This window comes from Balaenoptera physalus, assembly GCF_965194825.1.
Source record: "Balaenoptera physalus genome assembly, chromosome: 3".
Taxonomy (NCBI): Eukaryota; Metazoa; Chordata; class Mammalia; order Artiodactyla; family Balaenopteridae; genus Balaenoptera; species Balaenoptera physalus.
The window spans coordinates 78044487-78106903 of NC_138890.1; the positions used below are offsets into that span (position 1 = coordinate 78044487).

At 34.5% G+C, this 62417-nt stretch overlaps 1 long non-coding RNA gene across 1 annotated transcript; it reads right to left on the bottom strand.

Moving 5' to 3' along the window:
- Positions 1–31078: 31078 nt before the first annotated feature.
- LOC309658883 lies at positions 31079–53500 on the bottom strand. The gene is made up of 2 exons (XR_014262437.1): positions 45741–53500; positions 31079–39114 (listed from the first exon to the last, which is right to left on the bottom strand). It is a non-coding gene; the product is annotated as an uncharacterized lncRNA (long non-coding RNA).
- Positions 53501–62417: the final 8917 nt, after the last annotated feature.

The window sequence follows — 62417 nt, forward strand, 5'->3', positions numbered from 1 at the left end:
GCAAAGGAAACCATCAACAAAACCAAAACACAACCTGTTGAATGGGAGAAGATATTTGCAAATGACATGACTGATAAGTGGTTAATATCCAATATATATAAACAGCTCATACAACTCGACATCAAAAAAATAAACAACCTGATTTTAAAAAGGGCAAAAGAACTGAAAAGACATTTTTCCAAAGAGGACATGCAGATGGCCAACAGGCACATGAAAAGATGCTCAACATCACTAATCATCAGGAAAATGCAAATCAAGACCACAATGAGATATCATCTCACACCTGCCAGAGTGGCTATCATCAAAAAGAACACAAATAAAAATTGTTGAAGAGGATGAAGAGAAAAGGGAACCCTCGTACACTGCTGGTGGAAATGTAAATTGGTACAGCCACGGTGGAAAACGGTATGGAGGCTTCTCAAAAAACTAAAGATTGAACTACCATATGACCCCACAATTCCACTCCTGGGTATATATTTGAAAAAAACAAAAACACTAATTCAAAACACTAATTCAAAACACTAAACACTAATTCAAAACACTAATTCAAAATTATACATACACCCCAATGTTCATAGCAGCATTATTTATGATTGCTAAGATATGGAAGCAACCTAAGTGTCCCTCAACAGATGAATGGACGAAGAAGATATGGTATATATATACAATGGAATACTACTCAGCTATAAAAATGAATGAAATTTTGCCATTTTCAGAAACATGGATGGACTTGGAGGTCATTATGCTAAGTGAAATACATCAGACAGAGAAAGACAAATACTGTATGATATCACTTATATGTGTAATCTAAAAAATACAACAAACTAGTGAATAAAACAAAAAAGCAGCAGACTCACAGATACAAAGAATAAACTAGTGGTACCAGTGGGGAGAGGGAAGGGGGAAAGGGCAGTATAGGGGTAGGGGAAAGAAAAAGGAAGTTATTATGGGATTGTATGAAATCATGTGTGTGAAAATTTTGAAAATTATAAAGCACTGTAGAATTTTTAAAAATATTTTATTCAATTAAAAAAAGTACTAATAAATATCTTGGACATAGGATTTCAAACCACAGTAAACATTAATAGAGACTTCACAAAGTGTGCTCCCTTGACATTAGTTCAAGGACAAGTTTTGAAAGAATAAAATAAGAAATCTTCTACAAACAAATATGTTTGTGAAATACTGCATACAATTTTTTCCTTACTGTAGCATCTTAAAAAACAATAGCATTGATATTTCAATAATCATGCTTTAAAGAAAACTATTTGGTTTTTCTTTGCATTTCCCCAAATTATTTTATGACAAAAGAGTTTTTGCATATTACTTATTTATATAAGTGTTACACACTCCGGGAAATACTATAATAAAGAATTTTTTAAAAAACATGTTAGAGTGAGGCCAAAATTGCTCAGTAGATTTTAAATATCCCAATAAAATTATCTAACCTATACTTAAAATGTTTTTAGAAATAATTAATGCTAATATTAACAAATGCAAACAACACAAAGTAGCAATCAAAAACATTTCCCCAACAAACTCTAAATTCTATCATAAGAAATCACCATCACTAACATGGGATGAACACTATTCTAGGCATCTCTCAAATCACATATGCAGATAGAAGGACATACAGGTAAGTAGGTAGATTAAATAAATATTAGTGGATAGATTGCTAGATAAGAAAATGACATTTAAATTTTACATTATGCTGTATTCTATATTTAAGAGCTATTCTAATAAAATTAATTTATATTTAACAGAAGCAATGTAAACTTGGGCGCCCTGAAAATATTGGTAAGATGCAAGTAAATTTTTTTTAACAGACAAAATATTATTTTATAAATAATCCCTGTAAAGGTCAGGTAAATTTTTGATAAATAATAAGAGTTTCACATCATTTTTAAACTACATAATTTAAACTACTTCAGACAATATACTTGTACTTCTAGCAATACAGAATGAATAAATTAGCCCACTTAGACTTTGTTCTACTTCCAGTAGAATCAAAAGAGTTGGAATAAATTTTTCTTAAGACCCAGTATGGTCTTTCAGTGTGTGGATTATAATCTTTAGTTCAGGGATGTTTTCCTCTTACATCTTTGAATACTTTTTGTTCTGCATATTCTTCAAAACTCCAGTCATGCTTCATTTTACTTTGACTCTTTCCACATAGAGTCATTTTTATCATTATTACTTTCTCTTTCTTTTAAGTGATTTTTTTTCAAGCCTATACCATACATCTCTGGTTGGGTGTCAATAGTTTTTATTATATTTTTTATAAAATCTTTATCGTGTCACTCTCTTTTTAAAAGAGAGGTCACATTTCTTTGCAATTTCTTTGAACTTGAAGAATTATTTGTCTGAAATCGTGTTTCCCCCCTACAAGTAATTCTTCCATAGTGTATGTTCTTTCAGTATCTTTCTCTCCTTTTGTAGTTTCTATGCTTAAGGTCATGTATTTTATGCCCCTGCTTATGAGTTATCTTCAAACCATGACAGCCTGTATACTGCATACTGTCAAATGGACAGATAATGGAACAAGAAAGGGAATGAGCTCCAACTCTGATGTATATTGTTTTGAGTGCCCTCTTACTAAGTTGGCTGTTTCCTTTGGGCACAAGCCCATGCCCACCTTCACCCCCCCAAGCATCAGCATTTAAGCAGTGGTAGGTTGGTGTAGCTCATTGATCTGATAATTGCTGCTTCCTTTCCTTCCTTCACCCCTCTTGACATCCAGGATTCTCCTTTGCATTGAAGGTTCAGTTATGGACAATAAAAATGACTTTAGCATGCTTTCTCCTTCAGCATCATACTCACTGCCATGTTGTAAGAATGAATTAGGTTTCCACACAGATGTCTCCTGATTCTGTAGTGGCCTGTCTTAGAGCTCAGATCTCATTCAAATCTAAGGATGATGAGATAAACTGCCATCACTGCGACACTTGCTTTTAGCTATGTGTTGTGCTGTTTTATCTCTCAGGCTATTCTCTGGCTCACACCAGGTAGTGGTCAGAGCTACTGGCAGTGTGTTCAGGTTGTTGCTGATACTTGCATTATTAGTAGTACTGGCTCTCAATAGATTTTGAAGAAAGAAAATAGGTTAAAAAATTCCTTTGTTCTGCCATCCATAACCAGAAAACTGATTCCATGCTTATAATCTTTAAAATATTGCAGGTATATTTATTTAAGGTGTATGCTAGGATAGTTTGGGTATTGTCAGAAAGAATTTGTGTCTATTTGCTTATTTTTAACTTAGTCAACAAACATATGTAGTATACTTAATCTGGACCATGAACTATGCAAGCTACCAGAAATACAGAAATGAGTTATTTGTTATCTTACAATCAAAGAGCTTACAAATCCAGTACTTAAGATAGACATGTAAATAAGCAGACAAGATGCAGTGTGTGTGTGTGTGTGTGTGTGTGTGTGTGTTTTATGACACAAATACAATAGGGTTATAGGAACTCAGAGGAAGGAGCAAATGAGTTGTATATCACTGCAAAGAAAAGATGATATCTGAATTGTGGCTTAAAATATTAATAGGAATTTACCAGGCAGAGGTGTGGGCAGGGAGAAGTAGTTACTGAGAAAACAGTGTCTGCAAAGAAAGGCATGAAGACATAAGACATCTTCATTTGTTTGAGGACAGTGAGTGGCATTTTGTTTCTGGAAGAGTGGGTGCATGCAGGAAGGAGAGGAGTGGGTTTGGATATGTAAGCTTGGGGCAAGATTGTTAAGGACACTGAGTTTTACCATAGAGAAATTAATAGGGGATGATGGATGACTTAGTTTTGAGATTCTAATGAAATAGGAGATGCAAGACTCACTTTACATAGCAAGTCTTTTTCAAGCACTAGAGTACTTTGCTAATACTGCAGAGTTTCAGTCTAAGGTATCTTTTATTATCACAACTTGAACTCCGTCCTCTCAAGCATAGCCACCCGTACAGAGCAATTTTATTATGTCTTAAGCTAGTTTTGTTCTCAGATGCCATAATATGAAAGGAGTTCCATTCCATTATTTAATTATCTTCATTGCAATATATAAATAACTTAGGTATATTCACTCAAGACCACAGTGGTAGGCAATGTCTGAGCAGGGGAAGGAATTGGTCAAACCTGTTCTTGAATTATTTTGTTATTCTTAAGTTAAATTTGCCAATTATGTGCCCCTTTCAAACATTCTTTGAATTTAATAGAAGTCATAAGAAATGTAACTCTTACTGAAAATCTTTAATTTCTTTCAAATAATTTTGTAATCATTTTTTTTCTTGTAATTTCCTGCTCATAAAAACTCAGATAGTTATTTTGAATGAAGTGTATTCTTTTCTCCATACCTGTTGAGTATTAAACAAGGATAGGGGCTTCCCTGGTGGTGCAGTGGTTGAGAATCTGCCTGCCAATCCAGGGGACACGGGTTCGAGCCCTGGTCTGGGAAGATCCCACATGCCGCGGAGCAAATAAGCCCGTGAGCGACAATTACTGAGCCTGCGTGTCTGGAGCCTGTGCTCCGCAACGAGAGGCCGTGAGAGTGAGAGGCCCGCGCACCGCGATGAAGAGTGGCCCCCGCTTGCCACAACTAGAGAAAGCCCTCGCACAGAAACGAAGACCCAACACAGCCAAAAAAAAATTAATTAATTAATTAATTAATTAAAAAAAAACAAGGATAATGAGTCCTTGAGGGTTATGTTTTTGCTTCAGCTTCTCTAAATGTATAATTAGAGGCAGAATCAGAAAGTCACCATATTCAATTTATTCTATAGCAAAATAACTGATAATTTCCAAGGAGTGAGAATAGAAGAAACCAGGGACCAAATATTGTATTATATCAATAGATAAATATACTATAGAGAAATCTCAGGATGAGGAGAGTATGAGATAGTAAAATGAGTAATAATTAATATTAAGGAAAGAACCAATAAATTACAATATCTAGCCCTTGTTCTTTAAAACCTTTTATAGAATGGTATTGTGGTTTTTTACTATTCTGAAAAGACTCATCTATATTGACTGGAAACAAAAATATGGTGAAATTAACTGTATTAAGATTGAGAAGAGACCACATTGTATGATTTCACTTATATATGTCTAAATATGACAAATCCATAAAGACCAAAAATCCACAGTGGTTGGTTAGGGTTAGGAATTGGTATGTGAAGTGACATTTAATAAGTATGGGGTTTCTTTTTGGGATGATAAAATGTTCTAAAATTAGATTGTGGTAATGGTTACATAATTTGGTGAATATACTAAAAACCATTAATTGGACACTTCAAAATGGTTTTTATGGTATGTGAATTGTATCTCAAGAAAGCTGGTTTTTTTTTTGTTTGTTTGTTTGTTTGTTTTAAAGTAGCCTGGCAAGAACTCATTCACTCTAAGTTGGGAATTTTTTTAATGCAAAGGATATTTATAGCAGGGATGAGACAAATGGGATGAGCTACAGTGAGAACCTGATTTCAAGTCTGTGTTCAAGATGCCATATTTACTATTCCTTTTTAAACTTCTTTTGCTTTAAATAGTGCCTTTTTGATGACTAATTCTATCTGGTGACATAAGTTTGCTAGGCTGTTTTCAACATCCCTTTGTGATTTGGCTATAGTGAAATAATACTTCTAGATTCTATAATATCAAAACAATCTCTGGATATTTAGGGAGATAAGACTGCTGAATTTAGAACTCAGATGACAAACATCTTCAAATTTTCAAATTCAAGTGAAGGAGGATAGATAATGCTGCATTTGAAACCCCTATTCTTGTGTCTTTTCTGATATTACTATTCTACAATGATGGGATATGCATGGTTTTGATGAATGTAAAGAGTTTTGCTTGAAGAAGTTGTGAAATACACTATTTTATTGCAGAGTAAAATCAGCATAGAACTTTGTGAGAGTTTCCTCTATGAGCTGGGCATGGGAAAACATGCTGCTTACTCCCATGATGCCATGAGACATCACCAAGTCAACTAAATCTCCCAAGACACTGCAATTTGGACTGAGGTGTGTTGCTTGGTAATAACAGAGTGTCATGGCTCCTAACGGTAGGGGGTTCCAGAAGTCTAACATAAATAAATGAATTCTAGGTTTTAACCCTTTTAAATAATTTGCTGTTAATTTTTGCTGTGATCACATCAAAATGTTCTCTAATCCTGATTACGTATTCCCCAAATTTGGGCAAATGTGAACTGATTAAATTAAAGAATGGTTACATAGACATTCTTGTTTCATAAGTGGGTTTCATATCATATTTTAACTTTCTCTTGGTATTCCAACCTCTGGAAAAAAGCAGTCACTGATATTATGTCTTCATATACTCACCATTTAGGGGAAAAATAAAACTTCAATATTTTGAAATGATACGTTTAAATCAAACATTCTACTTGTCAGAATTTACTATTAATATAAATTATATTAAACTCATTTTTTTAATTTACTGGTATAAAAAATAGAGCACCGTTTGGGAAACTGTCACTAACAGTAATATCTTCAAAGTTCATTCATTTCATCAAATATTTAAATAACATCTACCATATACCCATCTCTAGAACTGAGCTGCTTATTGTCTTGTGGGGAAAGAAGACTTTTGTGCTATACTGAGGATTATAGTTTCTAGGAAATCAGTGACATGAAAGATCAGTCTGAGCTGATTAAGTGAAAATTTATAAAAAAGGAGGGAATTAAGCTGGGTATTAAAAATCTATGTAAATAAAAGATACTACAGAGACAATGTAACCCATACAGGTAGAAGACATTTACAATGCATATATCATACAAAGGACTCATTTAGAATATATTAAAACTTCTATGTTTTAATGAAAAAAAAAAAGAGGTAACACAATAGAAAATTAGGAAAAGAGTTGAATATACCCTTCACAAAAGAGGAAACCCAAACGACCAAAAGACATGCTTTTTTTAAAAATGCTCAACTTCATTAAGCAGCAGAAAAATGCAAATAAAATGACACCAGTACATATCTATTACAACAGATAAAACAAAAGAGAGGCAATGCCAAGTTTTGGGAAGGATGTGATACAACCAGAGCTCTCATGTACTGATGATGTAAGTACACTTAAATACTTTGTAAAAACTATTTGAAGTATCTACTAAAGCTGAACAAATGGATACATAAAACTCATCAACTCCATTCTTAGGTGTAGACCTAATAAACAGATAGGTTTATAAAAACACAGGTCTAAAATGTTTATAGTATCACTGTTAATAATAGCCAAAAACTGCAAACTTCTCTGTTAATGATGTTTATCAATACTGTATAGATATATAAATTGTGGCATATTTCTTTAAGTAGTATATAACAATGAGAATAAAAATCAAAAGCTACCTACAATGATATAGATGAATTTCACAGACATAATATGTCAATTGAAAGAAGTTATAAAAGTGTATGTACTTATCTTCCCATGTACATAAAGTACAGATCAGTTGAAACTAATCTGTGACATTGAAAATCAAAAAAGCAGTGACTTTGAGAGATACTGACTGAAAAGTAGCCTACAGTGGCTTTGGAAATACTCATAATGATCTTTTTCTGGATCTCAGCTCTGATTACGCAGTGTGTTTAGTTTGAGAAAATCCACTGAGTTGTAAACTAATGATAGATGGACATTAATGCAGGCATATTGTAATTCAAAGAGTTTTTTAATGGGTAAAAGTTAGAGGTTTAGAAAAAAGTAAAAAGAATTCTTTATTGAAAGATAGTTTTCACAGCCAATTATTTTCTGAAAAAATTTTTCTTGAGTGAAAATAAAGATGGAAAGACAAAACTTTACTCTAAAAAATTTCCCCAGAGTTGGATTTTTTCAGTTTATATAATGCAATCTGCTTAAGCTGATCTATTTTAAACAGTCTTTCACCACTGTGACAGGCCAAAATCAACAACTTTTATTTATATATGTAAGGTCCTTCCAGGGTACATTTGAATCATCAAAGACAGACAAAGATGTGTTTAATTTTATTTAAGTCTAATTGGTTAAATCTTCACTCTTTGAACATCAGTAGAGCCATGTGTGATATCTAATGGAAAATATTTCAGATTATTTGCTTAAGTAGATGGTCATGTGTGAGTCTATGGTCTATTATTTATATTTTAAAGACATTTCATTTTAAAACTATATAATTTTGTTCTCTATTTTCTTCCTTCCTTCTTAGGTGTACACCTAATACTTAGATGTGTTTACAAAAGTATAAGGACTAGAATGTTTATAGCATTTATAATAGGCCAAAACTCCAAAATTCACTATTAATGATGCCTATCAACACTGGAATAGATAAACTGTGGTATATGTCCATAATAGTAGTATATAACAATGAGAATAAAAATCAAAAGCTACGTACAACAATATGAATGAAACTCACAGACATATCAATGGAAAGAAGTTCAATTATTCATGAAATATTCATAAAATCAAAGTTAATTATTCATGGCTGAATAATATTCTGGTGTGTGTGTGTATCACAATTTGTTTATCCATTTATCTGTCAACACTTACATTGTTTCCATGTCTTGACTATGGAATAATGCTGCAATGATTATGACGGTGCAGCTGTCTCTTCAACATAATGATTTTGTTCTCTTTGGATATATACCCAGAAGTGGAATTGCTGAATCATATGGCAGTTCTATTTTTAATTACTTGAGGAAACTCCATACTGTTTTTCACAGTGGCTATATTAAAACTTCCTGATATAAAATTTAAAACAAATGTTAGATTTATTACTTCTCAGTACTGTTGTAAAACCTGCCTAACAAATACTATCATCTATTTGTTGAATGCAATTAATATTTGACTAGGAAAGCTGATGTGTCAGAAACAATATTACAGCCAGAGTATTCAGTGTTTACCTTTCCCACATATCTTAAGTAGGAAACTTAAGTTCAGGGAAGTGAAACAATTTGTGGGAATAATGGAATTAGTGAAAAGTAAAACAGATCTGTCTCATTTGAAGTGTTAATATTTACTCTATACCATCTCTCCAAAAGAAAAGAAATTGCATATAGAAGCCATGTGGGTTTTTCTGTTTATATCCCACCACCCAGGCAAATAAATTATTAACATACCCTATTCCAATAACAAAGAAACATGTTCCTGCAATAACCCTAATATGGGCATCAGAGCCACTATCTGAGCTAAAATCAATTGGACTTAAGAGGCCAGCATCACTCCTGTAACATATTAAGTAGCTTCCTGGGGAGTGGAGGTTGAAGAAGTAATGATCCTCTGAAAGAAGGTATTTGGAATATATTTGTGTCTGAACTTACCCACATTTATTTGTGACCTTCCAAAGTCACACCATCATAGCTCTTCTCTTTAAATCAGAAAAGTTGTCAAACTATACAGAGAGTCATTGTTGAAATTACTTGTTAGTGCATATAAAATTATAGTGTTTGTTCAACAAAGGAAAAGTGAAACAAAACAAACAAACAAAAAGCAAAAACGACCGAAATAAAAGTTTAAAAAAATGTTTCATTGATAAAAATCAAGTTCCTGGAAACAAATTTTGGTGGAAACCTATGCCTTCTCCCATGATATGTTTCACAACAAAATAAAACTAGAAACATTGAAAAAGATAATCAGGAAATAGCAAAAATAAAACATATAACATGACACAGGAAAATCACAAATCTTTCAACAGTCTATAGATAAGCAGTTCCTTTTCTCAACAAAAATTAAGAAACATTAATACTGAATCACATCAAGTCTAAAATTCTAATTTCTGATGTTAATAGAAATGCAAACATTAGTTTGCAAATGTTAAGTTATAGCTAATGAACTAACATAAATGAACCAGTATCCTAATATTTTTCTTTTATTAAACCAGGATGGTCAAAATCAGAAAAAGTAAATACAATGAGCTATGTGCTGTAGACATTTCAAATATTAAGTGCATTGTTAAAGTTCTCTTTGATAATCTTTTCTAAAATCAATGTCAAAATGTTTCCTCAAACCAAAGTGAGTCTATGCACTAACAGACAAAGCAACCCACGTATGATTTTCTTACAGTTTTGAATTTCTGTTCCAGCTTTTCTCTTTCCTATGGAACTGATAAGAAAAAGCATAAGTACAAAGAGGTTCAGCAGAGCAAACTAAGAGCATGCACATAAAAATATCCACTAGGGCTTCCCTTGTGGCGCAGTGGTTGAGAATTTGCCTGCCAATGCAGGGGACACAGGTTCGAGCCCTGGTCTGGGAAAATCCCACATGCCGCGGAGCAGCTGGGTCCGTGAGCCACAATTACTGAGCCTGCGCGTCTAAAGCCTGTGCTCCGCAACAAGAGAGGCCGCGATAGTGAGAGGCCCGCGCACCGTGATGAAGAGTGGCCCCCACTTGGCACAACTAGAGAAAGCCCTCGCACAGAAACGAAGACCCAACACAGCCATAAATAAATAAATAAATAATAAAAAAAAATGTGTTGCAGATAATAAGATAGCACTGGGGAAAAACGTTATTAAAAAAAAAAAATACCCACTAGCATATGTTGACACACAAGTTGCCCAAAGGCAGTATTTTTTAATGGTTCTTAATTTTGTTGCTTCCTACGGTTTTTTTCCTTTACACCCCATGGACAACAAATAAAAATGAAAAGTATAGAAAATAAAATTAGGGTTTAGATTATTTAAGTGTTTTGACTGAGGTCTTGCAGTAAATTGCCTATAACACAAAATTTGAAAAAAACATGATAGGTATTTTCAATTATCAAGAATTTGTACACACTAAATCCTGCTTACATTTCTCTGGAAAGTAGACACGATACAGTAAAGCCTTTATTACCTGTAACCCCAGGAGGAATAATTACATTTTGTTCTAGAAAGTAGTTTCAAAATTAGGCAGTAATTTGTCCTGGCCCCAGGAAAGGAACACATGAGGGTATATATTTTTCATCTAAAGAAAAAGCATAAAACATTTTGCTTAAATTTTCTTCTTCTGATATATTACTAAACCACTAGTCATGGAAATGATGCCTCTGAACTTTTCCTTACTAAGGGACCCCATTCATCAGAGGGGTGATGTGCAGTCTACCATACTGGTGAAATGTTCAGCACTATATGCATATTCTGTTTACACAGCCATGCCATAAGGAAAAGGCAAAAATTAAATTGAACACATGGAAGAAATTTGAACACTTGGAATTTCAATATATCACCATATCTCTAAATTAAATTGAGTATTAGATAAATCCTTGGAAACCAGGGTATTGTTGGGGTTTTTGTTGTTGTTTTCTTTCTTTCTTTTTTTTGGTCTCTCTCTCTCTCCAAACATTTAACAATCAAGTTAAAACTAATTTTATATATGACCAGTGTCCTTATTAAAAGGGGAAATTTGGAGACAGACATGTACACAAGGAAAAAATGTGAAGATGGAGGCAGAGATTGGGTTGATGCTTCTTTAAGCCAAGGAACACTAAAGATTGCCAGCAAACCACTAGAAGCTAGGAGAGTCATGGAACAGATTTTCTCTCACAGCCCACAAAAGGAACCAAGCCAGCCAGCACTCTGATCTTAGACTTCTAGCCTCCAGAACTGTGAGAAAATAAGTTTTTGTTATTTAAGCCACCCAGTTTGTGGTACTTTGTTACAGTAGTCCTAGAATATTATTGTACCATACCTTATTCAGGTTTCCATAGTTTTACATAATGTCCCTTTTCTGTTCCAGGATCCCACATAATTACATCTAGTCATTATGTCTCCTTAGGCTGCTTTTGGCTGTGACAGTTTCAGACTTTCCTTATTTTTGGATGACCTTGATAGTTTTGGGAAATAATAGATATTTTATAGGATACTCCACTATTTGCATTTGTCTGGTATTTTTCACATGACTAGACTGTGGTTATGGACTTTTGGGAGAAAGACCACAGAAGTAAAGTGCCATTTTCATCACATCATAGCAACATGAGTTTTACATACTATCCTCATGATTTATCAGTGTTGATGCTGACTTGATCACCTGGCTGAAGCTGTCTTCTCAGATGTCTCCATTGTAATGTCACTTTTTTACCCCCTTTACATTAGGATGAAATCTTCCTCAACAAAAAAACAAACAACCCAATTGAAAAATGGGCAGAAGACCTAAATAGACATTTCTGCAAAGAAGACATACAGATGGCCAACAGGCACATGAAAAGATGCTCAACATCACTAATTATTAGAGAAATGCAAATCAAAACTATAATGCGGTACCACCTCACACCGGTCAGAACAGCCATCTTTACAAAGTCTACAAATAACAAATGCTGGAGACGGTGTGAAGAAAAAGGAGCCCTCCTACACTGCTGGTGGGAATGTAAATTGGTACAACCACTATGGAGAACAGTATGGAGGTTCCTTAAAAAACTAAAAATAGAGTTGCCATATGATGCAGCAATCCGACTCCTGGGCATATATCTGGACAAAACTACAATTCAAAAAGATGCATGCACCCCAGTTTTCATTGCAGCACTATTTACAATAGCCAAGACACGGAAACAACCTAAATGTCCATCGACAGATGAATGGATAAAGATGTGGTACATATATATAATGGAATACTTCTTAGCCATAAAAAAGAACAAAATAATGCCATTTGCAGCAACATGAATGGAACTAAAGATTCTCATACTAGGAGAAGTAAGTCAGAAAGCAAAAGACAAATACCATATGATATCACTGATATGTGGAATCACAAACACAAATGAACTTATCTACAAAACAGAAAAGGACTCACAGACATAGAGAACAGACTTGTGGTTGCAAAGAGGGGGTGGGGGTGGGGGAAGAATGGATTGAGAGTGTAGAATTAGATGTAAATTATTATATATAGAATGCATAAACAACAAGGTCCGACTGTATAGCACAAGGAACTATACTGAATATCCTGTGATAAACCATAATGGAAAAGAACTTTTAAAAGAATGTATATATATATATGTATAACTGAATCACTTTGCTCTACAGCAGAAATTAACACAACATTGTAAATCAACTATACTTCAATTAAAAAAAAAAAAAGAAAGAAAGAACTCTTCTTGCTCTTTGGGAAGGAAGTCACTGTGCATTACTTACACTTCAGAGGTTGTAAGTTATGCTCCCCCTCCTTGAAGGCGTAGTATTTACATCACTTATTTGGAATTATCCTGCATAAGAGATAAGCCTCTTCTCCTCCACTTATATATTTAAACATTTATTTGTATCAATATAGACTCATGGAAGTTTATTTTATACTTTGATTTATAATTCAATACTACTTTTTTTGTGACCCAAATTGTTCTACCTTTGGCAGTTGGAGTTCTTTCTGTCCCTTTGACAGATCTGTTATCAATGTGGTGTGTGTGTTTTAACACGTCCTTACTTTCTGGTACAAAAAGATGCTCCAAGATCATGTTGTGTATTTCCGGTCCCAGTCTTAGAATCAGTCATTCTCCAAGGATCCCTGGTTCCTTTTATTAAAAATCAAGATCTGGGCACTATGTGTGTTCATTACTACTGAAGTGTCATTGCTTTTAGGCTACTTTGGATGACAGCACAAAGAAATACATGTGTGTATTTGCATACACACATATCTATAATTATTCCTATACATAACCATCTGTGTGTGTGTGTATAATAGCTAAATATGAGCTCTTATCGATGTCTCCAACTGCAATCCATTGTCACGTGGATCATTCTGGCCTACACCCATTGTTAATCTGTAAATTCATTGCAACACTGAGAAACCTGGTTCCCACCATCCACCATTCATTTAATTAACTGTTCAATTCCATTATACATGTATAGTAGCATCAGAATTAACTTGTACTTCAGGGAGAAACAGCTTTATTAACTAGCATTCAGTGTGTATGTGCAGTTCCTTTTGACTTCGGTCTTGGAGACTCCACTCATATCCAAAGTTACTTGGTCAGCACCTTTTACAACTATCCCCTTAAGAAAGATTGTTTCACACATTTGTAATACAGTTAGGTTCTCACATATTCTGCATTTCTTCCTGGGATTTCCCAATCTCTTAAATAATTTTTTGAATTTGCATATATTAAGGTTCACTTTGTGTGCTATAAAATTTTACGGATTTTGACAAATACATGTCATGTATTGACTGTTACGATATGTTATCTAAAAAGGAAAAAAAAAACACATTATGTTTCACCTATTCAACCCTCCATCCTTCCCTCTGAATGCCTATCAAACACTGAAATTTTTATGCTATCTATATTTTTATATTTTCGAGAATGTTATATAATTGGGATCATATAGTATGTGTCTTTTTCACACGTTTTGTTTTCTTATTATTGAGTTTTAAGAGTTCTTTTTATATTTTGGATACAGATCCTTTATGAGATAAAATGTTTTCGTAAGACAGTGAAGGAGCTCTAAAATTATTGGGGTGCTATGAATTATAATATATGTTAAAAAGGAAATGTTAAGGAATAATGCTATAAAAATCAATGGACAACTCTTAATCACTGCATTTTCTGTTTGTACCAATAAGGATGTTTGAAAGGAAATATGCTAAAAAATAATATAATAAAGTTACATCATTAAAAAAAATATATTTTTAGACTAAGCAAAAACAAAGTTACCATTTTTCTGTATCATTTTTCACACTCTACAACAGAATAAAAATAATTTAATTCCTTGAAGAGATAGATTAAAGCTGATAAATAATAAAATCAAAGAGCTAATGCACATGAGGCCTGTAGCACAGAGTGTCTAGTAATAGTAAGCCTTGGTTCACATTTGCTCTTATTATTTTCACTCATTATGAAACCAATACTCATATAAATATACCACAATTTGAGAATATAGAAAAATTTGCTTAACACATTTTTTTTTTTTATTTTTTGGTCACGCAGTGTGGCCCATGGGACCTTAGTTCCCCAACCAAGGATCCAACCCCGGCTCTCGGCAGTGAAAGCTCTGAGTCCCAACCACTGGGCCGCCAGGGAATTCCTGCTGAACACATTTCTTAATAAATGGAAACCATTTCCATTATTTTTGCGTCAAATTTGATTCCAAGTAAGAGCTCAGTACATAACTACAAATATTCACAGTTTAAAAAACTACTAGAGTAACATGCTAATGAAGTTAGCAATAAAGTTACCAACAAAGTAGCTATATTAAAACATACTTTTACATTCTAAGTTTATATGTAATTACGCCTCTATTTATGTAGTACATCTCAAGTGAATGATAAATTTTTACTCTAATGCAGTTGTCAAAAGCTTCATAGAATGATTAGAAATATGAATATCATAGTTTTTTTTCCTATTTAAATCCAGAGATGAGAAATGTCATTTTTGTTTTATGTATATGATTCATTAAAATTCCTCAAACTCACAACTGTAAGAGGCTTATATTTGCATTAGTTAGACATCATCAACTCTCCAAGCCTATGATCTCAATTTATCTGTTATCATTCTACAATTATTACTTTATTATTTAATCTTAAATGAGAAATATCATGACCTTATAGTTCAAAAATATTCATGTCAAAGCAGTTTTTATGATCATTCATATGACGATAACCAACAAAATCATGAAAATGATTAAGTTCTTATTTTCAAGCACTATTATTTATCTTGTTCTGTACAGCAAAAGAGAAGAGCTAATGGGTCCAATTTTTGCCCACAGCCAACTTTCCCCATCTGAGATATTTTTAAATTGTAATGAACTGTGAGCAAATTAAAATTCAACTGATTTTACCTAAAACTGGCTAATTAATTTCTGGTATTAACAACTTGCCTTCAGCTTTTCTAGTTGTAAGAAAGAGACATACACTTAGAATGCTTTACTTGACAGGGGTTAACTGTAAATTGTAAAAGGAAATAAAAAACAGGAAATAACTTCAACAGAAACAGAGGTAGCCTCAATAGCCTATTTTCATGAAGACTAAATGCCTCTCTTTTTGTTTCTTTCTACCTGTTTTAATATAAAAACAATAATAATAGTAATACAGATTCAATAACTAATATTTATTGAAGACAAATGCTATGCTATCTGCCTTATATTATATCTGCCTTGCCTAGAGCAAGCCCAACAACTTCATTTTGAAGATGAGAAAACCAAGAGTTAAAGAAATACAGAAACTTGTGAAATTAACATAGCTAAGAACTTCCAGACCCAGGATTTCAATCCAACAGTTTATCTTCAAAATGTACTCTCTGTGCTATTCTATTCTCAATTGTCTACAGCATTACCATCTAAAATAGTTCTACTCTGTACCTCATGGCTTCTGATTACTGAAGCAAGATGTTTTGACTTGTATATTTTGATCCTGCCCTTAGTCTTTTTATCACCAGTGTTACAGAGTTAGTAATAAATAAGATTAAAGATCTGGTATTCCTCTGCTGAGAAAGACAACTCTTTTGCCTTTTGCTTAAGATTTACTTATGTCAGGAAGACTGAAATATAAGATCATTTCTAAAAATATTCTGGTTAATAAATGTAAACCTCAAGGTATATCAGAGTACATATCATTAAGTAACTAAATAACTTTTCTCCTTAAATGGGAATAATAATCATATATACCTCTGAGACAGGAGGGAAAGGGGCAGGAAACAATCATTAAAAGAATGACACAGCCATTAAAGATACAACAAAAACTGGTTAGAACCTATTAGGCCTAAGATGGCAGAAGACTCAACTTCCAGTGGACCTTGAGCCTCATTATATACTCATTGCAATACATTAGCATATGCTAAGTGATACAACCACAGGTGTCATGACAGTTCTGAGGCCGACCATGAAAGGCCAAAATGTGGGCGGCAGCCCAATTCCTGGAAATTCCCACCCCTTCTCCAAGATAGTTAAAATATTCCTCCCACTCGCTAGCCTATGAAATTACCCAGCCCATAAAAACTAGTCACAAGCAAGCACAGCCTGGGGTCAGTCTCACCTTCTGAGATGGACCCACTTTCTGCCAATGGACTGTATCTCTCTAAATAAACTCACTTTCACTTTACTATGGCTCACTCTTGAATTCTTTCCTGTGCAAAGCCAAGGATTCTCACTTGGCACCAGTCCCAGGGACTTGCCCTAGACCCGAGACATGACCATCCTCTCTTACCTGATTCTCCTGCAGTATCTCATATTGTAGTTATGAGAATTAAATGAGGTAATGCATCTGAAAACATTTGGCACAATGATTGGCATATAGTAGCATCACATAAATGTTTCCTAGATCTTCATCATCACCACCATCATCATCACCAGCATCATGCTAGTCTGAACTCTGACCCAAAGTTCCAAGTATAATTTTTTATATTATATTTAAAAACAATGTATCATCACAGTGATATAGCACCACTCTTTATCTTGTCAAACTTCTAAGACTCCATTATTTAATTAAAAATTTCTAAGTTTATCCCAACAAAGCTGATGCCCTTCTGGCAAGCCTCAACAACTAGGGACATTTTCTTATTGTTCTTGGCTCAGTTATGTACCTGTTCTTTTTCCTAATTTGATATTAACATATTACTTGAAGAATATAAGAGAAATTTTAACCTCCTATGGCCTTTTTCCAACATATTACTGTACTGAAATTATACTTTCACAGGTAAGTGACTGATTAATTGTCAGATTCAAAGGTCATTTCTTATTTTCTATGCTCCTGGACTTCTTTTAAAGCATTTAATTCATTTGACTTTTTTCTAGAACCTCTTGAGTTTAACCACTTCCAAGTCCACCCTGCACACCAGACTGACCTCTTACAAATCTCTTGACAAATGCTCTTTTATCACATCACTCATCTGAAAACCATTAACGTTTTCTTGTTTTCTTGTGGGAAAAGAAAAAGGTCCTTAGCATTTCATCCTTCATTCGCCACAATCTTATCTCCATTTATCTTTATAACATTCTCTGAATGAAAGAGACAAAAAATCTTACTTTGCAATATGATTTTTTTTTTTTAAGCAGCATTTTGCCAGTTCTCTCTCTGAGAAAATATATAATTACCCATTAGAGAATCCTTCCTTCCCTTTTCCGTTGTTTTCTACCTGCTGCTTTCCACCGACTACTGTGAACTGAACTCAGTATTTGTGTAATGAGCATTTTTGCTACCTGAACTGAGCTGATCCATAAAAACCACAAATAAGCAGAAGTTTGTAACCAAATACTGTTCTTCAAACTTCTGAACTAGATATAACAGAAATCATATATTCATGACTTTGGACAGCTGACTCAGTTCCATCCTACCTGTAACATAATCTAGAAATGTAGAAATTGCTAAATGTTCATCTCATAAACTGCTATCACTTCCCAAAAGAAATTTTTATAGGAAATTTTAGTTTTTTGTTCTGAATCTCGCTAAGTTAGTTTGATCTAAGCAAAAAGCAAGTCTAGTCAGAGCAAAGATAGTGTAAGATGAGAAAATATTTCTAATGCACAAATGTATAACCTTACTGTCCTTCCTAACATTTCAATCAAAAAGAAAACACAGGTAATGAAGTGAGATTTTTCTCTTATTCTCTTATTTCCATTCTTTGATCACTCTCACATTATTTCCACTGTTATCTCTGCACCTGTATTCTATCATGGCTTTCAGGGTCTATACTGTAATATATTTTTAATTTATATCACATGGGTCTTATCTTGTCTAATATTTTCCCAGAGTAAGCCATTCTTCTTAAAAAATGATACACTCCCAAGCTGGAATTGAGTTTCTCTAACATCTTCATATAATAACAAAATCCTAAATGAGATATGATTGTGATAATCAGAACAGTCTTAAAAAATTAGCATTAATTTCTCTAAATCCATTAAAATATTCTAAGCTTCTTCAGGAAAATTCAGTCCTTCCTAATCTTATATTGAACAATTTTAAAGGTAAAGGAGAAATCCTTGAGCCACCTAAATAAAGAGATAACTAGAGTTAAACACCATAAAATTCTGAGGAAGCAAATGTAAATGATTATTACACAAGTATACTCAACGAATGAATAAGTAAATAAATAAATACTCACTTGTTTAGTCTATATTAATGTACGATACTAAAGCATTTCCACCCACCAGCCCCTAAAAAGAGGATGTCTTGACAGCTAAATGAGATTAGTAATTCCGTGTGATAGTTCACTTGATCCTTCTTTTTTTTTTTTTAATGCTGTCACAAACTGATGAGGACAGAGAGAAAGAGGGTATGTTCATATTTGGGGTATTTCAAATCAAGAATGTTTTACCTTATTTTCTTGCTGTTATGGATTCTGAGAGGCAAGTCTTCTGAAAATATACCAGTATGAAAAGGAAAAAAATTTTTTTGACTGCCCCACTCTGCTTGTGCGATTTTTATTATTTCCCAGACCAGGGATTGAACCGGGGCCCTTGGCAATGAGAGCACGGAGTCCTAACCACTGGACCACCAGGGAATTCCTAAAAGGAATTTTAAAATGCAAAATTAAAATAAACAAAGTGCCATCAAATATGGTAAGAAGTTTAAAGTATGGGTAGCCTTGAATCCTACAGAGTTTGTAACTAGGTTTATAGTATATCACAGTGAGTCAATAATTTACCTTATTTATCTTTATTAAGTTTTTTAAAAAATCAAATGGTTGATGCTGGATGTATTTTTCTAAGAAGCTCTTTTACCACTTAGTTAACAGTTAATTTGTTTCAAATTCCCCCAAAAATATTTATCTAAACGAAACCATGCTGCTGAATGATTTGCTGTATAAAGCTACCAGATCTTTTAAAACAAAATGAATTTTAAAAAGACTCAGACTATAAACCATATTGATTCAGGTGCATTTTGTCTGGATTCACCCATGTTCATTATAACATGGGTTAGGGGGAAGTGGTTAGGTAGGAAAATTTCTCAGTGATCTTTTCTCAAACATAACTCTATATACAGAAGAAAATTTGATTTGAAATTTAATCTTGGAAAATTTCAGCATAAAAATGCTCTCTGATACTTTTCCACTATTTCTTTCCAACAACAAAGAATATTCAGAGGAGAAATACTGCATATGGAACTTCCTTTCTGTAAACACTTTTTGGTGATACCATACAGAACTCCTTCTACATATTCTTACTATCTGAACACAAATTTCATAACTTAAAAACATAAATATGTTCTTTGGTATTATTTTGTATTATAGATGAAATTAGTGGTATGCTTATCAGCTTTCAATGCAAAGATAGGAAATTTTTAATGAGAATTTTAGCACATAGGTTGACAATCTAAACACTTGATTATGCTGACTATAAATTCCTAAGTAGTTTCATTGTTTCCTTAATTTTCTACATATCACCTGTAATATTTCAAGTTCAAGTGCAAATCTTGGGTCAGAACTGATTGAAAACTGTTTACTTTTAATATAAAAAAGTTAAGACTACAGCATGATTTGAACATTAATAGCAAAATGTTATATCTTCAAACTGTTCAGAATAAGAACATAACAAATAACTCTGCCATTGCATAAGAAATCTATGCCTTCTATATTTCCATTGCTTCAAATGTCAGACAAAAAAAAAAAGTATGAGAGTACCTTATTATAAATAACAATCAACGATCCAAAAACAAAAAATTAAAAAGACTTGCATTTGGCTTTTCTATAATATTCTAGAACTACTGAATAACACATATTTTAAAGCTTAAGTAACATCAACAATTTTCCCCATGCACAGTTGGAAAATAATTTGTGTGACACAGCCAGATTATTCAATCTCCTAATATAAAAATTTTGTCCTAGTTTATTTAATTTCAAGTTAAATTTTGTGCTTTTCTTCATTTGAATTCTCTAATTAACCCTGTAATACCTTAATTTTCTGTATTTAGGTATAAAGTATACATATAAGTATCCATTGATTAGCCACTATGCAATTTTGAAGTTTGAATTAAGGGAACATAAATATAGATATGAGTTTCTTAGTTCAGAAAATAAATAATGCCTCTAAAAATATTTTGTACTAACAGATACTTGCTCCAAATAAAATATATTTTGTAGTTATGTGATTCAAAAAATATTTTGATGTTCTGATGACTTCTCAATTAAGTAAAATCAACAATTCATAGTATTGGGTTTCCAGTTTCAGCTCAGAGATGTCAAAAAATTTCATTTAAGAGCTGGAAGAACATGGCTCCCATCACAAGAGAAAAACTGACAAGCTGAAAATGAAATTCTTGTCTTTAAATCATCAGAGAATTGAAACCACAGACCATTTAACTATCCTGAAATCTAGAGGGAGATGGGTACCTGCAGGAAGAAACAGGGCCTTGCCTAACTGGAACAGATACTGCCAAATAGCACATGAGCCAGTAAAAAGATGGAGCTAATATTTTTTAACAAGTTGCTGAAAACTGAATGTGGGCTGGTATGAGAGTATGAAGTCCCTGGGGCTGCAGACATAGGGAGTTTTAACCCTCCAACAGGCTTTTCCTATGGAAAGTCACCAGGGAAGATAAGGAAGGTCTGCAGGAGATTTACCCATGGCATTGGCTGCGGGAGGGGAGCAGTAGCCAAAGGCTAAGTTTACAAAGAGAACTCCAGGCCCAGATGGTTTCACTGGTGAATTAGAGCAAACATTGAAGGAAAAAAATAATACTAATTCAACACAATCATCTCCAAAAAAAAAAAAAAAAATAGAAGAAATAGGAACACTTCTAAACCCATTTAATGAAGTCAGCTCTACCTTAATAATAAAACCAAATAAACGTCTTTGATTATAGGCCTCTTACAAATAGAGACACAGAAATTCTCAACAAAATAGTCTCAAACCATATCCAACATTATGTAACAATGATAATAAATCATGAACAACTGAGGTTCATCCCAGGAATCTAAGGCAAAAGCAACATTCAAAAATCAATTAGTAGTTACTATATTCACATACTAAATAAGAAAAGCTATATGAATATCTCAATAGATGCAGGAAAGTACTTGACAAAATTAAACATCTGTTTATGACATTTAAAAATCTCAACAAAGTAGAAATAGAAAGTCTTTCTTAACCTAATAATCAACATGAACAAACAAACAAACAAAAAGGACAAACAAAAATCTATAGCTAACATCATACTTAATGGTCTTTTTTAACTGCTTCTATTCAACATTATATTGGAAGGCCTAGATACTGCCGTAAAAAGTAATAAAAAACGTACCAATTGGAAAGGAAGACATAAACTTGCCTCTATTTAAAGATGACACAAAAGTTTGTAGAAAATTCAAAGAATCCATTTACAAAGGCATCCATAAAAAAGTAAGTGCTTAGGTAGAAATCTTACAAAATATGTGCGGGATTTATAGACTGAAAATGTAAAATATTCCTGAGAAAAATTTTAAGGGACCTAAATAAATAGAGTAATATACCATTTTCATGAGTTGGAAGACTCAAGTTGTTTAGAAGTCAATTCTGCCCAAATTGACCTGTAAATTCAATGCAATCTCAATCAAAAACAAAACAGGCTTTTGTGGAGAAACTTAAAGACTTTTTCTAAAATTCATACAGATCTAGAATATACAAAACAACTTTGAAAAAAAAGTACAAAGTTGGAGGACTAACTCTACCTTATTTCAAGACTTACTATAAAGTTACAGTAATCAGAAAAGACAGAGAAATAGATCAATGGAACAACAACAAAAAAAAATAGTGCAGAAATAGGCCCACGCATGGACAACTGATTTTCCATGAAGGTGCAGACAATATCCTTTTCCATTAATAGTGTTGGAACATTTGGATATCAAAAAAATGAAAAAGGAACTTCAATTCATACAAAGCATCACATACAGAAATAATTCAAAATGGATTGTAGATTCTAGAAGAAAGGATAGGATAAAACTTTTGTGGCCTTGGGTTAAACAAAGAATTCTTAGATACACACCAAAACCATATTCATAAAAGAGACTGATGAATAGGACTTAATAAATATTAAAAATTTCTGCTCTTTGAAGACACTATTAAGAGAATAAAAAGATAAGCCCCAGTGTGGGAGACTTCAATACACCTCTTTCAGAATTGGACAGAGTAGGAAAAATAAATTGCATGTAGGAAGTGTTTAATATGAACAACAAAGGTGTGGAAAGAAAGAAAGAGGGAGAAGTCTATCTCAAATAGAAAAAGTACATTGCTCTTATGTCTATAAAAGACTTATGGAATATGTCACTGTAATTTACAAGAAGTTTATAAAATTTGAAATAGAAAATTGTATATCTCATATTCTCTGAAAAGTGGAAAATTTTAAAGTAAGAATTTAGAAATAAACTGTGACAAAGATAAACTTTTTAGGAAAGTAAGAAATATACTTACAAAATTATGAAATTAGAATAAAAAGTACAGACTCGGAAAATCAGAATAATCCATGACAATAGTGATAAAGCACAGTAAAATCTGTACTCAGCAAAAAATTTATGGCCATGAAAATCTTTAATTACAAAGAAGAAATAATAAATGAATAAAATACTAACTGGGGAAAAAAGCAACTAAATAAACCATAAGTAACTTAAATAAGAATGAAGGAAAAAATAAAATGGAAAACCATGTGTATGCTTGCTTGTACATGCACATAAACAGAATGTCTAAATCCAGATTGCTTTTTTTTAAATGGCAAAAAAGACATCTAGAAGTTTAAGTTTATAAAATAGACAGTAAAACAGTTCATATTCAGAATAAGAAAGGAAAATTAATTGAAGATTTAGGAGAGATTACAAGAATAGGAGAATAAAACATAGAATTCTGTGTCAAATAAAGAAAACTCCTGAGGAAATGGAATATTTTGTGTTTAATAGAATATTTAAATAAATATTTTAATATATTTATATATATATATATACACATATACAATTTCCCCGAATTAGAAAACTTGACTGGTCCAATTAACAGAAAAAATTAGAAAGATGATTACAGTGATAAAGATCTATCACTAAAGAGCACCAAAATAGAGAAGAGATTGAGGAGAGAATTGGCAGAAGCCAAGACAATTCAGCTCAACAGGAGAGATACAGATGAGGGAGGTCGTATAACTGAGCATGTAAACTTCCAGCAATGGTTTGTAGTGGAGTATTTCTCTTAAGTGAGTAAGTGTGGCTTAGCCAAGTAGAGGACAGAAAGAGAAGATACTGAGGGCATATTCCCTAAAAGAGGCAAACGAGAGTGGATTGTTTCAGATTTCTTATCTGCAGTACATTTCATTTGCATATGTCCAATAATCACCCAGATGGCATATTTAAATACATGAAGATAACATCTTATGGATCTGACAGCAGGAGAGATGAGAGCCTCCAATTCAGGGAATTCGTCACTATTTGGCCCAGGGAATCAATTCAGTCTCCTCAAAGCAGTAAATTCCACTTATTTTCCTGACTGACAGGGTCCCCCGGCCTGCAGTTTTTTGTTGCTGTTGTTGTTCTTTTTGTTGTTGTTTAAATATTTATTTATTTATGTTTTGGGCTGTGTTGTGGCGCCCGGGCTTTTCGCTTCGTTGTGGTGCACCGGCTTCTCTGTTGTGGCGCGAAGGCTCAGTTACCCCGTGGCATGTGGGATCTTAGTTCCCCGACCAGGGATAGAACCGGCGTCCCTGCACTGCAAGATGGATTCTTAACCACTGGACCACCAGGGAAGTCCCCCGCTGGCCTGCAGTTTAAATGTGACTGCTCGTTTGTTGAAGCTGACATTGATAATGTCAGATTTCATGAAATTACTCTGTTAGGTCCTTCGATCATTTCTACAGATCAGGGTGTCACAGATCCAGCCCAGAACAACTGCAGGACATTGGAACCAAAGAGAAAGCTTCAGATAAATCAAAATTTCAAAAGCCTGTACAACAGGTAAATTATGGCTAATTCCACACAATTTCACATTCAGAAGAAAATGTAGCTGGGATTTTTCAACCTGCCAAATTCTTTCTCGTTTCTCAATTTCTCTATTATTTATCTTCTATTAAAAGAGGTAAAGATTTTTCTAAATCAGAAAATCTCAGGCGGTCTGGACTTAAAGATATTTGAACAGTGATTCAGTTCAATCACTAATGTGCAGCTTGACACCTGTGTATTAATTAGGATTCCTTGCTTTAAGACAACAGACAGAAAATCTGGATTTTTTGAAATATTATGAACTGATTAGAAAAGTGTGAAGTATCTCTTAGAATAAACACTGAAAAGCCATATCTGGAGAAGTACAGACATTAGAGCAGCTCTGAATACCCAGCTGGGGGAACTAATGGACAGTTTCTATTGCATCCATCTCAAGAGAGGAATAAGCTCCCACCTCCTGCAGCTCAGATTCTGCAGAGACTCTTGACTAACTTGTATCAAGTTGCTAACTTGACCAGGAGAGGAAAGGACATTCTATCAACAGCCCCTCTTACCATAGCCCCTCTTAGACCTTACCCAATGAAGGTACTTTAGTTCCTCTAAGTAAAATTCATTGCTGCGCAAATATACGGGGAAATATAGGGAGGGCAGGAAAAAACAAACATTCATGCCACACTCTCCATAATTTCTTGATACAGGGCTATCTATTCTGTTTAAAAACAGTCAGCAGTGGGAACCCATGACCTCCCAAGGTAGCCTATTTCATGTTTAGACAGCTCTGTTATATGTGTTTTTCTTAAATTCAACAGAATGTTCTTTATTTACAGCTTTCATCTTTCACTTTGAATTCTACCTCACAAAGCTCTTCAATCAATAATTCTCCCTCTTCCACAGCAAACATTTGAAAGCAATTTCAAACAATTTCAACCAGTTACTGATCCACGTAGAAGTTCATATATCCAATGCATGTCTCTCTACCTTGTCTGGGGAATTGGGGAAACTCTGTAAAAAGCTTTGAATCTGTATTTCCCTGATAGTGCCAAAGAAAGGAGCTAAAATGGACATGAGTTTTAGAGAACTGTTTCTAGGCTCTAGTGATCACTGCTTCCTCTACTACTTTTTTTGTTTCTATAAATCATCAATTTAATATTTCCTAGATCTTTGATGCAAGTGACAACAAGCATACTGATGATGAGTTTGTGGATTCTATCTTCCATTTAGATTTTAACATTTGTGCATCATAAAGCTTCCAAAATCTTGCCCATTCCACAGAATCTGTTATTGAGTTGTTTTCTCAGTATTCTAAGAATGGAATTTTTTAAGCCTAGGAAATAAGCACCTTCTTTAAGTTCTCAGCAGCAACAAAGCAAAAAAGTCAAAACTAGAAGAAACCTTAGAAACTGCTTCCACATCTTTTGTAGGTGAAGTGCATAACAAAAGTCATTTGTCTATGTTACTTACTAATTTGGAGCAAAATTTGGTTGCCAAATCATGTTATTTCTTCCACCCACAATACTTCAAACTACATTGGATGGTTACTTTTTCTTTCTTGTACAATTACATATGCTTTTTCCTTTCTTAAATATATTTATACCTATTTACTTAAGACTCTGCTGCTAGCTTAATAATAATATTAATAGGTTATATATATATATAGCCTTTATGATGTTCTAGGCATTGTTGTTAACTGTTGACTCGTAATAACACATTAATGCTCACAACAGGAAACACAGAGTCTGCTTGCCTGTTATCACACAGCTAGTATGTGTCAGAGCCAGAATTTAAACCCAGGTGGTTTAATTTTAGATCTTAAATTCATAAATACTACAAAATTCTGCCTCTCAATGCTCAGCTGTATGTCACTCAGCTACTGCAAGTATATAATGGGCTACCATATTCATATATATATATATATATATATACACATATATACATATACATACATATACACTCCTTAGCTCTGGAAATGTAACACCGACTTCATAACTTCATTTTTCAAACTGACGCTCCTCCTATCACACTTTCCTGTCAGCCTTGTCCAAAAATCTCTAATGTGCATAACACCACACTCTGCAAGTCTGCTAGTAGCATTGCCACTTCTTACAATCTGACCCTTCCCTTAGTCAAGCTTATTAACTGTTACTTTCAATATACATCTCCCTTTAGTCAGGGCAGTGTTTTCACTGCTTCCCTCCCCAAGCCCCACAAGCTCCTTTCTGATTCTCAACTCTGTACCCTGAGACTTCAATCACATTTCTGGTGTGTTCTTGCCCTTTCTCACTGCCGGCCAAGTCCTACCCAACTCTCTAGTCCTATCTCAAGTATAAAAAATCCATGAATATTTCCTAATAAACACATCTTGCTCTCATCTAGACCAACCCACTCTTTTCATATCTCCATTTCAGTTAGCCTTTAATTATCTCTAATCCTAAAAATATGTGAGTGTACTTTCCTACTTAGATTGCAAGTTAATTGAGGGCAGGAATCATGATACACTTCTTTTCCAACACCTAACATCATAATGGACCAAAAGAAAGTGCCTAGTGAATATATGTGCATCAGTTCTTCATGTGTACTTGTAAGACCTAACCCCCAAATTACCTTCAGCAGGAGAGTACACCATTCAATGAACTTTATAGTAAAATACTATTACAATAAAAAAAAAAAACAACTTAGGATTTTGTTTCCTAAACCTTACACTGAGGACTACAATATTTTAATTTCTAAACATTAGTTTTTCTTCAGAAATTTCAATAATTGGTTGAAAAATTAATTGTTTATCCTGGAGACTATAAATTACATAAGATACATATCAATAGGAGATGTTTTCAGTTTTAGTGTTATGATGAGGGATTACAGGGAGAGATTGTGACAACTAAACAGACAGCCAATACAAACTTCTAAAACATTTGTCTTCAAATGACTAGAAGCAAGATTACTCAAATAATATTTAAATCAATGTATGTTTTAAAGGTAAATTAGATTGTGTTTATGACAATTATATAAAGGATATCATGTGAAATCTTCAAATTTAAATCCTTAAGAATTTTTCTGTTTTCTATGAAACAGAAAACATTGATTTAGCTGTAATGCATAGACATATGTATTCTATAATGTTTTAAAAGAGGAAACATGTTCTAAATATATCCACAGTTAAATCTGACTATTTGCCCTCGGTGGCTAAGTCTTTAGCACACTGTTGCCACTTGGTACTGGCATACACAACAGAAATACTAGACTTTTTTTTTTTTTTTAATAGGGGTAAATAAAAATTATTTAAGCTGTAAAATTATAAAATTCAATTTAAGCAATGTTGACAACAAAACATCATTCTCTCATTCCATTTCTCTCACTTCCCTTAAATAAAAGTAAATTTTAATTCTGGCATTTCTAGATTGCTACATAGTCTCTCATAGTCCCTAGTACTTCTTTCCATTGCTCTTGGCCCACCATACACATAAGTCTTCTTTCAGTTCCTTTAAGTACCTATGCATGTTATCTTCTACATCAAGGATTTAATCACATTTCATTTATCTGTCTGACATTTTCTTACTAAATGAACGACTTTTATTCTCAGATCTGATCTCAAATATCATTTCCTCATATAAGCTTTCCCAAACTTCTATCTTAGATAATATCTTCCCAAACGTTTCATAAGAACTTGTATTCTCCTCTCATAGCATTATTGTTTTAGATGAAATATTTGCTTAAGACCTATTTCTCTCACGATTCCATATTCTCCAAGTTGACATATACATTGTTAGCTCACTGCTACTGTCTCTGGCATATACTAGACACATATAAAACGTAGGGAGAATGAATGAATGCACTAAAGAATGAATTTTACATGGAAGGAAAAATGCCTTAAGAGAAACATGTGATAGTTCAGCATTCGTTCTCCAACACTAAGACAAATATCTTCCTTGGCGAGAATCACCAGTATTTGGCTCAAGGAGGTTAATATTATTCAATCTTGGCTGTTTTGAAAGTGTCAGCTTCACTCCAGTCTAAACATATTGTGAAACTTACCTGATTGATTAAAAATATGCTGAAGAAGCCTTTTTTCCTATTTCAATATATTGCTCTCATAAGGCAAACATTATTGATTGGTACTTGATAATTCCATCTATCCTAAAAGTGTAATCATTCAATAATATATTTACCAATGGTATCCCACATAGAGATTTGACAGTGTGTGGATCATTTACATTTTTGAATTATTGATGGTAAGTAGAAAGCACATGATGGCAATTGATGATAAATCAATTAACTTTGTATGATTCTTAAAAAGCATAATTTTTTAAATGTGGGGAATAGATTGCACCAAATGTAATTTTTTTCATCTCTTGAAAGTAAATATACCTATGATAGCTATATTTTTGTCAACCAAATCATCCATGGAACAACATGAATTACAAATATCACTTTAGGAAATGTTTGATAAACTAAATGATTTCTTTCTTCTCTTTTTTTCTTTCTTTCATTCTTTACTTCCTCCCTTCCTTTCTTACTTCTTTCCTTTTTGTAAGTTCCTAGGTTCCAAGAAGCACCTGATTCTACATGTACAATTTGATGTATTTCTTGGCTAAGTCATACCTAACAACTTAACATCAGATTGTGTATCTACAGACATCCATTGTGGCTTAAAAGGTGGCCACTAGGTTAGTTTTCTTAACATGTGATGCTGTTCTTTTACAACAGGGACAGCTCCCTCTGACAGTCTTACAACATTTTGAGAATCACTGATATGATCTGGTCTACCAAGACTGGAATCATTTTCTAAAAGATGAAGCTATCCACATGAGATAGAACCTGGCTAAAAATTCAGCCTACATTATTTACTCTACCCTGATAAATGGCACTGGTTCTTAGCAGAGAAAAAGTTGGAATGCTTAATTTACTGATGAGATTAATTTTTTTAAAAAAACTTGAATATACAGAGAATGACTAAGATCTTCTAGTAGCACAGTAGGTTAACAGGTAAATGTAAACTACAGACATCTCCCTAGCCCCACACATAGGGCCAGTCTCTGAGGAAAAATCTATAGGTTGTTTGGTTTCTTTTTTGAAAAAGTTTGGATTTTTCAATACACATTTAACTTCTTTTTCTCCTAATGATAACAAGTTTCAAGTAAGCCTGAAATCAAGCTTTCTCTTCAATAGTCAATGAAGAAATTAATTTTTCGGCAACTCATAGTAATTTACCTCAAATAGACCTGACTGTAAAAATAAGATTTTAATATTTTCATCCAAATTTCAAAGGAAAGCTTGTTTTTATTCCCCAGAAGAAAAGTGCTCTTTTTCAATAATGATGTTGCACAATAATTTAAATTAAAATAATTTCTCTTGGGCTCCAGGTGAAGGGGAAACAATTTACTTTCATTTATCCTGAATTGTAATAGTGTTAAGCCAGTCTTCCCTTACTGTCACTCCTGAAGATAGATCTTCCTCCTGACTCATTTTCTGTTACAATGGCTCTCAACTCTGGCTACACTTTCAACACCTCTAGGAGCTTTTTAAAAACACCACTATCAGAGTCCGGCCCCAGATAAATTTAGACAAAATTTCTAGCACTAGAACCTGGGCAGCTATTGTTCGTTAAACTTCCCAGGTGATCCTAATGCACAATGATGGTTGCAAACCCTTAATCCAGTGTTTCATCTGAAAGAAATTAGTCAAAGGTAAATCCTAAGAAGTTAAGGGAAAATAGTCAACCAAACTCTGAGGTTCTAGATTTAGCTCACTTGGTTAAAGAAATCCTATTAAGATATGCTTCACCAAACAGTGCATATGAATTCCCATGGTAGCTCCAAATTTCTTATTTTCCTCAGAGACTGGAGGGTACAATTCAAAAAATCAATTATAACTTCAAAGGAGAGTTGTTTTCCCAGGTTCAAATCATGCTTAAGTAGAACAGGGCCAGGGCTTGGAAGCTGATCTTGTTTGCCTCAATAACACTAACTTCATGCCAAAGTCAGTCATAGTTAGGGTTGCCTGCACCATGGAAATCACATTCACCAACATATTTCCATTCTGAACACTAATGGAAATGATCCAAAACAATTAAAAAGTAATATAATTGAATAGAAGAAAAATTACTTTTAGAAAAGACTTAACAAATCTAAATACAAACTTCCAAAGATAATATAATTGTATTAAATCTTAAAATGTCACTGCCTCCAAACCTAAAAATATGGGTGCAAGTAGGCTAAAGACAAAATGAAACCTACCAACCAACAAACAACAAACTTCCACAAATACAACAGAGGTCATCAAAACAAGAGCTGGTAGTCAGAGAAAGAGAGGGCTTTTAAAAATATTCTACAACGCATGACTTGGTTTAGCTCTATGTAATTCCCAAAAGTCTAATGAAAAGTACAGGAAGAAAGAGGTGATTTCACAACATCCTGAAAAAATTGTTCTAAAAATCCATGGTTGGAAAGAGCATAATGAGAATACATGGAGGCAGCTCAAAGAGGACCAAAATCCTCAGGAAAAGGAAACATGGTTGACCATTATGGTTTTGGTTCTCCTGCTGGGAGAAAAGCAGAGAGAAAAAGCAGAAACATTTCAGACACCCAGAGGTAAGATCCCACGGATAAACAAGAATTTAGTTAAACACAAGAAAAGAGAAAAGAGATTTCTGGGGTGGTATAAAGTAGAAGGACCTGTGAAAATATCTTCAATCCACTCTAAACTCAACACAGGGGCCTAAAATCAAATTGTGAATCACATCCTACTATGCTTGTAGAGGGTTAGAAAAAGACTTCGGAGGAATCCAGGATCAAATAGGGTTAAAAACTACTTAGGCAGCTGCTTTTTGATAAATGCAGAGAGTTTTAGAATTTGCGCCAAATTAACAGGTGCTAGTTGAAGCCTGAAGAAATTCTGGCATGGATTACGATACATCTTCTGCAAAGTGAACTAGAGTATAAGACAGTGATAAACAAGGTACAGTTTAGTTTTTCTGATTAGGCTTATGCCTAGTCCCTGCTGATTCCAATTCCACCCCTATTTTCAAACACCATCTCTCAAATATACACAGAACACACACAGAGGCTTGCTGCAGCTTTGAGGTGAAAAGTAACAGAAGCTCTATTTCAGAAGAAAATGAATGGATAACTTACATTAAAATTTCTAATAGAAAACATGGTTCTAATAAATCAACACCTAAGAGATAAAATAATAAAACAAGAGAAGACATGAAAAGGGAGACTGAAGAGGGAGTAGACAAATATAGGGCCAATAGTACACTATTACTGAATTAGTAAATATATTAAATGCAGAAAGGAGAATAGACAGGTGAAAATGTCTGACAAACAGGAAAAAATATATTCAGAATAAAGGCAAAGGATAAAACAGTGATTAAAGCAAATAATGAAAAGACTATGGGTGTGGAAGGCAAAGATGATCAACCCAAGCATAACTGGTTTCCCTGTAGGAGCAAATTCATTAATAAAATGTACATGTTTTCAGAGAGAGAGGAAAACTTTCCTGAAATACAGGAAGAATTGGAAATTAAGATGAAAGTACATAACATTTTCTAGGAGAAAAATTTGATATAAAACTATCAATAATGAAATATATCTTGATTAAGTAATTGAAATTCAAGGATGAAGAAATTTTTCAAAGTCACTTACAATTGGAAAAAGATCAGGGTATCTTCAGACTTCTCCACTAATTCAAATGCAGAATACATTAGATCAATAACTCTGAAATTTTGAAGAAAATTTGACCCAACAGTACTGTACCAACCACATTGACATTCATAATAAAAGCTATAGCCTGCATCCTCAAACACAAAAAAATCACCAAGAAAATACAGCACTAGTGAGACCTTCTTGGAGAAAACAAACATAAACTTCTCAAATTGAATTTTACTAATTAAGACATTAAAAAACACACTGAATTTACATAAAATGTAAGATGGAACAACTGGAAAAATAGGATTACAAGAGGTTGTTAGTTCCCAACCTCATGAGTTTCCTGGGTGAAATCTGAAACTAGCTTCCATACATGGAGGGCAAGGAGAGACCAAAAAATTAGGCAGACTACTTTGAATCTATAGGTGGCCGCTTTAATAAGCAAGGGAATTTCCATATGAGGTTTGTCTTGGGCAGTTGTGAAACAAGTAGATCTCCGCACCTGCCTGCCAGAATGTTAAAAGTTTGTGTCGAGGTCTTAACTGGGTTTAGTCATGTTTACTGTCCAGACGGTCTCAACAACACATTGCTCTCTGAGAGCTGCCACCTTGAAAATGGCTCCCACTGTGAAAATGTTAAGCAGAATGTAAATTCCAAGGACCGGGGAGGGAGAGAGGAGCCACTGATTGCCCAGGTAAATCAGCAGTCATGTTCTCTCGATGACTTTCCCCAACAGAGATAAATGTTTGAAAATAAACCATATAAGAATACTTGAAAAGAAAACATTAAGGGAAAAAAAAAAGGAAAGATGGCATGGTACCTAGAATAATGACTATCCCCTCCAAAGATGTAGGAACCTGTCAATGTGTCATATTACATGACAAAAGGTAGAATGGGGAATTTACAGATGTGATCAAATTAAGGATCTTGAGATGGGGAGATTTTCCTGGATTATCCAGGTAGGTTCAATATAGTCACAAGGGTCTTATAAGAGGAAGGTAATGACAAAGAAGGACATGGAATGATGGAAGCAAATTTGGAGTGATACAATTGCTGGATGGAAGGGGGTCGTGAGTGAAGGAATGTGGACAGCTTCTAGAACTTGAAAAAGGCAAGGAAATGGAATCTCTCCTAGATCCCAGGAGGAACCAGCCCTGCTGACATCTTGACTTTAGCTCAGTAAGACTGACTTTGGATTTCTAGAATCCAGAGTTATAATAAAAATTTGCAGTGTTTTAAACTGCTAAGTTTGTGGTAATTTGTTAAAGCAGCAATAGGAAACTAATACAGATGCAAAGAGTTTAGATGCATTCATTTTTTAAACTTTCCTTAAGGAAGACCAATAGGCATTAAATATACAAATAAATCAAGAAGTAATGCTTTTAATCTATTTCATCAAATTATAAGAGGAAACTAGGAAAAATTAAAGATAAGAAAACAGTAATCAGTACAGTGGTCAAGTGGTAGCTGGCATTGAAAAACAAAGGCTCTTAACTCAGAATATTATGTATACTACTAAATGTCTTTGATATAATAGCTAATCTTAAATAACCCATTATAAATTTTCTAAATTAGCTGAGGGAAAACAGGCACACACAGACACATATATGCGTGCAAGTGCTCACACACACAAACACACAAATCAAAATTATAAACAAACAGATATGAGGAAAATAAAACAAAAATAACAAAATATTGAAAACAGAAGCATTAAAAACAGAGCAGACAACATAACAGAATCACAAACATATGTCACATCAATAAATATAAATTAATTCAATGGTAAAAGAAAAATTCATGTATTATATCAAAAAAGTCTTTATATGTTGTTTGAAAGAAACATGTTAAAACACTATGATTGAGAAACCTAAATGTAAAAGAATAAATGAAGACATAATAGACAAATGTTAATATGAGGGGAGGAAAATATAATCTCAATAAGTGCAGAAAATGAACTTGGAAAAATGTAACACTCTTTAATGATTACTTAGGAAAAAAAAACCTTAGAAAAAAAAAAAAAAAAAACAGAGAGAGAGAGAGAGACAGAGAAGAGAACTTTCTCAGTCTGATAAGTATCTATAAAAACCCCAGAGAAAACATCAAACTTAATGGTAAAATACTGAATGATTTCCCTCTGAGATCTGGAAGAAGACAGATGTACTTCCCAGCACCACTGCTGTTCAACATTGTCCCTAAGGACCAAACTTTTGAAATAACTGAAGAAATAAAAGTTATAAGTGTGGGGAAGGAAGAAATAAAACTTTCATTATTCATGGATGATCTGATTGCATATATAAAAAATATGAAATAATCAATATAAAAATTATGAAAATCAGTAAGTGAAACTAGCAAAATCACTGAATTTATTAACATAAAATGATGTATTTCTATATTGAAAAAAACAAATAAATAAAATTAATAAACAAAATATGCCATTTATACTAGCAGCATAATACATCAGATATGGAGGAGTATATATCTAAGGAAACACCTTCAAGGCTCCTACAGAGAATACTACACAATATGATGAAACAAATTAAAAGACAAATAAATGGAGGGATCATTATGTTTTGAATTGAATATTGCATATCAAAAATGTGAATTTTCCTCAAACTGATCTATATAGTGAATGAAATTGCCCAAAAGTCCCAGGAGTCTTTTTTGGGAATATGGGAAAATTGATTCTAAAATTTATGTAGAAATAAGAAAGGTTAAGAATAGCCAAGGCAAGATAAGAACAGAAGCTAAGGACTTAACATTACCATATATCAAGACCAGAGCTGTTGTGATTCCGACAGTTTGTTATTGGTATATGCACATAAAGTAGATCAAAGGAGCAGAATAGAGAGGCCAGAAACAGACCAACATACAGAGTCAATATATTCAAGATAAAGGTGGTGGGGAAATACAGTAGGAAAAGTGTTGCCTATTCCAATAAAGATTTTTAAAAATTTTTAAAACATATTTATTGAAGTATAATTGCTTTACAATGTTGTGTTAGTTTCTGCTGTATAACAAAGTGAATCAGTTATATGCATACATATATCCCCATATCCCCTCCCTCTTGTGCCTCCCTCCCACCCTCCCTATGCCACCCTCTAGGTGGTGACAAAGCACCGAGGTGATCTCCCTGTGCTATGCAGCTGCTTCCCACTAGCTAGCTATTTTATATTTGGTAGTGTATATATGTCAATTCTACTCTTTCACTTCGTCCCAGTCTACTCTTCCCCCTCACCATGTCCTCAAGTCCATTCTCTACCCGCTGTGTCTTTATTCCTGTCCTGTCCTTAGATTCATCAGAACCATTTTTTTTTTTTAGATTCCATATTATGTGTTAGCATAGGTATTTATTTTTCTCTTTTTGACTTACTTCACTCAGTATGACAGACTCTAGGTCCATCCACCTCACTATAAATAACTCAGTTTCGTTTCTTTTTATGGCTGAGTAATATTCCATTGTATATATGTGCCACATCTTCCTTATCCATTCATCTGTTGATGGACACTTAGGTTGCTTCCATGTCCTGGCTATTGTAAATAGTGCTGCAATGAACATTGTGGTACATGACTCTTTTTGAATTATGGTTTTCTCAGGGTATATGCCCAGTAGTGGGATTGCTGGGTCGTATGGTAGTTCTATTTTTAGTTTTTTAAGGAACCTTCACACTGTTCTCCACAGTGGCTGTATCAATTTACATTCCCATCAATAGTGCAAGAGGGTTCCCATTTCTCCACACCCTCTCCAGCATTTATTGTTTGTAGATATTTTAATGATGGCCAATCTGACCAGTGTGGTGTGATACCTCATTGTGGTTTTGATTTGTATTTCTCTAATGATTAGTGATGTTGAGCATTCTTTCATGTGTCTGTTGGCAATCTGTATATCTTCTTTGGAGAAATGTCTATTTAGGTCTTCTGCCCATTTTTGGATTGGGTGGTTTGTTTTTGTGATATTGAGCTGCATGAGCTGCTTGTATATTTTGGAGATTAATCCACTGTAAGTTGCTTCATTTGCAAATATTTTCTCCCATTCTGAGGAGAGGGTTGTCCTCAGACAACCCTCTGAGTGTTGTCTTTTCGTCTTGTTTCGTCTTGTTTATGGTTTTTGCTGTGCAAAAACTTTTAAGTTTCATTAGGTCCCATTTGGTTTTGTTTTTATTTCCATTCCTCTAGGAGGTGGGTCAAAAATGATCTTGCTGTGATTTACATCATAGAGTGTTCTGCCTATGTTTTCCTCTAAGAGTTTGATGGTGTCTGGCCTTACATTTAGGTCTTTAATCCATTTTGAGTTTATTGTTGTGTATGGTGTTAGGGAGTGTTCTAATTTCATTCTTTTACATGTAGCTGTCCAGTTTTCACAGCACCACTTATTGAAGAGGCTGTCTTTTCTCAACTGTATATTCTTGCCTCTTTTGTCAAAGATAAGGTGACCATATGTGTGTGGGTTTATCTCTGGGCTTTCACTCCTGTTCCATTGATCTATATTTCTGTTTTTGTGCCAGTACTATACTGTCTTGATGACTGTAGCTTTGTAGTATAGTCTGGAGTCAGGGAGTCTGATTCCTCCAGCTCCGTTTTTCTTTCTCAAGATTGCTTTGGCTATTCAGGGTCTTTTGTGTTTCCATACACATTGTGAAATTTTGTGTTCTAGTTCTGTGAAAAATGTCATTGGTATCTTGATTGGGATTGCATAGAATCTACAGATTGCTTTGGGTAGTATAGTCATTTTCACAATGTTGATTCTTCCAATCCAAGAACATGGTATATCTCTCCATCTGTTTGTATCATCTTTAATTACTTTCATCAGTGTCTTATAGTTTTCTGAATACAGGTCTTCTGTCTCCATAGGAAGGTTTATCCCTAGGTATTTTATTCTCTTTGTTGCAATGGTAAATGGGAATGTTTCCTTAATTTCTCTTTCAGATTTTTCATCGTTAGTGTATAGGAATGCAAGAGATTTCTGTGCATTAATTTTGTATCCTGCTACTTTACCAAATTCATTGATTAGCTCTAGTAGTTTTCTAGTAGCATCTTTAGGATTCCCTATGTATAGTATCATGCCATCTGCAAACAGTGACAGTTTTACTTCTTCTTTTCTGATTTGGATTCCTTTTATTTCTTTTTCTTCTCTGATTGCTGTGGCTAAAAGTTTCAAAACTATGTTGAATCATAGCCGTGAGAGTGGGCAACCTTGTCTTGTTCCTGGTCTTAGAGGAAATGCTTTCAGTTTTTCACCATTGAGAACGATGTTGTCTCTTGGTTTGTCATAAATGACCTTTATTATGTTGTGGTAGGTTCCCTCTATGCCCACTTTCTGCAGAGTTTTTATCATAAATGGGTGTTGAATTTTGTCAAAAGCCTTTTCTGCATCTATTGAGATAATCACATGGTTTTTATCCTTCAGTTTGTTAATATGGTGTATCACATTGATTGATTTGTATATATTGAAGAATCCTTGTATTCCTGGGATAAACTCCACTTGATCATGGTATATGATCTTTTTAATGTGCTGTTGGATTCTGTTTGCTAGTATTCTCTTGAGGATTTTTGCATCTATATTCATCAGTGATACTGGTCTGTAGTTTTCTTTTTTTGTTACATCTTTGTCTAGTTCTGCTATCAGGGTGATGGTGGCCTTGTAGAATGAATTTGGGTGTATTCCTCCCTCTGCTATATTTTGGAAGAGTTTAAGAAGGATAGGTGTTAGATCTTCTCTAAATGTTTGATAGAATTTGCCTGTGAAGCCATCTGGTCCTGGGCTTTTGTTTGTTGGAAGATTTTTCATCACACTTTCAATTTCAGTGCTTGTGATTGGTTTGTTCCTATTTTCTATTTCTTCCGGGTTCAGTCTTGGAAGTTTGTACTTTTCTAAGAATTTGTCCATTTCTTCCAGGTTGTCCATTTTGTTGGCATATAGTTTCTTGTAGTAGTCTCTCATGCTCCTTTGTATTTCTGCAGTGACAGTTGTTACTTCTCCTTTTTCATTTCTAATTCTGTTGATTTGAGTCTTCTTTATTTTCCTGTTGAGTCTGGCTAATGGTTTATGAATTTTTTTTATCTTCTCAAAGAAACATCTTTTAGTTTTATTGATCTCTGTTATGTTTCCTTCATTTCTTTTTCATTTATTTCTGATCTGATGTTTATGATTTCTTTCCTTCTGCTAACTTTGGATTTTTTATGTTCTTTCTCTAATTGCTTTAGGTGGAAGGTTATGTTGTTTGAGATTTTTCTTATTTCTTGAGGTAGGATTGTACTGCTATAAACTTCCCTCTTAGAACTGCTTCTGCTGCATCCTATAGGTTTTGGGTTGTTGTGTTTTCATTGTCATTTGTTTCTAGGTATTTTTTGATTTCCTCTTTGATTTCTTCAGTGATCTCTTGGTTATTTAGTAGCATATTGTTCAGCCTCCATGTGTTTGTATTTTTTACAGTTTTTCTCCTGTAATTGATATCTAGTCTCATAGCGTTGTGGTCGGAAAAGACACTTGATACGATTTCAATTTTCTTAAATTTACTGAGGCTTGATTTGTGACCCAAGATATGATCTATCCTGGAGAGTGTTCCATGAGCACTTGAGAACACAGTGTATTCTGTTGTTTTTAGATGGAATGTCCTATAAATATCAATTAAGTCTATCTGATCTAATGTGTCTTTTAAAGCTTGTGTTTCCTTATTTATTTGCACTTTGGATGATCTGTCCATTGGTGAAAGTGGGGTGTTAAAGTCCCCTACTATGATTGTGTTACTGTCGATTTCCCCTTTTATGGCTGTTAGTACTTGCCTTATGTATTGAGGTGCTCCTATGTTCGGTGCATAAATATTTACAATTGTTATACCTTCCTCTTGGATCGATCCCTTGATCATTATGTAGTGTTCCTCTTTGTCTCCTGTAATAGTCTTTGTTTTAAAGTCTATTTTGTCAGATATGAGAATTGCTACTCCAGCTTTCTTTTGATTTTCACTTGCATGGAATATCTTTTTCCATCCCCTCACTTTCAGTCTGTATGTGTCCTTAGCTCTGAAGTGGGTCTTTGTAGACAGCATATATATGGGTCTTGTTTTTGTATCCATTCAGCCAGTCTGTGTCTTTTGGTTGGAGCATTTAATCCATTTACATTTAAGGTAATTATCGATATGTATGTTCCTATTACCATTTTCTTAATTGTTTTGGGTTTGTTATTGTGAGTCTTTTCCTTCTCTTGTGTTTCCTGCCTAGAGAAGTTCCTTTCACATTTGTTTTAAAGCTGGTTTGGTCGTGGTGAAGTCTCTTAACTTTTGCTTGTCTGTAAGGTTTTAATTTCTCCATCAAAACTGAATAAGATCCTTGCTTGGTAGAGTAATCTTGGTTGTAGGTTTTTCCCTTTCATCACTTTAAATATGTCCTACCACTCCCTTCTTAAGTATTGTTCTTGATACATAATTAGCATAACACTTAGCACAGAACGTTTAGTCTTAATGTCTTTTTCTAATTTCTTCTGTATAGATGGCTTACCAAAATTATACCTGTGTAATTACACTACTTGCTAATGCTTACCTCTATTTATTTCTATTTATGTTCCCTAGGGACATGAACCATGTCTTATTCGTCTTTTTATTCTTTACCAGTACCCAGAAGAGTGTTCTTGTAGTATATAAATAACATTTTTTTATGCAGTAATTAATGAAGTTGCAAAAATATTCAAGAAACAAGATCTCAGCAAAGATTAGCATTTGATCCAGTCAGTACCTTTTACTTGATATTTGCTTATCTCAGTAGGTGACCCTGTCTCTCTGCTCAGTGCTTTTTGCTAAATAGCCTTGTACAGGAAGGACATGCCTGCTCAAAGCTGTAATTACAGTACTGAACACAGTTCAGTCACTCACTCTCTGATGAGGTAAAATCAACTTGGTACACAGATGTGGCTACCAAGATTATAGGCCAAGTTCTGAGCTCTGAGCTTAAGATGTGAAATCTAAGATACGTTGTGAGCCCATGAATTTTTACAGTGGTTTGGCCTAGGTTCATATATAAGAAGTCACTAATAGTTTAAAAGGGCCTACTAACATATGTAAAATCATTCCCAGTGTCAAATTAAGATGACAGAGTAGGAGGACATAAAACTCACCTCCTCCCAGGAACACATCAAAAATATATCTACATGTGGAACAATTCTCATTGAAAACTAAATGGAGTCTGGCAGAAAGACTCCTGCGCAACCTAGGCTATAAGAAAGATCCACATGGAATTGGATCAGAAGGGAAGAAAACCAATCAGATCACAATCTGTGCCCCTGGGATGGGACTCAGAAGAAAAAGGAGATTATATGGGCAGAGAACCTTCCTGGGGAGTGAATGGTTCAAGCCACATACTGGGTGCCACAGTCCTGGGGTCTGACAAGGGGAAGACGATCCCCCTTGGCTGACTGGAGGGCTGGTGGACTAACAGGAGTACTGTGAGAAGCCTAGATTCCACTTGTGAGGAGTGCATGAAGGCTTTCTTGCTCCTGAAACAGGGTGGAGAGGGTGGATTGAAACCCGGTGAGTAAATGACTGATTTCCTGTGATGGACCCAGCGTGCACCCCAGCCTGGGCTGACAAACACTCCAGCCCTGCTGGCCTTGTGTTGCAGCCCCACAGTGAAATGAATGCTGTGACAACTGAGGAGAAAGCTCAGCCATGAGACACTGAGGCAGCTCAAACTGTAAGCAGTTCTGAGCAGGGAGGGGGCAGCCACTACTGGCAATTGCAGAGGAGGCATACCAGAGGGAGTGTGGATCTCTGATGGCATCCCAACCAGTACAGCCTTCACCCCAACCCTCACCAAATGCCCAGTAGTGAAACTGAGCAGGACCCTGTGGGGCTCCTGGGCATGGAAGCCTTTCTGTGTCCCCCGTTTCTTCTTTGTAGGAAACAGACTTCAGCCTCCATGACCTTCCCTGAGTTCCAGAGGGCAGGTTCAAACAGTTGCCAGTCAGGGAAGGGAGGGGATGCAGAGACAAGGTGGAAGCAGCCAAGAAACAACAGTGCAGCCTTGGGCAGGATCCTGGTTCTACCTCAATGGATACACATAATAATATGTTTGAGCTTTTCTACAGAACTAAAAACCCCAACAAATGGAAGATGTTAACTACTTGATGAAACATTCTTCATTCCAGAGAGAAGGTCACATTTTGATAACATCAAGAACCACAGAAGCTGATTAGGAGTTGCCTGAGGCCAGATTAAAGGAATGCAGGCGCTTCACACACCCTGATCCTTATCAGCAACCCGGCCCTTGAACCACTGCCAAATAACTCCTCAGCAAATCCCCCTGGGTGGGGACAGTTTTTGAGGGCACGAGCCCTCTGTGTCCCCGTTTGCCTGGCAAAGCAATAAGGCTACTTTTTTCTACTTCACCCAAAACTCTGTCTCTGAGATTCAATTTAGCATCAATGCACGGAGACTGAGTTTTCACATCAATACCAGCTCCTCTTGCTCCAGCACTGCTTCCTTCTGGGATGAGGGTGCCAGTGCTGGGAGGGGGAAGAGCACACACTAAAAGAGAACTGAGCTAGCTTGGACCCAACCCTCAGCATTTCTGCTCCAGCAACTTGAGACCCGACCCTACCCCTGATAGGGTTGTGAAGGCCACTGAGCAGAGGGAAAGTGCCACTTCACACCTGAGTCTGGTGGTACGCCTCCATCTCCAGCTCCACCTCCTACCAAGGCAATAGCTGCCAGCACACCATGAGGAAAGACGTGACTTGTGTTCTCATCAAATCCAGCTCTCCCACCAAAGCCACTGGGCACATGTAAACTATATAGGGATGCTCCAACATAAGGACACCCTTCAAGACCACCATAGGTAACTGTTTCACTTAATTTCAGAGACAGAGAAAGATAAGAAAAATGAGAAGAATTTGTCTCAATTGAAAGAGCAAGAGAAAACCCCTGGAAAAGCAAATAATGAAACAGAAATAAACAATTTACCAGTAAAGAATTCAAAGCATTAGTAATAAGAATGCTAACTGAATTAGGGAAAAGAATAGATGAGCACAGTGAGAAGTTTAACAAGGAACTAAAAAATAAAAAAGTACTAGTTATAACTGAAGAATAACTGAAATGAAAAACACACTACAAGGAATGAAAAGCAGACTAGGTGATACAGAAGAATGCATAAGTGATCTGGAAGATAAAATAATGGAAATCACCCAGTCAGAACAGCAAAAAGAAAAACAAATTTAAAAAATTAGAACAGTTTAAGGGATCTTTGGGATAACATCGAGTACACAAACATTCACATTTTATGGGTCCCAGAAGGAAAAGAGAAAGTGAAGGGGATCAAAAATGTATTTAATGAAATTATGGCTGGAATTTCATAAGCCTGAAGAAGGAAACAGATATCTAGGTACAAAAAGCACAGAGGGTCCCAAAAAAGATGAGCCCAAATAGACCCACATTAAGACATATAATTAAAATGGAAAAGTTAAAGATAAAGAAAAAATCTAAAGGCAGCAAGAGAAAAACAGAGACATATACAAGCAACACCCCATGAGGCTAACAGCTGATTTTGCTGCAGAAAGTTCTGAAGACCAGAAGGGAGTGGCATGATATATTCAAAGTGCTAAAAGGGAGAAACCTGCAACCTAAGATACTCTACCTAGCAAGAGTATAATTTAGAATAGAAGGAGAGTTAAAAACTTTTCAGACAAACAAAAATGAAAAAGTTCATCAATACTAAACTGACCTGAAAAGAAATGTTAAAAGGTCTTCTCAAGGTGGAAAAGAAAAGGCTATAGCAAGAAATAAGAAGCAAGAACAAGAAATAAGTAGGAAAGGGAAAAAATGTCACTAGTAAAGGCAAATATATAGTAAAGAATGAGGATCAATGACTTAAATGAGCTAGTACAAAAATTAAAAGACAAAAACTGTAAAATCAAGTATAACTACATAATAAGTAAAGGAATAAACATGAAGATGTAAAGTCTGACATCAAAAGCACAAAATGTGGGAGCAGGGAGTGAAAAATGTAGATCTTTTAGAAAGTGTTTGAACTTGAAGGACTACCAGTTTAAAACAAATAGATATAGTTATAGGTTAACATGTACAAACCCCATGGTAACCACAAATCAAAAACCTACAATAGATACACAAAAACAGGGTTGAAAGGAATACAAGCATACCACTAAAGAAAAGCATCAAACCACAAGGGAGGAAACTAAAAGAAGAAAAGAACAGTGAAGAACTACAAAAACAACAGAAAACAAGAAATAAAATAGCAATAAGTACATAACTATGAATCATTACTTTAAATGTCAATGGACTAAATGCTCTAATCAAAAGACACAGGGTGGCTGATTGGGTAAAAAAGAAGACGGGGGCTTCCCTGGTGGCTCAGTGGTTGAGAATCTGCCTGCCAATGCAGGGGACATGGGATCGAGCCCTGGTCTGGGAAGATCCCACATGCCACGGAGCAACTGGGCCCATGAGCCACAATTACTGAGCCTGCGTGTCTGCAGCCTGTGCTCCGCAACAAGAGAGGCCGCGATAATGAGAGGCCCGCGCACTGCGATGAAGAGCGGCCCCCACTTGCCACAACTAGAGAAAGCCCTCGCACAGAAACGAAGACCCAACACAGCCATAAATGAATAAGTAAATAAATAAATAAATAAACCCAAAGTTAAAACAACAACAACAACACATTTCTTAAAAAAAAAAAAGAAGACTCATCTACATGCTGCCTACAAGATACTCACTTCTGAACTAAAGACACACACAGGCAAAAGTGAGAAGCTGGAAAAAAATATTTCATACAAATGGCAATGACAAGAAAGTGGGGGTAGCAATACTCATATGATACAGAAAAGACTTTAAAAACAAAGTCTATAACAAGAGACAAAGAAAGACATTATATAATGATAAAGGGATCAATACAAGAAGAAGATATTATACTCATCAATATATATACACCCAATACAGGAGCACCTAAATATATAGAGCAAATAATAAAGACATAAAGAGATAAACTGACTATAATAAATAGTAGCAGGGTACTTCAACACCCCACTTACATCAATGTCTTACATCAAAGACAGAAAGCCAATAAGGCATCAGTGGTCTTAAATGACACAAGAGACTAGTCAGGCTAATAGATATCTAAAGGACACTCCACCTAAAGACAGCAGAGTACACATTCTTTTCAAACTCATGTGGAGCATTCTCCAGGAGTGATTACATGCAAGGCCACCAAAGGTCTCAACAAGTTTAAAAGGACAGAAATATCAAGCATTATTTCTGATCACAACAATAGAAATCTTTTACACAAAGAAAAATAGTAAAAGCACAAACACATGGAGGCTAAAAAACATGCTACTGGAAAAAATTTGAGTCAAAGAGGAAATCAGAAAATACCTCAAGACAAACGAAAATAGGAACACAGCTGTCCAAAATCTGTGGGATGCAGCAAAAGCAACTGAGATAAAATAAGAGGGAAGTTTATAATGATACAGACCTACATCAAGAAACAAGGAAACTCTCAAATAAAAATCCTAGCCTATTAGTATATAAAGGAACTTGAAAAAGAAGAACAAACAAAGCCAAAAGTCAGCAGAAAGAATGAAATAATAATGATCAGAGAAGAAATAAATAAAATAGAGACCCCCCCCAAAAAAAAGAAAGAAAAAAGAAAAGATAAATGAAACCAAGAGCTGGTTCTTTGAAAAGAAAAAACAAAATTGATAAACATTTGGACAAGTTCACCAAGAAAAAAGAGAGAGGGCTCAAATAAACAATATAAGAAATGAAAGAGGACAAATAAGATACCACAGGGATTAAAAAAAGTCTTAAACAAATTGGACAACATATAAGAAATGGACAAATTTCTAGAAATATCCAACTTTCCAAGACTGAATCAAGAAGAAATAGCCAATCTGAACAGACCTACCCCTAGTAATGAAATTGAATTTGTAATTAAAACACTCCCAGCAAACAAAAGCACAGAACTGGATAGCTTCACTGGGGAATTCTACCAAACGCATAAAGAAGAGCATACCTATCCTTCTCAAAACCTTCCAAAAAACTGAAGAGGGTCAAACACTCCCAAATTCATTCTATGAGGCCAACATTATCCTAATACCAAAACCAGACAAAGACATTAGAAAAAAACAAAATTACAGGTCAATATCTCAATAATGAATATAGATGCAAAAATTCTCGAAAAAATATTAGCAAATCTAATTCAAAACTATAAAAAAAGGATCATACACCATGATCCAGTGGGATTTATTCCAGGGATACAAGGTTGGTTCAATATTTGCAAACCAATCAATGTGATACACCATGTTAACAAAAGGAAGGATAAAAATCGCATAATCATCTCAATAGACACAGAAAAAGCACTTGCCAAAATTCAACATCCATTTATGATAAAAGCTCTCATCAAAGTTGGTATAGAGGGAACAAATCTCAACACAATAAAGGCCGTCTATGAAAAACCCACAGCTAACATCATACTTAGTGCTGAAAAGCTAAAAGCATTTCCTCTAAAATCAGGAGCAAGACAAGGATGTCCACCCTCACCACTTCTATTTAACATAATATTGGAAGGCTTAGCACAGCAATTAGACAAGAAAAAGAAATGAAAGGCATCCAAATTGGAAGAGAGGAGGTAAAATTGTCACTATTTGCAGATGACATGACACTTTATATAGAAAACTCTGAAGTCACCAAAAAAGTTATTAAAACTAATAAATACATTCAGTAAAGTTGCAAGATACAAGATTAATATACAGAAATCTGTTGCTTTTCTCTACACTAATAATGAACTACCAGAAAGAAAAATTAAGGAAACAATCCCATTTATAATCACATCAAAAGAATAAAATACCTAGGAAAAAACGTAACCAAGGAGGTGAAAGACCTATACTCTGAAAACTATAAAACTTTGATGAAGAAATTTGAAAATGATATGAAGAAATGGAAAGATATCTCATGTTCTTGGACTGGAAGAATTAATATTGTTAAAATGTCCATACTACCCAAGCAATCTATAGATTTAATGCAATCCCTATTAAAATACCCAAGGCATTTTCCACAGAACTAGAAAAAATAATCTGAAAAGTTATATGGAACCACTAAAGACCCTGAATTACTAAAGCAATATTGAGAAAAAGGAACAAAGCTGGAGGTATCATGCTCCCTGACTTCAGATTACACTGCAAAGCAGTAGTAATCAAAACAGCATGGTACTAGCACAAAAACAGACATATAGCTCAGTGGAACAGAATAGAGAGCACAGGAAAATACCCACACACTTATTCCCAATTAATCTATGACAAAGGAGGCAAGAATATACAATGGGGAAAAGACAATAAGTGGTTCTGGGAAAACTGGACAGCTACATGTAAAAGAATGAGATTAGAACATTTCCTCACACCATATATAAAAATAAACTCGAGATGGAGTCAAGACCTAAATGTAAGACCTTAAAACATAAAATTCCTATAAGAGAATGTATGCAGGACACTCTTTGACATAAATCGTAGCAATATTTTTTTGGATCTGTCTCCTAAGGCAAAAGAAATAAAAGCAAAAATAACCAAATGGGATCTAATTAAACTTAAAAGCTTTTGCATAGCAAAGGAAACCATTGACAAAACAAAAAGACAACCTACTGAATGGGAGAAGATATTTGCAAATGATATGACTGATAATTGGTTAATATCCAAAACATATAAACAGCTCATATGACTCAATTAAAAAAAAAAAATGGGCAGAAGGCCTGAATAGACATTATTCCAAAGAAGATATACAGATGGGCAACAGGCACATGAAAAAATGCTCAACATCACTAATCATGAGAGAAATGCAAATCAAAATCACAATGAGAGTGCTTGCTTTGGCAGCACATATACTATAATTGGAACAATACAGAGAAGATTAGCATGGCTCCTGCCCAAGGATGACATGTGAATTCTTGAAGCAAAAACCACAATGAGATATCACCTCATACCCATCAAAATGGCTGTTATCAAAATATCTACAAATAACAAATGTTGGCCAGGATGTGGAGAAAAGGGAACCCTAGTACACTGTTAGTGGTATTGCACATTGGTGCAGACACTATGGAAAACATTATGGAGTTTCCTCAGATAACTAAACATAGAACTGCCATATGATCCAGCAATTCCACTGCTGGGTATATATCTGAAAAAAATGAAAACACTAATATGAAAAGATATATGCACCCCAATGTTCATAGCAGCATTATTTATAATAGACAAGATATTAAAGCGACCCAAGTGTCCATCAACAGATACATAAAGAAGACATTATATATATATACACACATATATATTTATATATATAATAGGATACTACTCAGTCATAAAAAGGAGTGAAATTCTGCCATTTGCAACAACATGGATGAACCTAGAGAGTATAATGCTTAGTGAAATACATCAGATAGAAAAAGATAAATGCTTTATGTTATCACTTATATGTGGAATCTAAAAAATAAAACAAACAACTGTATGTAACAAAACAGACACATATTTAGAGAACAAACTAGTGGTTACTAGTGGAGTGAAGGAAGGGGGAGAGGAGAAGATGGGGTATGGGATTTAGAGACACAAACTACAATGTATAAAATAAGTAAGCAACAAGACCATATTGTACAGCACAGGAAAATATAGACTTTTTTTGTAATAACTTTAAATGGAGTATAAGCTACAAAAATATTGAATCACTAGGTTGTACACTTGAAACTAATATAATATTGTAAAACCACTATACTTTAATAAAAATGATAAAAATCCTAACTTTCTATGCCATACTACTGAACTGTCTTCATTTCTCTCTGAAATTTTTTGGCACGATTTACAAATTAAAACATTAAATAAAATAAAACTATAAACATCATAAGAAAAACAAAGTATTCCCTTGCTTTCAGTCATAACGATGATATCCAACTTATTAGGTAGACAAAAGTTGGGAAGCACTCATCAATAGTATGACTTGAAAAGTCTAAAGCAAAGTTCTGAGGATTAAAGTAGAATGTTGTGAAGTAATAATATTAAATCAATTAATTTCTAAATATAATATTTTTTAATATGGTGAAGATATCATACCTAGGTTGGAAAACCTAGGGATGAGGCTAGCCAGTTCCCCCTCATTTTATCCTCACCCTCTACCTTAACGGCAGAGTTAACTTTCGCCTATTAAATCAAAGAGAAGATCGGCACACGGCTATACTTAGGAGCTTGCATGATGTATTACTGATATGCCCAGTGTTTTAAACAAGAATGTCAATAATTCTTCATTATACTTTTTATGAAAGATTGTATTTTCTATAAATACAAGTTTGTTTTTTTTTTTTCTTTTTTCTGGTCATTTCTTCTTCTCTGTGATTCTCTATACTTTCTTAATATCTAGTTTGTACAAGTTTTGCCCCAAGAAGCATTTTCATAGGCTTGGTTTCTTTCATGTATTCCCTAATTCCTGTATCAATTTTTATGAGTTCTTATAAAAAATTTTACAATACATTGCCCAACATCAGTATTCAGTTAGTATACTTGTATATAATATCATTATTTGCCTGGATATTCTGAAGTTCAAACCTCTAAAAACACACTTGTATTTATCCTGGGTATTCAAAAATGCTTAACTGAACCAAATACTTTCTAAAGTAAGATTTACCTTTTGAGATGTATGCATGTAACCACTAGAAGCTAGACAAAAACATGACCATTCAGCACTCACTTACTCATATCTCCCCAAACAATTTGAATCAGACATTTGGTTGAATGTATTTTAATCATTTAAAAATTATGGTTTTCAAGAGAAATAAAACAAAACACAACCAGTGTTTTTACCTGTTGTTATACTGCCTCTCCTTCTTTTTCTAAGCTACTTTAAGTCATGAAGCTCTGCATTATGCCCTATATAACTAAGCTAAAGCAGGCATAGATAGCTTGAAACACAAAAGGATTTTAAAGCAGAAAAAGCAGATCAATATTGAAATTCAGAGCATGTTATTCTATCTTCAAAGTGTAGAAGATGGGTTTTTAAAAATTTTTCCCTTGCATGTCTCTCAAAATATAAACAAACACACAATTCTTAAGAAACTAGTAGATTTGAAATATTAGAGAAAAGGAAGGGTTATAAGCCCAAGTCTTAACCCCTAAATAGTTACTTTTATGAAATTTATAACATTATGTTTTTTTAGATTTCTATGATTGAGCGACAAAAACTATCAAGAAATAGCTTCTGTGAGAATATAGTCTTAATTTCCTCAAATACTGATAATTAGTTTTTTAAAAATAATTTTTTTCCTAATAAGTTACTTCCTAATAAGTCCTCTATTCACATTCTAAGAATCAGTATACATGTGTTTGGGATATGCAAACATTTAACAATTTCTAAAGGATAGTACATGTATAAATGGGAAAACTGAGGCACAGATAATTAAAAAGGAAAACAAAATCTTTTTGAACTGAAAATGTGAGTAAAGTTATTTAGTGACTATACATTACTCAGAGGTTCACAAAAAGAGCTCTAAATATAAAGAAACAATTTCAAAATTAAGTAAGAGGAGATTGGAAAATAAAAGGGAATCAGACAGTTTAATTAATGAATTAGTAGAATCTATCCACCCTCCCCACACACAATTTTAAATAAGGAATTATATAAGTTGAAATAAAATAAATGTAACTTTTAAGTATACTTGAATGTACTTGAACTATAGTAAAAACACTTTATTTGGTAAAGGGCTCCATATTTTTTTCTTCCAAACCGAAGGAAATATTGAATACACTGTGAAATAAAAAGAGAGAAAGAAAGAAAATAATTGATAACAAGGACCTGATAGAGCCCTTTTAACCAGTTCAGGAAAACTGTGGGAAGGCTGGGTAATCAGGCTGGATGCTAAAAGTTCTGTGCCAATTAGAGTCTGAAAGCTATAGATGCTTTCCGGTTGCATAATAACAAATTTACTGAGGAGGTAATTCGTGAGAGAGCTGAGCATAGGTCTAATGCTGTTCATGATTATAGACCTTCTTGAATACTGCATGAGAAATTTCAATAATTTTCAGTAATACAGGCAGAAATTTAGCACAAGTTCTATAATGAAAATAACAGTTTATTGGAATGGTAGGATCAAAGGTGATTATGAACTTGTACAGGTTAATATGGTGCAGGATTTTGAATGCACAGCCAAACAGAATTGGGTCTAACTACTAATATAATGTGTTTTCACTTCAAATTGACCACGCTGTGGAAATTCAGAGGGGATATATATGCCCTATGCAATTGTGTTTCAGCATACCAGGGCATAAGAAGAGCCCTACTAAAGGAGCAGATAAATGGCAATTGCATTTACCTGTCTCTTCTGTCAGTGATACATCTCCAGCGATATGCTCTTAACATTTTAACAATTAGCTCTTCAGAAAGAAAAAGACAAAACAAATCCATGGGGTCAATACTCCCTCCACACCCAATTTCAAGCTACCAAATGACATGATTGGATGCAGAGTTGAGAAAAGATATGCACAATCGGCTTTTACAAGCGGGTGTGAGCCAGATGCAGCACCCCACTGTGACAGCAGCGTCCCCCAAATATCATAAGAACAGCAGTCCCAAATCATTATATCCAGGCTTCTTGTATAGCTTAAGAGCATGTACAGGGCATTTATGAAGATGAGTGATCCACCATTCTTGGTCTCTATATTCAGAATCTATAACACATTTTAGTCTACTGTACACTTTTAAATATAAGTATCTACTATCCACGTAGATTTCTAAATTTTCAAGGGAAATATTCTATCAGATACATGCATAGGAATTTTGCTGGGTTCTGAGACCTGTTGAATTATAAAGTATATCTTTTATTTCGACTTTCCCACAAATGTGAAACCTAAATGCCACACTTTAAAAATCGGCTGAAGAGTTTACATTTAAAGCTAAGCTGTATTCATGTATAATTTAAGTTTTAATGATATCTCCATCCTCAAAGAAGATAAAAGGATTAACTCCAATCTCCATATGAACAGTTTTGAGTCTGTGTAAGGATATGGATAAGTGAGTCTGAAGGCAATAAAAAGAGCAGAGAATTCTCTGCTAAGCAGATGAGAAGTCAACTTTAGATGATACAGTAGTGCTAGAAAAAGCATCTCAGGGTAAATAATAATTTTATTTTTCATATGTATGAATTATAATTTTGACTCCCTATTTGATAAATCCACCAGACATCTTACATTCCACACTCACTCATCCCTTCTTAAACTTAACATGCTCATGGCTTCCACTGTTACCAAACTGTCCTAGTTGTCTTTGCACATAAAATTACAATTTCTTCTTCATCTCCTTGCTCCCTGTCCTACCCTGGTCTATGAAAAGCCAATCATTCCCAAAGGTCCATCCTTGGCCCACTGCTCTTCTGTTTGTACATCTTCATAGGTTGATTTTTTATCTATTCTTATAATTTGGCCTTTATGTAAATGACACTCAAATCTATGTGTTCAGCCCAGAAATTTTCCCAAGATTCAGATTCATCTATCTATATTTTCAGGTGGACAACTACTGCTGAGTATTCCACAAGCACTTCATGGTCTGTATGACCTTAAATGCTGCATATCTTTTTGGCCTCTTGTATTTTCCACCTTGGTTGTACCATGATTAACTCTGTTACCTACCTTAGAATCCTGGAAATGCATCCTTTAGAGAGCTGCTTAGGAGATCTATCAAGCATACCATTCTATTGCACTAAATATTCCATTGTCACCATGAAAATAGTACATTTCTATCTATTGAAGAGAAGTAAAATCATTTCTAAAAATAAGCCAGTACTCAAACCCTAAAGGTATTACTCAAAATAGGTTATGGAAATAAAAATGGTTCTGGTTGACAAATTATACTGGAGTTAGGGGAGAGAAATGGGAGTTGTAGGCTAAATCCCATCCACATGGCTTCCCATTCGTTTCTGTGGCAGTTCTGAGGTACTCTGAGGAGCCAAGCTGGGTCCCCATAGCAAAGGTTGAAAGCCTCTGGATTACAGAATAAAGTTCCTTTCTTGGAACAGCACGCAAAGCCCTCCATGACAAAATGCTCCTCCCCACCTTACCCTTCACATCCCAGCTGATGACAGTTTCCCCAGATGTCAGGCTGTTTTCTCATTTCCCAATTTGCTTATGTTACCCCTTGATAAAAATACCCATTGAGCCTCTCCACTCCTATCATGTAGCCATTTACTATGCAGCTTTAGGATTTAAATCAGATAATATTTCATTCATTCAATTATTCAGTCAAACAACCATGTGTCAGCAAAAGAAGATACTTGCTCTCACAGAGTTTCTAACTTTGTGATGAAAGCTAGACAGACAATAAGCAAACAAATATGCAAACCCCAGCAAAGAGAGGACTGCTTGAATCACCTATGATTAGTGCCGTGCTGGCCACATACTAGACACTCAAGTAACCATGAATGAACATCTTATGACTGTCATGCACAGTGCTAGATGCTTTCATATGTCAATTCATTTTAATTCTCAAAATTATGTTAAGAAATAAGAGTTATTCCACCACTTTGGTAGATGAGGAGACAAAGGCTTAGAAAGATTTACAAATTCACCTATGGCTACATAGCTGGAGGGTGTCAGAATCTGAATACAAATCCAGAAATGTCCAATTTCAGAAACCATCCATGTCCATGATAATACTGGCTTTCGGGTGCTATAAAAAAGTAAAGGCTCCATCCTTATCTGAAATCAATCCACATGCTTAAATCTCCCTATCCCAGAGGGATTTCTATAAATTCTAGGAAGCTTAAAGGAAGTTTTACATTGTAGCACTTCAGAATTCAAAAGAACTTAATCATGAGCAATGAATCTGCAAAATACGCTCTCGGAGCCCCACTGATTTCAGCAATAGGAGAGAACAGCCTCCTGCAGCATCTGTTAGAATGAAATGGCTTACAGGCAGTAGAGGAGAAGCATAAATGGTGTACTGAACACCTGGTACTTGAGGCACTCTTTGCTATATAAGAACCAAATTAAAGCTTCAGTTATTCATTCTGAAAATGCTTATAAGCTTTGTAATAAGATTCTCAAATAATTGATATGAGCTTCAAACATAATCACTAACAAATGATTTAACAGTAATAAATGGTTGTTACAAGAATATAGTGAGAATAAACAATGTTAAAAATAAGGCACGTGAGAGCCTGGACTGCAGGTTACTGCTGCCCAGATGAAAAACACTCCATTTTTACAGACAGATAAAGCGTTTTCCTGTAGAGTCTGAATAAATGCTCTTCTTGAATCTGTCAGCATGAATTCCCAAGAGAAAACAAAACCAGCAAATCTCAAGTTCATAGTTGATTCCAAATTATCCCCTTCCATTTACTGCTTAAATAGGGAGACCATATAGGAATTTAGTATAATCTGGACAGGTATGATTTGCCAACAGTGTAAAAATATCCCCTTAACTTCCTAATTGTTTCATTAAAACTTAATAACTTAAAAACTGCCTCCTTACTGGACAAGAGAGGAAAAAATCATTTGCTGTTTTTGTGTCATTTTTTATATGCAAAATGTTTCTAGGCTCCTCTGTAAAAAAGTCATTTTGAAAAACATAGGGTTTTTATTGCTGCTACCTCAAAATATTGTGGCCTGTTTAAATACTTATGCTTATTTTTAGATCAGAGACCGCTGCTTTGCTAGTTTTATTTAATTTTCTAAATTATAAAAGCAAATTACAATAGTGTTTAAAAAATTAGTACAGCTTCCACATATAGTTATAATATATTTTGAAATTTATTTTCATGTAGTGCCCTTTTTATGCATAATTTGACCAAATAATACATGTTATTCAATATCATAATTTCTTCATATGATGTTAAATTATAAACACTGACCCACCACTGTCAATAGAATATTGAATAGAATATTCCATCAAATAAGTATTCTATAGTTTACTTAATCAATCTTGTTTGTGGACATTTAGATAATTTTCAGATTTTTTTCCTGTATTATTACTAGTTTGCCTGATCTCTGACTTCATGAATTTTAAATATTAAAAGTTTTCTTAATGATTAGTAAAATAAACTATGGAAGACTCTACTAGTCAACTTCTTCTTTTCTATGTCTCCATATTTTAACAAGGATTGACATCTGAAGTCTTAGTTTTGTTTGGATATATAAAACATATTATTTTTAAAACAACTATACTTGTCAGATCCACTACATATTCTTCACAGCAATTCTGCAAGGCAAATATTATTCTCATTTTATAGATAAACTATTCAAAGTGTTTAAGCAATGTTCTCACGGCTTGTTACAAGGGGTGTCTGCATAGCAGTGTGGGTGATAAGTATCAAAAGAAATTAACAGTACAGGTTTGTGGAGAGGAGATGGAATTTTGTCTTGGACACCTTGGGTTTCCATTGCCTATAGGATGCCCAAATGCAGTTATATAGTAGAAAGGTGAACACACATTTGGAACTTTGAAGAGAGTATTTCTCTGAAGACACCAATTTAGCTTGTAAATGAGTTTCAAGACATGGAACAGAAAGGGATTATCATGGTAAAGTAGGTAACATGTGAGGCAAAGGGAGGCAAGTACAGAATCTTGGAGGAGCAGATACATTTGGCAAGAAGAAAGGAAACTCAAGAAAAAAAAAAAGGAAAAGAAAAGAAGGAATAGTGGGTAAAGTCTTTTTTTTTTTTCTTTTTTTTTTAAATTAATTAATTTATTTATTTATTTAATTTATGGCTGTGTTGGGTCTTCGTTTCTGTGCGAGGGCCCTCTCCAGTTGTGGCAAGTGGGGACTACTCCTCATCGCGGTGCACGTGCCTCTCACTGTCGTGGCCTCTCTTGTTGTGGAGCACAGGCTCCAGACGTGCAGGCTCAGTAACTGTGGCTCACGGGCCTAGCTGCTCTGCGGCATGTGGGATCTTCCCAGACCAGGGCTCGAACCCGTGTCCCCTGCATTGACAGGCAGACTCTCAACCACTGCGCCACCAGGGAAGCCCGGTAAAGTCTTATAAATCAAGGGAAGAGACAATTTCCAGGACAGGACACTGATCACTCATCAATAAAGCCACCATTGTTGATCTTGGTTAGGGTTAAGTTTTGGTGGTGTTCTGGAGCTAAAGAGGAATTTTAGTGGGTTGATGAGCAGCTAACTTATTTAATAGGAAGAATTGTTTTAGAGAACAAAAGTGAAAAATGAGACACCTATAAACCATGGTAACAAAGCTCCTGCTGAGTGGGTAGAAGGACGAGTCGGCTGTCATGGAGACTCTCAAAGGGGCCCTCTGAGTATGGAAAGCCCTGAATTCAGCCCTGTTTATGGAAACCTGTCATATAATGGTTTCCTTCCCATAAAAAGTGGACATGTCAGTCAGAAAGGTCAACAGATATGGCTTCTCCATTAGTCTATGTCCCAAATGACTAAAACCAACAGCAAGTACTCCGTTATTATTTACTCTGTCTAAGCCATTGTTAACTATTAAAAATATTAAACTACAAACCATTAAACATATTAAACTAAGAAATATTAAGATATATAAGAATCAAAATAGTAAGTTATAATGGTGACAGCTGCTTATCCCATTGGCCGGCCATTTTTGTTTGCCAAGAGCCAGGAGAGAATGGCAAGATTCTAGTTTTGTTAACTTACGTACTTTTTATATATCTTAAAAAAAAAAAAAGATCAGTAAATTGTAGGGCACTGTGGAAACATTACTATTCCCCCACTCCCCGCCCCCTGTCGCATGACCTTTAAGCAGCTCAGCCCTAACCTTCACTTCCAGCTGCGCTGCCAAGAGAAGGCTCACAGAGGAAAAGTGCAACTGTGATTTCTTGACACCCACTGATAATTATTATACTGTTTGAATCTGAAGGAGATAATTCTCTGTTCTGCTCTTCTTTTGTTTAGCAAAAAAGAACTATTTACATCTCAACTTTCCTTATGTGTTACATTCAAAGCATTATCAGAATTACGGATATCTCATGAAGCCCAAGGCATTCTCTTATTCACTATATTCAACACTGACTGGCTAAAAGATACTTTTAATTACACAAAATGAACAAATTTAGTGCCAAGTACAAAGACATACGTTTAGCATAATAAGCCTTCCCCCTTTCCCAAGACATCCCCAAACGTTGTTATTATCAGAGCTTATCCAAACTCTAAAATCTCAAAGAGACTGGATTATGGATATGCTGCAGGTGGAGCTCTCTGAGTCCCTCCCTTAGATGACAGGTGTTCCTCTGTTTCCTCACTATATTATTCATTCAAGGAAAAGATAATTGAACATAACTTTTGTCCAGTTTTGTTTTTAGGACCTTGAGCACTCAGAAGAGTGACCAGGAGTTCATAGTCCAACAGGAGAATTCCACAGGAAGGACAGAAGTTGCTTGCTACCCAGAATGCTGGTGGTGGGTGCGTGGGAGTGTTAGAGGGGGCTCCCAGAAGGCCTGATGTGAGACTGGGGCTGCAGCTGGCTGTAGACAGTGAAGAGATTTTTGATTATAAAATTATTAAATATAACTTTCTGCCATCAAGACACAAGTCTGGTCAAAGGAGAAAATTTAAAAAGGAATATTTCCCCTCAAAGCTATAAAAGGCATTAAGTAATATCCCACACATATTGGTGAGGAGAAAAAACCTATATATCTATATCTAGACTTACATCTCTGCATAGAAAATCAATGATGATATAAATTAAATTGATCCTAAGAAATATTAGTAAAAATATTATAAATGTAATTTTTTTTCAATTAATGTAATTTAAAGTGGCCATAACCATCCCTAATTTTAAAAAATATTAACAATTTTGAAATATAAGTACAGAAGTGTTAAATATTAAAATAATATATTTTTAAACATAGTCTCTGAAGGGCAGCAAACATGTCATAATTTGTTTTTGCTTCTCCACTGCCTGCACAGTGCCTGATATACTATAGGTCAGACTAAATTTGTTGAAAAGCTGTGAAATTGCTGGAACCAGTAGACATCTCAGGCAACTAAATGTCCAATATTTTGTATATATGATACATTTCCAGGGTATTGTATATTCTCCTTAATTGCAGGATGAAAGACAAATATAGTGCTTTAGGTACAAGAGATGTTATAGCTACTCATTAGTCACATAATGATATTAAAAAAGCATATTAGCCACTTTAATTTTATGACTCCTTGTTTTCATTTCACAGCTATGTGAAATAGAGCAGAGTAACACCATAATTTTGGAGAGATGACCTAGACATTAAGACAAATTCCCCAGAAGGGAGATATTTGGCATGAGTAAAAGGAACTTATTTAACAAACCAGTCAGAAGAATTGCAACTAAACACTCATTATTTGACATTAGACTAGCCTAGGTAATCAATTGATGTTTTAATAGAGTTTGTTGATGAAAATTACCTTCTTTAGGGAAATAAAAATATTTGATCCTTTTTACATACCTTGAAAAATTGAGAACAGTGCATTGGGGTTTTGATTTTTTTATCATAATTAATGCAAAGTGTCTAAATCCTTTTTTCAAGATTTTTGCATCTGTTGGTGCCATAAATCCTTGAATGAATTTGGGAATTTTTGTATCATCTTGTTTCATGGAAAATATGGCAAAGATAACAGATAACTCCTTTCAATGCTCTGTGCTAAGACTCTTCACTGTAATCTTTTTACTCCCATGGAAGAATGAGAGGAAATTATATACCACTTCAATCACACAGTTCTTTGTTTTCCCCTTTCTTCAAGCTTATAATGTGAACCTAATACAAGATGTTGATATGTAAAATTCTTAATAAATATTTTATGAAGAATTGCATGTGTAAGTCATCGTACCAGAAGAAATGGATGACAAAGTGATATAACACACAGTCCTTTACCTACTTGTTGTTTAAATCCAGTCAACCAGACCTACAAGTAACAATTCAAACAATAAATGGTAATATTGTTCCCTATCCCCAGAATCTGATCTCCATGCTCCGATGCCAATGCCAATGAGTGGCATCACTGTCATCAGGTCCCTAAGCAGGAAACTGGGCACCTCAAAGACTACCTTCTCTCCTTAACCCCAAATACATATTTGAAATCCCATAGATTCTGCCACATTAATATATCTTTTGTAACTGACCCCTCCTTCTTATTTCATCTTTCATATTACCAGCAGACTGATTTTCCTCCCAAATTAAAGCCTGATCCCATTATATCCTACCATCAACTCTGTGCTTAGCTAGAAAATAAAATCCTAGCTCTTCCTGGTAGTACCAAGAGCCCTCTATGGTCTGGCATCCACTCACTTCTCTTGCTTCTTTCTTGCAGTGTCTCCTGGTACCTAGTATCTTTCAGTTGCATCACGGCTGGAGGCCCCTGAATATTCTGCTCTGTTTTGTTCATTCTGCTCTGATTGACCAAACATCTGAATGGCCTTAACCCCTGCATCTCAGTCAATTTTTTTCAACAAATATTTACTGAAAGACCTAGTATGTACCAGATTCAGACACTGGACTAAATCTTGAGAATAAAAAACAAATCACTTAAACATGCAGCCCTCAAGGAGATCACAGTGAAGCCAAGAGTAAAATTAATCAGATAGTCATGATCCTTTCATGACCTCAGTTCCTGCCCCCTCCTAATTCCTCACTCTGCTTCAGCCTTCTGACCAACTTGTTGACCAAACAGCTCAAGTTGGCTCACACTTCAAGCCCTTTACATATTGTTCCTTTTGTTTGCAATATTCTTCCCCCAGGTAGTGCCATGTTTACTTCCCTTATCTTATTTGGTTCTCTGTTCAAATATCTACTCACAGCGGTCTGCTCTAATAATTTTTTCAAGGTTAAAGGATGATCTGGTGGGAATGTAAATTGATACAGCCACTATGGAGAACAGTATGGAGGTTCCTTAAAAAACTAAAAATAGAACTACCATATGACTCAGCAATCCCACTCCTGGGCATATACCCAGAGAAAACCATATTTCAAAAAGACACTTACACCCCTATGTTCATTGCAGCACTATTTATAATAGCCAGGACATGGAAGCAACCTAAATGTCCATCAATAGAGGAATGGATAAAGAAGATGTGGTACGTATATACAATGGAATATTACTCATGCATAAAAAGGAACGAAATTGGGTCATTTGTAGAGACATGGATGGATCTAGAGACTGTCATACAGAGTGAAGTAAGTCATAAAGAGAAAAACAATTATTGTATATTAACACATATATGTGGAATCTAGAAAAATGGTATAGCTGATCCTATTTGCAAAGCAGATATAGAGACACAGATGTAGAGAACAAACATATGGACACCAAGAGGGGAAAGGGGGTGTGGTGGGATGAATTCGGAGATTGGAATTGACATATATACACTATTGATACTATGTATAAAATAGATAACTAATGAGAACCTACTGTATAGCTCAGAGAATTCTACTCAATGCTCTGTGGTGACCTAAATGGGAAGGAAATCCAAAAAGAGAGGGGATACATGTATACATAGAGATGATTCACTTTGCTGTATGGTAGAAACTAACACAACATTGTAAAGCAACTATACTGCAATAAAAATTAATTTTAAAAAAAGGATGATTGGCCCCTCTGTTACTTAAAACTTTTTTTTCTTCAAAACATTTATTGCTACAGACATTATATTATACACATATTTGTTGATTTTTCAATGGAGATTCCATGAAGGATGGATCTCATCTATTAGTGTGTTGCTGTTTCCTCAAATCTTAGAAGTGTCTGGTGTGTGGTAGGTTTTTCATATATATTTGGTATAAACAAATTATACAGATATTTAATTATACACTGAAATGTTAAACTAAGATGATGGAGTGAAATGATACATTAACAACTGAAGATTACTATAGTTCTCTGAGAGATGGGAACTTCCTTTTCCATATTGATGAAGTCTACATAATAGGGTATTTGGATAGTCCATCTCTTTTCACTACAAAAAAGGCCACTTGCAGTTCATTTAGGTAAAAGAATAATAAAGAAAAAAAATTTAAAAATCCATCACAAAACTGTTCAAGACACACTTTGGGAAAACATTTGCCCTAAATATAGAACAAACATAAAAATACAGTAAAATTGTGCATAATGCAGAAATTTCTATCACTTACGATTATTCTACAATTACAATTATTTCTAATTTTCCAAATTTCCATTGTTTGATAGCTCCTTGACCAAAAAGTGGAAAAGAGAAGTGAGAATAGATTATCCTCCTTCCCTCAAAAAACTATTTCTACTGCAAGATGATAAAACCAGAAAAAAATATGGTAGAGAGTGACAGTTCTTCGAATTTTTGTGAATTAAAGCACATGAGAGTCTTGGAAGAATTTAATTTCTTATATGCGTAGAAGAAAGATGCATTATTGTTTTTTTGCATTTGGAAGAGATAAAGAAAATGGGAATAGATCAAAAGGTAACCTAATAAACTATAATTTGGGGTAGGAAAATGGCAAAATAAAGATGAAGACAAGAAGAATGGTGGAAACTAAAAAGAGCCGTGGAAATGTAAAGCTAGAGTCCTGAGTCTGGTGTGAGGCATTCACGGAGATGGAGGTACCATTTGGTAGACTAGGAGACAGGAGGCAAGAATCATCTTCTTATGTCTATAAATAATTATATTGCCCCCAGTTGGCAAAATGAAATATCAACAAAATAAAAACTATAACAACTGTCCCCATTTCTGTGCCCATATCTCAGCAATTAATCAATAAAATCCTTTACCATATACAGAGCTTTGTACAGGGTTTTTCACTTTTTACTTAGAACATGCCATGACTTCCTCCAAATTAAGACCATCCTTGGTAGTTATTTTATTTTACATGAACTTTATACAATCTTTAGGGATTGCAAATCAGTTAGAAAGTCAGTATGTCATTCTCACCTAACATCAATTCACATGGGAGATCAAGATAAAATAATTTTTTAAAGGAACTTGACTTAATCTGTGTCATTAGTTTCTGTTATTAGAACATTTCCACAAATAGAAAGTTGAGACTATTTAAATAATTTCTCTTATAACTATCATGCTGTTTTCCTAGTCTCACTTAGAATTGGGAACATGCATTTCATGAGAAAATACTGGCTTTTCTGGTTGTTGTTGTACAACATGTCTGAAATCACAGTACTGCTTGCAAATGGATTTAATGAGCATAAAAATGTTCCCATCAGCTACAACCCAAAATGTCATCATTTCTACTCTGTCTCTCCTTTTATGATTATAATTACAACAGAAAAACTGAAAAAGGCAACACATTTTCTGCTATTTATGTGACACTGTAATTGGCAATTACCTTGATGGAGTTAATTTATTGTGTAATGCTTAATGATGTTTAATATACCAAAACAAAAGCTCAGAATAAAATATTTCCTACAATCCATATGCCATCACATACAGTCAAACTAATGGAGCCAACATGACTATAACATCATGATCATCTATCATCACTGTCCTGATAAATCACACTCACCTGGTATGAAATAACAAACTCTAAACCTATAATGTAGCTTTAGATATCACTTTGTACATACATATTCCAAGAATAGCATATCTTATTTGAAAATTAAAACTATAATGTGACTGAAGCAACAACAAAAATCTTTAAGACATCTTTCACAATTTGTTAAAACAATGCACTGAAAAATTGAAAACCATAACATATTTCCTGAACTGCAGTCATAAACACACAGCATTAATATTTGGCCTCTGGTCTTATCCTCATTATCTCCATTTTCTCCTCTCAATCTAAAATCATATGCCCCTCCTCAGTGCTTCTCTTCATAACCCCTGTAACACCTGGTACATACTCCTATTAGTGGTATACATTGGGATACTGTTTACAATCCTTTATTGTCCTGTTAGTTTCCCACACTAGACTGTAAAATTCTTCAGGTCCAGGACCTAGTTTAATTTGTAATACTTGTGGAGGTAATATTTGTCGCCTAACAAAGGCTGAATCCCTGTACATAATTCCTTGATAGCAGAGTCCTGATTCTATTCTAGGTGCACCCCTATATGCTATGTAGTCCTGGAAAGGGCATTATCTTTCCTGGTCCAGGGTAAACCA